Source organism: Castor canadensis, chromosome 8 (genome assembly GCF_047511655.1).
Source record: "Castor canadensis chromosome 8, mCasCan1.hap1v2, whole genome shotgun sequence".
Taxonomy (NCBI): Eukaryota; Metazoa; Chordata; class Mammalia; order Rodentia; family Castoridae; genus Castor; species Castor canadensis.
Genome location: NC_133393.1, coordinates 68,641,767 through 68,713,855, shown reverse-complemented (window position 1 = coordinate 68,713,855; position 72,089 = coordinate 68,641,767).

Sequence of the window (72,089 nt, the reverse complement as noted above, 5' to 3'; positions counted from 1 at the left end):
TTTTAAAAGCATACTTCCTACATCTTAAGTGTTTCAATGCGGAGATAGTTTCTGTTTACTCCAGGGAGGCGTATTCAGCGTGGTTTGAGAAACGCATGTATCTCCCAAAGAAAGAGATCTATGTTAAATGCTTCACAATCCCGCCTGTTGTTTGCCTGTGAGAATTGAATGAATTTTTGAATGCAATACTTCTGGAAATCCTCATTTTCAAGAAGAAGAAAGGCTCATTTTGTCCCAAGTATGCGTATTTTGCTGAGGTGAAGAAACACATTTATCTCTCCACAGAAAGCCATCTGTGTCAGAAGTCAAAACATTAACAACATTGCTTCATTCTGTAAATGAGTTACTTTTGGAAAGGAATATTTCCTGAAAATCAGAACTTTCAAGGTGGAGAGATGTTCACTTTCTTCCAAATAAGCCTATTGACCTGAAAGTGGGAACACATTTGTCTCTCGAAAGAAAATGGTCAGTGTAGAAAGAGAGAAGTGTCTAGACCATTGTTTCCGTGTGAGAATTGACTTAGTTTTGAAAGGAATACTTACTGCAAATCCTAATTTTCAAGGTGGAGAAAGGGTGATTCTCCTCAAATAGGCCTCTTTATCTGAGGGGAAGAAACACATGTATCCCTCCAAAGAAAACCATTTCTGCTAGAAGCTGCAGCATCTGACACATTGTTACCTGTGAGAATTGAGTTCACTTTTGAAAGGAATATTTCCTGTATATCGTAGTTATCATGGTAGGGGAAGGCTCATTTTGGTACAAAAATGCCTAATCAGCTGATTTGAAGAAACACATTTATTTCTCCAAATAACACCATCTAAGCTTGAAGCTACAGTTGCTAGCACATTGTTTCCCTGTGACAATTGGCTTAGTTTTTGAAAGGAAGACTTCCTCACAATCTGAGTTTTCAGGGTATTATTAGGCTGAGTGTGTCCAAGTAGGCCCATTCAGCTAAGTTCTATAGAAACATGTGTCTCTCAAAAAAAAATCTTTCTTAGAACCAGGAGCATCTAGGGCATTGTTTCCCTGTGAGAACTGAGTTAGTTATTGAAAGGAATACTTCCTGCGACTTAAGATGTTTCAAAGTGGAGAAAGGCTCATTTTGTTCCAAATGGGGCCGTTCATCATTGGGGAAGAAACACAAGTATCCCTCCGAAGAAACCCATTTATGGTAGAAGCTGCAGCATCTACCATATTGTTTTCCTGTGAGAATTGAGTTCGTTTTGGGAAGAATACTTCCTGCAAATCAGAAATTCCAATGTGAACAAAGGTTCATTTTGTTTCCCAAAGGCCTATTCACCTAAGATGAAGAAAGGCCTGTATGTCCAAAAGAGAACAAGCTGGGTCCAAAGCTCAAGCATGTAGAACGTTGTTTACCAGTGATACTTGAATTACTTTTTGAATGGAATGCTCCTGCAAATCAGAATTGTCGGGGTGGATGAAGATCATTTTGTTCTGAATAGGCCTATTCGCCTGAGTTGAAAAAACACATGTACCTCTCAAAAGAAAACCAGCAGTGTTAGAAGCAGGAGCATCAAGCACATTGTTTTACTGTGAGAATTCAGTGAGTTTTTGAAAGGAAGACTGCTGCAAATCAGCGTTTTCGAGGTGTAGAAAGCTTCATTTTGTTCCACATAGGACAGTTTAGAACAGTTGAAGAAACAAATGTAAATCTCAAAAGAAAACTATGTGTGTTAGAAAGAAGAGCATCTATCACATTGTTTGCTGTGAGAATAGTGTTACTTTTTGAAAGGAATATACCTGCAACTTAGGGGATCAACGTGGAGATAGCCTCTTTCTGTTCCAAATTGGCCTATTCAGCTAAGTTGAAGAAACACATGTACCTCTCAAAAAAAAACCATCTCGGTATGAGGCTGGAATATCTAGAACATTGTTTCCCTGTGAGAACTGAGTGTGGTTTTGAAATGACTACTACAGGAAACCTTAGAGTTTCAAAGGGGCGATAAGCTCTGTTTGTTCGAAATAGGTCTTTTCAGCTGAGTTGAAGACACATGCATCTTTCCCAAGAAAACATCTATGTTAGAAAGTGCAGCAGCTACCACATGGTTTCTCTGTCACAATTGAGAGAGCTTTTGAAAGGAGTACTTCCTGCAATTCAGAACGTGCAAGGTCAACAAAGGTTCATTCTGTGCCAAATAGGCGTTTTCACCTGACATGTTGAAACACATGTTTCTCTCACAAGAAACTCTCTGTGTTAGACGGTCCATCGCATAGAACATTATTTACCCGTGAGATTTGAGTTAGTTTTCATTGGAGAACTTTTGCAAATCAGAATTTCAGGGTGGAAAAGGCTACTTTGTTCCTAATAGCCCTATTGAGCTGCATTGAAAAAACACATGGATCTCGCGAGAGAAAACCATCTGTGTTAGAAGCAGGATCATCCGGCACATTGTTTCCCTGTGAGAATCGAGTGAATATTTGAAAGGAGTACTTCCAGCCAATCATAGATTTGAGGTGTACAAAAGCTCACTTTACTCCATATAGGACTATTTAGCTGAGTGGAAGAAACAACATGTATATCTCGCAAGAGAACTATATGTGTAAGAAGCCTGAGCATCTAGAACATTGATTCCCTGTGAGAACCGAGTTACGTTTGAAAGGAATACCTCCTGCAAATCCTAGATTTGAAGGTGGAGAAAGGCTGCTTTTGTTCAAAATAGGCCTATTGATCTGAGGGGAAGTAACGAATGGATACTTCCAAAGAAAACCATTTCTGGTAGAAGCTGAAGCATGTACATATTGCTTCCCTGGGAGAAATCAGTTAGTTTGGAAAGGAATATTCCTGCAAATCAGAACTTCCAAGGTGCACCAAGCTTCATTTCATTCTAAATAGGCCTATTCCACTGAGATGTTGAAACACATGTTTCTCTGGAAAGAAAACAATCCGTGTTACAATCTCCCCTGCCTTTAACCTTGATTCCCTGTGAGATTAGAGGTAGTTTTTGAGTGGAATACGTCTGCAAAGGAGAATTTTCAGGCTGGAAAAGCCTCCTTTTGTTGGACTAAGCCTATTCAGCTGAGTTGAAGAAGCACATTTTTCTCTCAAAAGAAAATCATCTGTGTTAGAAGAAGGAGAATCTAGCACATTGTTTCCTATGAGAAGTGAGTTAGTGTTTGAAAAGAACGCTGACTGCAACCTAGGTGTTTCAAGGTGGAGATTGGCTCTATTTCCTCCAATAAGCCTATTCAGATGAGTTTGAGAAACTCATGTATCTCTCCAAGGAAAATGATATACGTTAGCAGCATCAAATCTACCACATTGTTTCCTTCTGAGTATTGAGTTAGTTTTTGAAAGCAACACGTTTAGCAAATCAGAATTTTCAAGCTACAGAAAGGCTCATTTTGTCCAAAGAGGAGGATTCGGCTCAATTGAAGACAGACATGTATCTCTCCTCACAATACCATCTATGCTTCAAACTGCAGCAATTACCACATTGTTTCCCTGCAAGAATTGACTTAGTTTTTGAAAGGACTACTACTGGCAACTTTTGAGTTTCACTGTGGAGATAGTCTCTGTTTGCTTCAAACAGGCCTTTTTAGCTGAGATGAAGAGAACATGTGTATCTTGAAAAAGTACCATCTACGTTGGAAGCTGTAATTTCTATCACACTGTTTCCCTCTGACAATTTAGTTTGTTTTAGAAAGGAGTATTTCCTGCAAATCAGAATTTCCAACATGGATTGAAGTTCACTTGCTCCAAACAAGCCTAGGTTGAAGAAACACACCTATTTCTTGAAAGAAAACCATCTGTGTTAGAAGAAAGTGCATCTAGCACATTGTTTCCCTGTGAGAACTGAGTTAGTTTTTAAAGGAACTTGTCCTCCACATTAGCACTTTGAATTGGGACATATGTTTCTTTGTTTCAAATTGGCCTATTCACCTGAATGGTCTAAACACGTGTTCCTCTTGAAACATCACAATATGTTTTAGAAAGAGGAACAACTAGCCTATTGCTTCCTTGTGAGAAGACTTAGTCTTGGAAAGGAATGTACCTGCAACTGAGAGATTTCAATGTGGAGATATGCCCTGATTGCTGAAAATAGGCCTATACAGCTGAGTTGAAGAAACACATGACTAACTCTAATGACAACCATCTATGTTAGAAACTGTAGCATCAAGCACATTGATCCCCTGTGAAATTTGAATTAGTTATGGAAATGAATAACTTCTGAAGTACAGATTTTCAAAGTGTAGGAAGCCTCATTTTGTCCAAATAGGCCATTTCAGCTATGTTGAAGAAACACATGCATCTCTCCAACGAAATCATGCAGGTTAGAATCAGCATCATCTAGAACACTGTTCCTTGTGAGAATTGATTTAGCTCGTGAAAGGAGTATTTCCTGCAAAGCATCCTTTTCAAGATGAAGAAAGGCTCATTTTGTTCCAAATAATTCTATACAGCTGAGTTGAAGAAACACATGTACCTTTCCAAAGAAAACCATCTATGGTAGATCTACCACTTTATTTCCCTGTGTGAATTGACATAGATTTCAAAGGAAAATTTAATGGAAATGAGAACTTAGAAGGCAGAGAAAGGATCATTTTGTTCCAAATGGGCCCAATCACATGAGATGTCAAAAACCGTTTGTGTGGAAAGGAAAACTGTGATAGAAACAGGTGTTTCCTGCACATTCTTTCCCTGTGAAAATTGAGTTAATTTTTAAAAGCATACTTCCTACATCTTAAGTGTTTCAATGCGGAGATAGTTTCTGTTTACTCCAGGGAGGCGTATTCAGCGTGGTTTGAGAAACGCATGTATCTCCCAAAGAAAGAGATCTATGTTAAATGCTTCACAATCCCGCCTGTTGTTTGCCTGTGAGAATTGAATGAATTTTTGAATGCAATACTTCTGGAAATCCTCATTTTCAAGAAGAAGAAAGGCTCATTTTGTCCCAAGTATGCGTATTTTGCTGAGGTGAAGAAACACATTTATCTCTCCACAGAAAGCCATCTGTGTCAGAAGTCAAAACATTAACAACATTGCTTCATTCTGTAAATGAGTTACTTTTGGAAAGGAATATTTCCTGAAAATCAGAACTTTCAAGGTGGAGAGGTGTTCACTTTCTTCCAAATAAGCCTATTGACCTGAAAGTGGGAACACATTTGTCTCTCGAAAGAAAATGGTCAGTGTAGAAAGAGAGAAGTGTCTAGACCATTGTTTCCGTGTGAGAATTGACTTAGTTTTGAAAGGAATACTTACTGCAAATCCTAATTTTCAAGGTGGAGAAAGGGTGATTCTCCTCAAATGGGCCTCTTTATCTGAGGGGAAGAAACACATGTATCCCTCCAAAGAAAACCATTTGTGCTAGAAGCTGCAGCATCTGACACATTGTTACCTGTGAGAATTGAGTTCACTTTTGAAAGGAATATTTCCTGTATATCGTAGTTATCATGGTAGGGGAAGGCTCATTTTGGTACAAAAATGCCTAATCAGCTGATTTGAAGAAACACATTTATTTCTCCAAATAACACCATCTAAGCTTGAAGCTACAGTTGCTACCACATTGTTTCCCTGTGACAATTGGCTTAGTTTTTGAAAGGAAGACTTCCTCACAATCTGAGTTTTCAGGGTATTATTAGGCTGAGTGTGTCCAAGTAGGCCCATTCAGCTAAGGTCTATAGAAACATGTGTCTCTCAAAAAAAAAATCTTTCTTAGAACCAGGAGCATCTAGGGCATTGTTTCCCTGTGAGAACTGAGTTAGTTATTGAAAGGAATACTTCCTGCGACTTAAGATGTTTCAAAGTGGAGAAAGGCTCATTTTGTTCCAAATGGGGCCGTTCATCATTGGGGAAGAAACACAAGTATCCCTCCGAAGAAACCCATTTATGGTAGAAGCTGCAGCATCTACCATATTGTTTTCCTGTGAGAATTGAGTTCGTTTTGGGAAGAATACTTCCTGCAAATCAGAAATTCCAATGTGAACAAAGGTTCATTTTGTTTCCCAAAGGCCTATTCACCTAAGATGAAGAAAGGCCTGTATGTCCAAAAGAGAACAAGCTGGGTCCAAAGCTCAAGCATGTAGAACGTTGTTTACCAGTGATACTTGATTTACTTTTTGAATGGAATGCTCCTGCAAATCAGAATTGTCGGGGTGGATGAAGATCATTTTGTTCTGAATAGGCCTATTCGCCTGAGTTGAAAAAACACATGTACCTCTCAAAAGAAAACCAGCAGTGTTAGAAGCAGGAGCATCAAGCACATTGTTTTACTATGAGAATTCAGTGAGTTTTTGAAAGGAAGACTGCTGCAAATCAGCGTTTTCGAGGTGTAGAAAGCTTCATTTTGTTCCACATAGGACAGTTTAGAACAGTTGAAGAAACAAATGTAAATCTCAAAAGAAAACTATGTGTGTTAGAAAGAAGAGCATCTATCACATTGTTTGCTGTGAGAATAGTGTTACTTTTTGAAAGGAATATACCTGCAACTTAGGGGATCAACGTGGAGATAGCCTCTTTCTGTTCCAAATTGGCCTATTCAGCTAAGTTGAAGAAACACATGTACCTCTCAAAAAAAAACCATCTCGGTATGAGGCTGGAATATCTAGAACATTGTTTCCCTGTGAGAACTGAGTGTGGTTTTGAAATGACTACTACAGGAAACCTTAGAGTTTCAAAGGGGCGATAAGCTCTGTTTGCTCGAAATAGGTCTTTTCAGCTGAGTTGAAGACACATGCATCTTTCCCAAGAAAACATCTATGTTAGAAAGTGCAGCAGCTACCACATGGTTTCTCTGTCACAATTGAGAGAGCTTTTGAAAGGAGTACTTCCTGCAATTCAGAACGTGCAAGGTCAACAAAGGTTCATTCTGTGCCAAATAGGCGTTTTCACCTGACATGTTGAAACACATGTTTCTCTCACAAGAAACTCTCTGTGTTAGACGGTCCATCGCATATAACATTATTTACCTGTGAGATTTGAGTTAGTTTTCATTGGAGAACTTTTGCAAATCAGAATTTCAGGGTGGATAAGGCTACTTTGTTCCTAATAGCCCTATTGAGCTGCATTGAAAAAACACATGGATCTCGCGAGAGAAAACCATCTGTGTTAGAAGCAGGATCATCCGGCACATTGTTTCCCTGTGAGAATCGAGTGAATATTTGAAAGGAGTACTTCCAGCCAATCATAGATTTGAGGTGTACAAAAGCTCACTTTACTCCATATAGGACTATTTAGCTGAGTGGAAGAAACAACATGTATATCTCGCAAGAGAACTATATGTGTAAGAAGCCTGAGCATCTAGAACATTGATTCCCTGTGAGAACCGAGTTACGTTTGAAAGGAATACCTCCTGCAAATCCTAGATTTGAAGGTGGAGAAAGGCTGCTTTTGTTCAAAATAGGCCTATTGATCTGAGGGGAAGTAACGAATGGATACTTCCAAAGAAAACCATTTCTGGTAGAAGCTGAAGCATGTACATATTGCTTCCCTGGGAGAAATCAGTTAGTTTGGAAAGGAATATTCCTGCAAATCAGAACTTCCAAGGTGCACCAAGCTTCATTTCATTCTAAATAGTCCTATTCCACTGAGATGTTGAAACACATGTTTCTCTGGAAAGAAAACAATCCGTGTTACAATCTCCCCTGCCTTTAACCTTGATTCCCTGTGAGATTAGAGGTAGTTTTTGAGTGGAATACGTCTGCAAAGGAGAATTTTCAGGCTGGAAAAGCCTCCTTTTGTTGGACTAAGCCTATTCAGCTGAGTTGAAGAAGCACATTTTTCTCTCAAAAGAAAATCATCTGTGTTAGAAGAAGGAGAATCTAGCACATTGTTTCCTATGAGAAGTGAGTTAGTGTTTGAAAAGAACGCTGACTGCAACCTAGGTGTTTCAAGGTGGAGATTGGCTCTATTTCCTCCAATAAGCCTATTCAGATGAGTTTGAGAAACTCATGTATCTCTCCAAGGAAAATGATATACGTTAGCAGCATCAAATCTACCACATTGTTTCCTTCTGAGTATTGAGTTAGTTTTTGAAAGCAACACGTTTAGCAAATCAGAATTTTCAAGCTACAGAAAGGCTCATTTTGTCCAAAGAGGAGGATTCGGCTCAATTGAAGACAGACATGTATCTCGCCTCACAATACCATCTATGCTTCAAACTGCAGCAATTACCACATTGTTTCCCTGCAAGAATTGACTTAGTTTTTGAAAGGACTACTACTGGCAACTTTTGAGTTTCACTGTGGAGATAGTCTCTGTTTGCTTCAAACAGGCCTTTTTAGCTGAGATGAAGAGCACATGTGTATCTTGAAAAAGTACCATCTACGTTGGAAGCTGTAATTTCTATCACACTGTTTCCCTCTGACAATTTAGTTTGTTTTAGAAAGGAGTATTTCCTGCAAATCAGAATTTCCAACATGGATTGAAGTTCACTTGCTCCAAACAAGCCTAGGTTGAAGAAACACACCTATTTCTTGAAAGAAAACCATCTGTGTTAGAAGAAAGTGCATCTAGCACATTGTTTCCCTGTGAGAACTGAGTTAGTTTTTAAAGGAACTTGTCCTACACATTAGCACTTTGAATTGGGACATATGTTTCTTTGTTTCAAATTGGCCTATTCACCTGAATGGTCTAAACACGTGTTCCTCTTGAAACATCACAATATGTTTTAGAAAGAGGAACAACTAGCCTATTGCTTCCTTGTGAGAAGACTTAGTCTTGGAAAGGAATGTACCTGCAACTGAGAGATTTCAATGTGGAGATATGCCCTGATTGCTGAAAATAGGCCTATACAGCTGAGTTGAAGAAACACATGACTAACTCTAATGACAACCATCTATGTTAGAAACTGTAGCATCAAGCACATTGATCCCCTATGAAATTTGAATTAGTTATGGAAATGAATAACTTCTGAAGTACAGATTTTCAAAGTGTAGGAAGCCTCATTTTGTCCAAATAGGCCATTTCAGCTATGTTGGAGAAACACATGCATCTCTCCAACGAAATCATGTAGGTTAGAATCAGCATCATCTAGAACACTGTTCCTTGTGAGAATTGATTTAGCTCGTGAAAGGAGTATTTCCTGCAAAGCATCCTTTTCAAGATGAAGAAAGGCTCATTTTGTTCCAAATAATTCTATACAGCTGAGTTGAAGAAACACATGTACCTTTCCAAAGAAAACCATCTTGGAAGATCTACCACTTTATTTCCCTGTGTGAATTGACATAGATTTCAAAGGAAAATTTAATGGAAATGAGAACTTAGAAGGCAGAGAAAGGATCATTTTGTTCCAAATGGGCCCAATCACATAGATGTCAAAAACCGTTTGTGTGGAAAGGAAAACTGTGATAGAAACAGGTGTTTCCTGCACATTCTTTCCCTGTGAAAATTGAGTTAATTTTTAAAAGCATACTTCCTACATCTTAAGTGTTTCAATGCGGAGATAGTTTCTGTTTACTCCAGGGAGGCGTATTCAGCGTGGTTTGAGAAACGCATGTATCTCCCAAAGAAAGAGATCTATGTTAAATGCTTCACAATCCCGCCTGTTGTTTGCCTGTGAGAATTGAATGAATTTTTGAATGCAATACTTCTGGAAATCCTCATTTTCAAGAAGAAGAAAGGCTCATTTTGTCCCAAGTATGCGTATTTTGCTGAGGTGAAGAAACACATTTATCTCTCCACAGAAAGCCATCTGTGTCAGAAGTCAAAACATTAACAACATTGCTTCATTCTGTAAATGAGTTACTTTTGGAAAGGAATATTTCCTGAAAATCAGAACTTTCAAGGTGGAGAGATGTTCACTTTCTTCCAAATAAGCCTATTGACCTGAAAGTGGGAACACATTTGTCTCTCGAAAGAAAATGGTCAGTGTAGAAAGAGAGAAGTGTCTAGACCATTGTTTCCGTGTGAGAATTGACTTAGTTTTGAAAGGAATACTTACTGCAAATCCTAATTTTCAAGGTGGAGAAAGGGTGATTCTCCTCAAATAGGCCTCTTTATCTGAGGGGAAGAAACACATGTATCCCTCCAAAGAAAACCATTTCTGCTAGAAGCTGCAGCATCTGACACATTGTTACCTGTGAGAATTGAGTTCACTTTTGAAAGGAATATTTCCTGTATATCGTAGTTATCATGGTAGGGGAAGGCTCATTTTGGTACAAAAATGCCTAATCAGCTGATTTGAAGAAACACATTTATTTCTCCAAATAACACCATCTAAGCTTGAAGCTACAGTTGCTAGCACATTGTTTCCCTGTGACAATTGGCTTAGTTTTTGAAAGGAAGACTTCCTCACAATCTGAGTTTTCAGGGTATTATTAGGCTGAGTGTGTCCAAGTAGGCCCATTCAGCTAAGTTCTATAGAAACACGTGTCTCTCAAAAAAAAATCTTTCTTAGAACCAGGAGCATCTAGGGCATTGTTTCCCTGTGAGAACTGAGTTAGTTATTGAGAGGAATACTTCCTGCGACTTAAGATGTTTCAAAGTGGAGAAAGGCTCATTTTGTTCCAAATGGGGCCGTTCATCATTGGGGAAGAAACACAAGTATCCCTCCGAAGAAACCCATTTATGGTAGAAGCTGCAGCATCTACCATATTGTTTTCCTGTGAGAATTGAGTTCGTTTTGGGAAGAATACTTCCTGCAAATCAGAAATTCCAATGTGAACAAAGGTTCATTTTGTTTCCCAAAGGCCTATTCACCTAAGATGAAGAAAGGCCTGTATGTCCAAAAGAGAACAAGCTGGGTCCAAAGCTCAAGCATGTAGAACGTTGTTTACCAGTGATACTTGAATTACTTTTTGAATGGAATGCTCCTGCAAATCAGAATTGTCGGGGTGGATGAAGATCATTTTGTTCTGAATAGGCCTATTCGCCTGAGTTGAAAAAACACATGTACCTCTCAAAAGAAAACCAGCAGTGTTAGAAGCAGGAGCATCAAGCACATTGTTTTACTGTGAGAATTCAGTGAGTTTTTGAAAGGAAGACTGCTGCAAATCAGCGTTTTCGAGGTGTAGAAAGCTTCATTTTGTTCCACATAGGACAGTTTAGAACAGTTGAAGAAACAAATGTAAATCTCAAAAGAAAACTATGTGTGTTAGAAAGAAGAGCATCTATCACATTGTTTGCTGTGAGAATAGTGTTACTTTTTGAAAGGAATATACCTGCAACTTAGGGGATCAACGTGGAGATAGCCTCTTTCTGTTCCAAATTGGCCTATTCAGCTAAGTTGAAGAAACACATGTACCTCTCAAAAAAAAACCATCTCGGTATGAGGCTGGAATATCTAGAACATTGTTTCCCTGTGAGAACTGAGTGTGGTTTTGAAATGACTACTACAGGAAACCTTAGAGTTTCAAAGGGGCGATAAGCTCTGTTTGTTCGAAATAGGTCTTTTCAGCTGAGTTGAAGACACATGCATCTTTCCCAAGAAAACATCTATGTTAGAAAGTGCAGCAGCTACCACATGGTTTCTCTGTCACAATTGAGAGAGCTTTTGAAAGGAGTACTTCCTGCAATTCAGAACGTGCAAGGTCAACAAAGGTTCATTCTGTGCCAAATAGGCGTTTTCACCTGACATGTTGAAACACATGTTTCTCTCACAAGAAACTCTCTGTGTTAGACGGTCCATCGCATAGAACATTATTTACCCGTGAGATTTGAGTTAGTTTTCATTGGAGAACTTTTGCAAATCAGAATTTCAGGGTGGAAAAGGCTACTTTGTTCCTAATAGCCCTATTGAGCTGCATTGAAAAAACACATGGATCTCGCGAGAGAAAACCATCTGTGTTAGAAGCAGGATCATCCGGCACATTGTTTCCCTGTGAGAATCGAGTGAATATTTGAAAGGAGTACTTCCAGCCAATCATAGATTTGAGGTGTACAAAAGCTCACTTTACTCCATATAGGACTATTTAGCTGAGTGGAAGAAACAACATGTATATCTCGCAAGAGAACTATATGTGTAAGAAGCCTGAGCATCTAGAACATTGATTCCCTGTGAGAACCGAGTTACGTTTGAAAGGAATACCTCCTGCAAATCCTAGATTTGAAGGTGGAGAAAGGCTGCTTTTGTTCAAAATAGGCCTATTGATCTGAGGGGAAGTAACGAATGGATACTTCCAAAGAAAACCATTTCTGGTAGAAGCTGAAGCATGTACATATTGCTTCCCTGGGAGAAATCAGTTAGTTTGGAAAGGAATATTCCTGCAAATCAGAACTTCCAAGGTGCACCAAGCTTCATTTCATTCTAAATAGGCCTATTCCACTGAGATGTTGAAACACATGTTTCTCTGGAAAGAAAACAATCCGTGTTACAATCTCCCCTGCCTTTAACCTTGATTCCCTGTGAGATTAGAGGTAGTTTTTGAGTGGAATACGTCTGCAAAGGAGAATTTTCAGGCTGGAAAAGCCTCCTTTTGTTGGACTAAGCCTATTCAGCTGAGTTGAAGAAGCACATTTTTCTCTCAAAAGAAAATCATCTGTGTTAGAAGAAGGAGAATCTAGCACATTGTTTCCTATGAGAAGTGAGTTAGTGTTTGAAAAGAACGCTGACTGCAACCTAGGTGTTTCAAGGTGGAGATTGGCTCTATTTCCTCCAATAAGCCTATTCAGATGAGTTTGAGAAACTCATGTATCTCTCCAAGGAAAATGATATACGTTAGCAGCATCAAATCTACCACATTGTTTCCTTCTGAGTATTGAGTTAGTTTTTGAAAGCAACACGTTTAGCAAATCAGAATTTTCAAGCTACAGAAAGGCTCATTTTGTCCAAAGAGGAGGATTCGGCTCAATTGAAGACAGACATGTATCTCTCCTCACAATACCATCTATGCTTCAAACTGCAGCAATTACCACATTGTTTCCCTGCAAGAATTGACTTAGTTTTTGAAAGGACTACTACTGGCAACTTTTGAGTTTCACTGTGGAGATAGTCTCTGTTTGCTTCAAACAGGCCTTTTTAGCTGAGATGAAGAGAACATGTGTATCTTGAAAAAGTACCATCTACGTTGGAAGCTGTAATTTCTATCACACTGTTTCCCTCTGACAATTTAGTTTGTTTTAGAAAGGAGTATTTCCTGCAAATCAGAATTTCCAACATGGATTGAAGTTCACTTGCTCCAAACAAGCCTAGGTTGAAGAAACACACCTATTTCTTGAAAGAAAACCATCTGTGTTAGAAGAAAGTGCATCTAGCACATTGTTTCCCTGTGAGAACTGAGTTAGTTTTTAAAGGAACTTGTCCTCCACATTAGCACTTTGAATTGGGACATATGTTTCTTTGTTTCAAATTGGCCTATTCACCTGAATGGTCTAAACACGTGTTCCTCTTGAAACATCACAATATGTTTTAGAAAGAGGAACAACTAGCCTATTGCTTCCTTGTGAGAAGACTTAGTCTTGGAAAGGAATGTACCTGCAACTGAGAGATTTCAATGTGGAGATATGCCCTGATTGCTGAAAATAGGCCTATACAGCTGAGTTGAAGAAACACATGACTAACTCTAATGACAACCATCTATGTTAGAAACTGTAGCATCAAGCACATTGATCCCCTGTGAAATTTGAATTAGTTATGGAAATGAATAACTTCTGAAGTACAGATTTTCAAAGTGTAGGAAGCCTCATTTTGTCCAAATAGGCCATTTCAGCTATGTTGAAGAAACACATGCATCTCTCCAACGAAATCATGCAGGTTAGAATCAGCATCATCTAGAACACTGTTCCTTGTGAGAATTGATTTAGCTCGTGAAAGGAGTATTTCCTGCAAAGCATCCTTTTCAAGATGAAGAAAGGCTCATTTTGTTCCAAATAATTCTATACAGCTGAGTTGAAGAAACACATGTACCTTTCCAAAGAAAACCATCTATGGTAGATCTACCACTTTATTTCCCTGTGTGAATTGACATAGATTTCAAAGGAAAATTTAATGGAAATGAGAACTTAGAAGGCAGAGAAAGGATCATTTTGTTCCAAATGGGCCCAATCACATGAGATGTCAAAAACCGTTTGTGTGGAAAGGAAAACTGTGATAGAAACAGGTGTTTCCTGCACATTCTTTCCCTGTGAAAATTGAGTTAATTTTTAAAAGCATACTTCCTACATCTTAAGTGTTTCAATGCGGAGATAGTTTCTGTTTACTCCAGGGAGGCGTATTCAGCGTGGTTTGAGAAACGCATGTATCTCCCAAAGAAAGAGATCTATGTTAAATGCTTCACAATCCCGCCTGTTGTTTGCCTGTGAGAATTGAATGAATTTTTGAATGCAATACTTCTGGAAATCCTCATTTTCAAGAAGAAGAAAGGCTCATTTTGTCCCAAGTATGCGTATTTTGCTGAGGTGAAGAAACACATTTATCTCTCCACAGAAAGCCATCTGTGTCAGAAGTCAAAACATTAACAACATTGCTTCATTCTGTAAATGAGTTACTTTTGGAAAGGAATATTTCCTGAAAATCAGAACTTTCAAGGTGGAGAGGTGTTCACTTTCTTCCAAATAAGCCTATTGACCTGAAAGTGGGAACACATTTGTCTCTCGAAAGAAAATGGTCAGTGTAGAAAGAGAGAAGTGTCTAGACCATTGTTTCCGTGTGAGAATTGACTTAGTTTTGAAAGGAATACTTACTGCAAATCCTAATTTTCAAGGTGGAGAAAGGGTGATTCTCCTCAAATGGGCCTCTTTATCTGAGGGGAAGAAACACATGTATCCCTCCAAAGAAAACCATTTGTGCTAGAAGCTGCAGCATCTGACACATTGTTACCTGTGAGAATTGAGTTCACTTTTGAAAGGAATATTTCCTGTATATCGTAGTTATCATGGTAGGGGAAGGCTCATTTTGGTACAAAAATGCCTAATCAGCTGATTTGAAGAAACACATTTATTTCTCCAAATAACACCATCTAAGCTTGAAGCTACAGTTGCTACCACATTGTTTCCCTGTGACAATTGGCTTAGTTTTTGAAAGGAAGACTTCCTCACAATCTGAGTTTTCAGGGTATTATTAGGCTGAGTGTGTCCAAGTAGGCCCATTCAGCTAAGGTCTATAGAAACATGTGTCTCTCAAAAAAAAAATCTTTCTTAGAACCAGGAGCATCTAGGGCATTGTTTCCCTGTGAGAACTGAGTTAGTTATTGAAAGGAATACTTCCTGCGACTTAAGATGTTTCAAAGTGGAGAAAGGCTCATTTTGTTCCAAATGGGGCCGTTCATCATTGGGGAAGAAACACAAGTATCCCTCCGAAGAAACCCATTTATGGTAGAAGCTGCAGCATCTACCATATTGTTTTCCTGTGAGAATTGAGTTCGTTTTGGGAAGAATACTTCCTGCAAATCAGAAATTCCAATGTGAACAAAGGTTCATTTTGTTTCCCAAAGGCCTATTCACCTAAGATGAAGAAAGGCCTGTATGTCCAAAAGAGAACAAGCTGGGTCCAAAGCTCAAGCATGTAGAACGTTGTTTACCAGTGATACTTGATTTACTTTTTGAATGGAATGCTCCTGCAAATCAGAATTGTCGGGGTGGATGAAGATCATTTTGTTCTGAATAGGCCTATTCGCCTGAGTTGAAAAAACACATGTACCTCTCAAAAGAAAACCAGCAGTGTTAGAAGCAGGAGCATCAAGCACATTGTTTTACTATGAGAATTCAGTGAGTTTTTGAAAGGAAGACTGCTGCAAATCAGCGTTTTCGAGGTGTAGAAAGCTTCATTTTGTTCCACATAGGACAGTTTAGAACAGTTGAAGAAACAAATGTAAATCTCAAAAGAAAACTATGTGTGTTAGAAAGAAGAGCATCTATCACATTGTTTGCTGTGAGAATAGTGTTACTTTTTGAAAGGAATATACCTGCAACTTAGGGGATCAACGTGGAGATAGCCTCTTTCTGTTCCAAATTGGCCTATTCAGCTAAGTTGAAGAAACACATGTACCTCTCAAAAAAAAACCATCTCGGTATGAGGCTGGAATATCTAGAACATTGTTTCCCTGTGAGAACTGAGTGTGGTTTTGAAATGACTACTACAGGAAACCTTAGAGTTTCAAAGGGGCGATAAGCTCTGTTTGCTCGAAATAGGTCTTTTCAGCTGAGTTGAAGACACATGCATCTTTCCCAAGAAAACATCTATGTTAGAAAGTGCAGCAGCTACCACATGGTTTCTCTGTCACAATTGAGAGAGCTTTTGAAAGGAGTACTTCCTGCAATTCAGAACGTGCAAGGTCAACAAAGGTTCATTCTGTGCCAAATAGGCGTTTTCACCTGACATGTTGAAACACATGTTTCTCTCACAAGAAACTCTCTGTGTTAGACGGTCCATCGCATATAACATTATTTACCTGTGAGATTTGAGTTAGTTTTCATTGGAGAACTTTTGCAAATCAGAATTTCAGGGTGGATAAGGCTACTTTGTTCCTAATAGCCCTATTGAGCTGCATTGAAAAAACACATGGATCTCGCGAGAGAAAACCATCTGTGTTAGAAGCAGGATCATCCGGCACATTGTTTCCCTGTGAGAATCGAGTGAATATTTGAAAGGAGTACTTCCAGCCAATCATAGATTTGAGGTGTACAAAAGCTCACTTTACTCCATATAGGACTATTTAGCTGAGTGGAAGAAACAACATGTATATCTCGCAAGAGAACTATATGTGTAAGAAGCCTGAGCATCTAGAACATCGATTCCCTGTGAGAACCGAGTTACGTTTGAAAGGAATACCTCCTGCAAATCCTAGATTTGAAGGTGGAGAAAGGCTGCTTTTGTTCAAAATAGGCCTATTGATCTGAGGGGAAGTAACGAATGGATACTTCCAAAGAAAACCATTTCTGGTAGAAGCTGAAGCATGTACATATTGCTTCCCTGGGAGAAATCAGTTAGTTTGGAAAGGAATATTCCTGCAAATCAGAACTTCCAAGGTGCACCAAGCTTCATTTCATTCTAAATAGTCCTATTCCACTGAGATGTTGAAACACATGTTTCTCTGGAAAGAAAACAATCCGTGTTACAATCTCCCCTGCCTTTAACCTTGATTCCCTGTGAGATTAGAGGTAGTTTTTGAGTGGAATACGTCTGCAAAGGAGAATTTTCAGGCTGGAAAAGCCTCCTTTTGTTGGACTAAGCCTATTCAGCTGAGTTGAAGAAGCACATTTTTCTCTCAAAAGAAAATCATCTGTGTTAGAAGAAGGAGAATCTAGCACATTGTTTCCTATGAGAAGTGAGTTAGTGTTTGAAAAGAACGCTGACTGCAACCTAGGTGTTTCAAGGTGGAGATTGGCTCTATTTCCTCCAATAAGCCTATTCAGATGAGTTTGAGAAACTCATGTATCTCTCCAAGGAAAATGATATACGTTAGCAGCATCAAATCTACCACATTGTTTCCTTCTGAGTATTGAGTTAGTTTTTGAAAGCAACACGTTTAGCAAATCAGAATTTTCAAGCTACAGAAAGGCTCATTTTGTCCAAAGAGGAGGATTCGGCTCAATTGAAGACAGACATGTATCTCGCCTCACAATACCATCTATGCTTCAAACTGCAGCAATTACCACATTGTTTCCCTGCAAGAATTGACTTAGTTTTTGAAAGGACTACTACTGGCAACTTTTGAGTTTCACTGTGGAGATAGTCTCTGTTTGCTTCAAACAGGCCTTTTTAGCTGAGATGAAGAGCACATGTGTATCTTGAAAAAGTACCATCTACGTTGGAAGCTGTAATTTCTATCACACTGTTTCCCTCTGACAATTTAGTTTGTTTTAGAAAGGAGTATTTCCTGCAAATCAGAATTTCCAACATGGATTGAAGTTCACTTGCTCCAAACAAGCCTAGGTTGAAGAAACACACCTATTTCTTGAAAGAAAACCATCTGTGTTAGAAGAAAGTGCATCTAGCACATTGTTTCCCTGTGAGAACTGAGTTAGTTTTTAAAGGAACTTGTCCTACACATTAGCACTTTGAATTGGGACATATGTTTCTTTGTTTCAAATTGGCCTATTCACCTGAATGGTCTAAACACGTGTTCCTCTTGAAACATCACAATATGTTTTAGAAAGAGGAACAACTAGCCTATTGCTTCCTTGTGAGAAGACTTAGTCTTGGAAAGGAATGTACCTGCAACTGAGAGATTTCAATGTGGAGATATGCCCTGATTGCTGAAAATAGGCCTATACAGCTGAGTTGAAGAAACACATGACTAACTCTAATGACAACCATCTATGTTAGAAACTGTAGCATCAAGCACATTGATCCCCTATGAAATTTGAATTAGTTATGGAAATGAATAACTTCTGAAGTACAGATTTTCAAAGTGTAGGAAGCCTCATTTTGTCCAAATAGGCCATTTCAGCTATGTTGGAGAAACACATGCATCTCTCCAACGAAATCATGTAGGTTAGAATCAGCATCATCTAGAACACTGTTCCTTGTGAGAATTGATTTAGCTCGTGAAAGGAGTATTTCCTGCAAAGCATCCTTTTCAAGATGAAGAAAGGCTCATTTTGTTCCAAATAATTCTATACAGCTGAGTTGAAGAAACACATGTACCTTTCCAAAGAAAACCATCTTGGAAGATCTACCACTTTATTTCCCTGTGTGAATTGACATAGATTTCAAAGGAAAATTTAATGGAAATGAGAACTTAGAAGGCAGAGAAAGGATCATTTTGTTCCAAATGGGCCCAATCACATAGATGTCAAAAACCGTTTGTGTGGAAAGGAAAACTGTGATAGAAACAGGTGTTTCCTGCACATTCTTTCCCTGTGAAAATTGAGTTAATTTTTAAAAGCATACTTCCTACATCTTAAGTGTTTCAATGCGGAGATAGTTTCTGTTTACTCCAGGGAGGCGTATTCAGCGTGGTTTGAGAAACGCATGTATCTCCCAAAGAAAGAGATCTATGTTAAATGCTTCACAATCCCGCCTGTTGTTTGCCTGTGAGAATTGAATGAATTTTTGAATGCAATACTTCTGGAAATCCTCATTTTCAAGAAGAAGAAAGGCTCATTTTGTCCCAAGTTTGCATATTTTGCTGAGGTGAAGAAACACATTTATCTCTCCACAGAAAGCCATCTGTGTCAGAAGTCAAAACATTAACAACATTGCTTCATTCTGTAAATGAGTTACTTCTGGAAAGGAATATTTCCTGAAAATCAGAACTTTCAAGGTGGAGAGATGTTCACTTTCTTCCAAATAAGCCTATTGACCTGAAAGTGGGAACACATTTGTCTCTCGAAAGAAAATGGTCAGTGTAGAAAGAGAGAAGTGTCTAGACCATTGTTTCCGTGTGAGAATTGACTTAGTTTTGAAAGGAATACTTACTGCAAATCCTAATTTTCAAGGTGGAGAAAGGGTGATTCTCCTCAAATGGGCCTCTTTATCTGAGGGGAAGAAACACATGTATCCCTCCAAAGAAAACCATTTGTGCTAGAAGCTGCAGCATCTGACACATTGTTACCTGTGAGAATTGAGTTCACTTTTGAAAGGAATATTTCCTGTATATCGTAGTTATCATGGTAGGGGAAGGCTCATTTTGGTACAAAAATGCCTAATCAGCTGATTTGAAGAAACACATTTATTTCTCCAAATAACACCATCTAAGCTTGAAGCTACAGTTGCTACCACATTGTTTCCCTGTGACAATTGGCTTAGTTTTTGAAAGGAAGACTTCCTCACAATCTGAGTTTTCAGGGTATTATTAGGCTGAGTGTGTCCAAGTAGGCCCATTCAGCTAAGGTCTATAGAAACATGTGTCTCTCAAAAAAAAAATCTTTCTTAGAACCAGGAGCATCTAGGGCATTGTTTCCCTGTGAGAACTGAGTTAGTTATTGAAAGGAATACTTCCTACGACTTAAGATGTTTCAAAGTGGAGAAAGGCTCATTTTGTTCCAAATGGGGCCGTTCATCATTGGGGAAGAAACACAAGTATCCCTCCGAAGAAACCCATTTATGGTAGAAGCTGCAGCATCTACCATATTGTTTTCCTGTGAGAATTGAGTTCGTTTTGGGAAGAATACTTCCTGCAAATCAGAAATTCCAATGTGAACAAAGGTTCATTTTGTTTCCCAAAGGCCTATTCACCTAAGATGAAGAAAGGCCTGTATGTCCAAAAGAGAACAAGCTGGGTCCAAAGCTCAAGCATGTAGAACGTTGTTTACCAGTGATACTTGATTTACTTTTTGAATGGAATGCTCCTGCAAATCAGAATTGTCGGGGTGGATGAAGATCATTTTGTTCTGAATAGGCCTATTCGCCTGAGTTGAAAAAACACATGTACCTCTCAAAAGAAAACCAGCAGTGTTAGAAGCAGGAGCATCAAGCACATTGTTTTACTGTGAGAATTCAGTGAGTTTTTGAAAGGAAGACTGCAGCAAATCAGCGTTTTCGAGGTGTAGAAAGCTTCATTTTGTTCCACATAGGACAGTTTAGAACAGTTGAAGAAACAAATGTAAATCTCAAAAGAAAACTATGTGTGTTAGAAAGAAGAGCATCTATCACATTGTTTGCTGTGAGAATAGTGTTACTTTTTGAAAGGAATATACCTGCAACTTAGGGGATCAACGTGGAGATAGCCTCTTTCTGTTCCAAATTGGCCTATTCAGCTAAGTTGAAGAAACACATGTACCTCTCAAAAAAAAACCATCTCGGTATGAGGCTGGAATATCTAGAACATTGTTTCCCTGTGAGAACTGAGTGTGGTTTTGAAATGACTACTACAGGAAACCTTAGAGTTTCAAAGGGGCGATAAGCTCTGTTTGCTCGAAATAGGTCTTTTCAGCTGAGTTGAAGACACATGCATCTTTCCCAAGAAAACATCTATGTTAGAAAGTGCAGCAGCTACCACATGGTTTCTCTGTCACAATTGAGAGAGCTTTTGAAAGGAGTACTTCCTGCAATTCAGAACGTGCAAGGTCAACAAAGGTTCATTCTGTGCCAAATAGGCGTTTTCACCTGACATGTTGAAACACATGTTTCTCTCACAAGAAACTCTCTGTGTTAGACGGTCCATCGCATATAACATTATTTACCTGTGAGATTTGAGTTAGTTTTCATTGGAGAACTTTTGCAAATCAGAATTTCAGGGTGGATAAGGCTACTTTGTTCCTAATAGCCCTATTGAGCTGCATTGAAAAAACACATGGATCTCGCGAGAGAAAACCATCTGTGTTAGAAGCAGGATCATCCGGCACATTGTTTCCCTGTGAGAATCGAGTGAATATTTGAAAGGAGTACTTCCAGCCAATCATAGATTTGAGGTGTACAAAAGCTCACTTTACTCCATATAGGACTATTTAGCTGAGTGGAAGAAACAACATGTATATCTCGCAAGAGAACTATATGTGTAAGAAGCCTGAGCATCTAGAACATCGATTCCCTGTGAGAACCGAGTTACGTTTGAAAGGAATACCTCCTGCAAATCCTAGATTTGAAGGTGGAGAAAGGCTGCTTTTGTTCAAAATAGGCCTATTGATCTGAGGGGAAGTAACGAATGGATACTTCCAAAGAAAACCATTTCTGGTAGAAGCTGAAGCATGTACATATTGCTTCCCTGGGAGAAATCAGTTAGTTTGGAAAGGAATATTCCTGCAAATCAGAACTTCCAAGGTGCACCAAGCTTCATTTCATTCTAAATAGTCCTATTCCACTGAGATGTTGAAACACATGTTTCTCTGGAAAGAAAACAATCCGTGTTACAATCTCCCCTGCCTTTAACCTTGATTCCCTGTGAGATTAGAGGTAGTTTTTGAGTGGAATACGTCTGCAAAGGAGAATTTTCAGGCTGGAAAAGCCTCCTTTTGTTGGACTAAGCCTATTCAGCTGAGTTGAAGAAGCACATTTTTCTCTCAAAAGAAAATCATCTGTGTTAGAAGAAGGAGAATCTAGCACATTGTTTCCTATGAGAAGTGAGTTAGTGTTTGAAAAGAACGCTGACTGCAACCTAGGTGTTTCAAGGTGGAGATTGGCTCTATTTCCTCCAATAAGCCTATTCAGATGAGTTTGAGAAACTCATGTATCTCTCCAAGGAAAATGATATACGTTAGCAGCATCAAATCTACCACATTGTTTCCTTCTGAGTATTGAGTTAGTTTTTGAAAGCAACACGTTTAGCAAATCAGAATTTTCAAGCTACAGAAAGGCTCATTTTGTCCAAAGAGGAGGATTCGGCTCAATTGAAGACAGACATGTATCTCGCCTCACAATACCATCTATGCTTCAAACTGCAGCAATTACCACATTGTTTCCCTGCAAGAATTGACTTAGTTTTTGAAAGGACTACTACTGGCAACTTTTGAGTTTCACTGTGGAGATAGTCTCTGTTTGCTTCAAACAGGCCTTTTTAGCTGAGATGAAGAGCACATGTGTATCTTGAAAAAGTACCATCTACGTTGGAAGCTGTAATTTCTATCACACTGTTTCCCTCTGACAATTTAGTTTGTTTTAGAAAGGAGTATTTCCTGCAAATCAGAATTTCCAACATGGATTGAAGTTCACTTGCTCCAAACAAGCCTAGGTTGAAGAAACACACCTATTTCTTGAAAGAAAACCATCTGTGTTAGAAGAAAGTGCATCTAGCACATTGTTTCCCTGTGAGAACTGAGTTAGTTTTTAAAGGAACTTGTCCTACACATTAGCACTTTGAATTGGGACATATGTTTCTTTGTTTCAAATTGGCCTATTCACCTGAATGGTCTAAACACGTGTTCCTCTTGAAACATCACAATATGTTTTAGAAAGAGGAACAACTAGCCTATTGCTTCCTTGTGAGAAGACTTAGTCTTGGAAAGGAATGTACCTGCAACTGAGAGATTTCAATGTGGAGATATGCCCTGATTGCTGAAAATAGGCCTATACAGCTGAGTTGAAGAAACACATGACTAACTCTAATGACAACCATCTATGTTAGAAACTGTAGCATCAAGCACATTGATCCCCTATGAAATTTGAATTAGTTATGGAAATGAATAACTTCTGAAGTACAGATTTTCAAAGTGTAGGAAGCCTCATTTTGTCCAAATAGGCCATTTCAGCTATGTTGGAGAAACACATGCATCTCTCCAACGAAATCATGTAGGTTAGAATCAGCATCATCTAGAACACTGTTCCTTGTGAGAATTGATTTAGCTCGTGAAAGGAGTATTTCCTGCAAAGCATCCTTTTCAAGATGAAGAAAGGCTCATTTTGTTCCAAATAATTCTATACAGCTGAGTTGAAGAAACACATGTACCTTTCCAAAGAAAACCATCTTGGAAGATCTACCACTTTATTTCCCTGTGTGAATTGACATAGATTTCAAAGGAAAATTTAATGGAAATGAGAACTTAGAAGGCAGAGAAAGGATCATTTTGTTCCAAATGGGCCCAATCACATAGATGTCAAAAACCGTTTGTGTGGAAAGGAAAACTGTGATAGAAACAGGTGTTTCCTGCACATTCTTTCCCTGTGAAAATTGAGTTAATTTTTAAAAGCATACTTCCTACATCTTAAGTGTTTCAATGCGGAGATAGTTTCTGTTTACTCCAGGGAGGCGTATTCAGCGTGGTTTGAGAAACGCATGTATCTCCCAAAGAAAGAGATCTATGTTAAATGCTTCACAATCCCGCCTGTTGTTTGCCTGTGAGAATTGAATGAATTTTTGAATGCAATACTTCTGGAAATCCTCATTTTCAAGAAGAAGAAAGGCTCATTTTGTCCCAAGTTTGCATATTTTGCTGAGGTGAAGAAACACATTTATCTCTCCACAGAAAGCCATCTGTGTCAGAAGTCAAAACATTAACAACATTGCTTCATTCTGTAAATGAGTTACTTCTGGAAAGGAATATTTCCTGAAAATCAGAACTTTCAAGGTGGAGAGATGTTCACTTTCTTCCAAATAAGCCTATTGACCTGAAAGTGGGAACACATTTGTCTCTCGAAAGAAAATGGTCAGTGTAGAAAGAGAGAAGTGTCTAGACCATTGTTTCCGTGTGAGAATTGACTTAGTTTTGAAAGGAATACTTACTGCAAATCCTAATTTTCAAGGTGGAGAAAGGGTGATTCTCCTCAAATGGGCCTCTTTATCTGAGGGGAAGAAACACATGTATCCCTCCAAAGAAAACCATTTGTGCTAGAAGCTGCAGCATCTGACACATTGTTACCTGTGAGAATTGAGTTCACTTTTGAAAGGAATATTTCCTGTATATCGTAGTTATCATGGTAGGGGAAGGCTCATTTTGGTACAAAAATGCCTAATCAGCTGATTTGAAGAAACACATTTATTTCTCCAAATAACACCATCTAAGCTTGAAGCTACAGTTGCTACCACATTGTTTCCCTGTGACAATTGGCTTAGTTTTTGAAAGGAAGACTTCCTCACAATCTGAGTTTTCAGGGTATTATTAGGCTGAGTGTGTCCAAGTAGGCCCATTCAGCTAAGGTCTATAGAAACATGTGTCTCTCAAAAAAAAAATCTTTCTTAGAACCAGGAGCATCTAGGGCATTGTTTCCCTGTGAGAACTGAGTTAGTTATTGAAAGGAATACTTCCTACGACTTAAGATGTTTCAAAGTGGAGAAAGGCTCATTTTGTTCCAAATGGGGCCGTTCATCATTGGGGAAGAAACACAAGTATCCCTCCGAAGAAACCCATTTATGGTAGAAGCTGCAGCATCTACCATATTGTTTTCCTGTGAGAATTGAGTTCGTTTTGGGAAGAATACTTCCTGCAAATCAGAAATTCCAATGTGAACAAAGGTTCATTTTGTTTCCCAAAGGCCTATTCACCTAAGATGAAGAAAGGCCTGTATGTCCAAAAGAGAACAAGCTGGGTCCAAAGCTCAAGCATGTAGAACGTTGTTTACCAGTGATACTTGATTTACTTTTTGAATGGAATGCTCCTGCAAATCAGAATTGTCGGGGTGGATGAAGATCATTTTGTTCTGAATAGGCCTATTCGCCTGAGTTGAAAAAACACATGTACCTCTCAAAAGAAAACCAGCAGTGTTAGAAGCAGGAGCATCAAGCACATTGTTTTACTGTGAGAATTCAGTGAGTTTTTGAAAGGAAGACTGCAGCAAATCAGCGTTTTCGAGGTGTAGAAAGCTTCATTTTGTTCCACATAGGACAGTTTAGAACAGTTGAAGAAACAAATGTAAATCTCAAAAGAAAACTATGTGTGTTAGAAAGAAGAGCATCTATCACATTGTTTGCTGTGAGAATAGTGTTACTTTTTGAAAGGAATATACCTGCAACTTAGGGGATCAACGTGGAGATAGCCTCTTTCTGTTCCAAATTGGCCTATTCAGCTAAGTTGAAGAAACACATGTACCTCTCAAAAAAAAACCATCTCGGTATGAGGCTGGAATATCTAGAACATTGTTTCCCTGTGAGAACTGAGTGTGGTTTTGAAATGACTACTACAGGAAACCTTAGAGTTTCAAAGGGGCGATAAGCTCTGTTTGCTCGAAATAGGTCTTTTCAGCTGAGTTGAAGACACATGCATCTTTCCCAAGAAAACATCTATGTTAGAAAGTGCAGCAGCTACCACATGGTTTCTCTGTCACAATTGAGAGAGCTTTTGAAAGGAGTACTTCCTGCAATTCAGAACGTGCAAGGTCAACAAAGGTTCATTCTGTGCCAAATAGGCGTTTTCACCTGACATGTTGAAACACATGTTTCTCTCACAAGAAACTCTCTGTGTTAGACGGTCCATCGCATATAACATTATTTACCTGTGAGATTTGAGTTAGTTTTCATTGGAGAACTTTTGCAAATCAGAATTTCAGGGTGGATAAGGCTACTTTGTTCCTAATAGCCCTATTGAGCTGCATTGAAAAAACACATGGATCTCGCGAGAGAAAACCATCTGTGTTAGAAGCAGGATCATCCGGCACATTGTTTCCCTGTGAGAATCGAGTGAATATTTGAAAGGAGTACTTCCAGCCAATCATAGATTTGAGGTGTACAAAAGCTCACTTTACTCCATATAGGACTATTTAGCTGAGTGGAAGAAACAACATGTATATCTCGCAAGAGAACTATATGTGTAAGAAGCCTGAGCATCTAGAACATCGATTCCCTGTGAGAACCGAGTTACGTTTGAAAGGAATACCTCCTGCAAATCCTAGATTTGAAGGTGGAGAAAGGCTGCTTTTGTTCAAAATAGGCCTATTGATCTGAGGGGAAGTAACGAATGGATACTTCCAAAGAAAACCATTTCTGGTAGAAGCTGAAGCATGTACATATTGCTTCCCTGGGAGAAATCAGTTAGTTTGGAAAGGAATATTCCTGCAAATCAGAACTTCCAAGGTGCACCAAGCTTCATTTCATTCTAAATAGTCCTATTCCACTGAGATGTTGAAACACATGTTTCTCTGGAAAGAAAACAATCCGTGTTACAATCTCCCCTGCCTTTAACCTTGATTCCCTGTGAGATTAGAGGTAGTTTTTGAGTGGAATACGTCTGCAAAGGAGAATTTTCAGGCTGGAAAAGCCTCCTTTTGTTGGACTAAGCCTATTCAGCTGAGTTGAAGAAGTACATTTTTCTCTCAAAAGAAAATCATCTGTGTTAGAAGAAGGAGAATCTAGCACATTGTTTCCTATGAGAAGTGAGTTAGTGTTTGAAAAGAACGCTGACTGCAACCTAGGTGTTTCAAGGTGGAGATTGGCTCTATTTCCTCCAATAAGCCTATTCAGATGAGTTTGAGAAACTCATGTATCTCTCCAAGGAAAATGATATACGTTAGCAGCATCAAATCTACCACATTGTTTCCTTCTGAGTATTGAGTTAGTTTTTGAAAGCAACACGTTTAGCAAATCAGAATTTTCAAGCTACAGAAAGGCTCATTTTGTCCAAAGAGGAGGATTCGGCTCAATTGAAGACAGACATGTATCTCGCCTCACAATACCATCTATGCTTCAAACTGCAGCAATTACCACATTGTTTCCCTGCAAGAATTGACTTAGTTTTTGAAAGGACTACTACTGGCAACTTTTGAGTTTCACTGTGGAGATAGTCTCTGTTTGCTTCAAACAGGCCTTTTTAGCTGAGATGAAGAGCACATGTGCATCTTGAAAAAGTACCATCTACGTTGGAAGCTGTAATTTCTATCACACTGTTTCCCTCTGACAATTTAGTTTGTTTTAGAAAGGAGTATTTCCTGCAAATCAGAATTTCCAACATGGATTGAAGTTCACTTGCTCCAAACAAGCCTAGGTTGAAGAAACACACCTATTTCTTGAAAGAAAACCATCTGTGTTAGAAGAAAGTGCATCTAGCACATTGTTTCCCTGTGAGAACTGAGTTAGTTTTTAAAGGAACTTGTCCTCCACATTAGCACTTTGAATTGGGACATATGTTTCTTTGTTTCAAATTGGCCTATTCACCTGAATGGTCTAAACACGTGTTCCTCTTGAAACATCACAATATGTTTTAGAAAGAGGAACAACTAGCCTATTGCTTCCTTGTGAGAAGACTTAGTCTTGGAAAGGAATGTACCTGCAACTGAGAGATTTCAATGTGGAGATATGCCCTGATTGCTGAAAATAGGCCTATACAGCTGAGTTGAAGAAACACATGACTAACTCTAATGACAACCATCTATGTTAGAAACTGTAGCATCAAGCACATTGATCCCCTGTGAAATTTGAATTAGTTATGGAAATGAATAACTTCTGAAGTACAGATTTTCAAAGTGTAGGAAGCCTCATTTTGTCCAAATAGGCCATTTCAGCTATGTTGAAGAAACACATGCATCTCTCCAACGAAATCATGTAGGTTAGAATCAGCATCATCTAGAACACTGTTCCTTGTGAGAATTGATTTAGCTCGTGAAAGGAGTATTTCCTGCAAAGCATCCTTTTCAAGATGAAGAAAGGCTCATTTTGTTCCAAATAGGTCTATACAGCTGAGTTGAAGAAACACATGTACCTTTCCAAAGAAAACCATCTATGGTAGATCTACCACTTTATTTCCCTGTGTGAATTGACATAGATTTCAAAGGAAAATTTAATGGAAATGAGAACTTAGAAGGCAGAGAAAGGATCATTTTGTTCCAAATGGGCCCAATCACATGAGATGTCAAAAACCGTTTGTGTGGAAAGGAAAACTGTGATAGAAACAGGTGTTTCCTGCACATTCTTTCCCTGTGAAAATTGAGTTAATTTTTAAAAGCATACTTCCTACATCTTATGTGTTTCAATGCGGAGATAGTTTCTGTTTACTCCAGGGAGGCGTATTCAGCGTGGTTTGAGAAACGCATGTATCTCCCAAAGAAAGAGATCTATGTTAAATGCTTCACAATCCCGCCTGTTGTTTGCCTGTGAGAATTGAATGAATTTTTGAATGCAATACTTCTGGAAATCCTCATTTTCAAGAAGAAGAAAGGCTCATTTTGTCCCAAGTATGCGTATTTTGCTGAGGTGAAGAAACACATTTAGCTCTCCACAGAAAGCCATCTGTGTCAGAAGTCAAAACATTAACAACATTGCTTCATTCTGTAAATGAGTTACTTTTGGAAAGGAATATTTCCTGAAAATCAGAACTTTCAAGGTGGAGAGATGTTCACTTTCTTCCAAATAAGCCTATTGACCTGAAAGTGGGAACACATTTGTCTCTCGAAAGAAAATGGTCAGTGTAGAAAGAGAGAAGTGTCTAGACCATTGTTTCCGTGTGAGAATTGACTTAGTTTTGAAAGGAATACTTACTGCAAATCCTAATTTTCAAGGTGGAGAAAGGGTGATTCTCCTCAAATGGGCCTCTTTATCTGAGGGGAAGAAACACATGTATCCCTCCAAAGAAAACCATTTCTGCTAGAAGCTGCAGCATCTGACACATTGTTACCTGTGAGAATTGAGTTCACTTTTGAAAGGAATATTTCCTGTATATCGTAGTTATCATGGTAGGGGAAGGCTCATTTTGGTACAAAAATGCCTAATCAGCTGATTTGAAGAAACACATTTATTTCTCCAAATAACACCATCTAAGCTTGAAGCTACAGTTGCTAGCACATTGTTTCCCTGTGACGATTGGCTTAGTTTTTGAAAGGAAGACTTCCTCACAATCTGAATTTTCAGGGTATTATTAGGCTGAGTGTGTCCAAGTAGGCCCATTCAGCTAAGTTCTATAGAAACATGTGTCTCTCAAAAAAAAATCTTTCTGAGAACCAGGAGCATCTAGGGCATTGTTTCCCTGTGAGAACTGAGTTAGTTATTGAAAGGAATACTTCCTGCGACTTAAGATGTTTCAAAGTGGAGAAAGGCTCATTTTGTTCCAAATGGGGCCGTTCATCATTGGGGAAGAAACACAAGTATCCCTCCGAAGAAACCCATTTATGGTAGAAGCTGCAGCATCTACCATATTGTTTTCCTGTGAGAATTGAGTTCGTTTTGGGAAGAATACTTCCTGCAAATCAGAAATTCCAATGTGAACAAAGGTTCATTTTGTTTCCCAAAGGCCTATTCACCTAAGATGAAGAAAGGTCTGTATGTCCAAAAGAGAACAAGCTGGGTCCAAAGCTCAAGCATGTAGAACGTTGTTTACCAGTGATACTTGAATTACTTTTTGAATGGAATGCTCCTGCAAATCAGAATTGTCGGGGTGGATGAAGATCATTTTGTTCTGAATAGGCCTATTCGCCTGAGTTGAAAAAACACATGTACCTCTCAAAAGAAAACCAGCAGTGTTAGAAGCAGGAGCATCAAGCACATTGTTTTACTGTGAGAATTCAGTGAGTTTTTGAAAGGAAGACTGCAGCAAATCAGCGTTTTCGAGGTGTAGAAAGCTTCATTTTGTTCCACATAGGACAGTTTAGAACAGTTGAAGAAACAAATGTAAATCTCAAAAGAAAACTATGTGTGTTAGAAAGAAGAGCATCTATCACATTGTTTGCTGTGAGAATAGTGTTACTTTTTGAAAGGAATATACCTGCAACTTAGGGGATCAACGTGGAGATAGCCTCTTTCTGTTCCAAATTGGCCTATTCAGCTAAGTTGAAGAAACACATGTACCTCTCAAAAAAAACCCATCTCGGTATGAGGCTGGAATATCTAGAACATTGTTTCCCTGTGAGAACTGAGTGTGGTTTTGAAATGACTACTACAGGAAACCTTAGAGTTTCAAAGGGGCGATAAGCTCTGTTTGCTCGAAATAGGTCTTTTCAGCTGAGTTGAAGACACATGCATCTTTCCCAAGAAAACATCTATGTTAGAAAGTGCAGCAGCTACCACATGGTTTCTCTGTCACAATTGAGAGAGCTTTTGAAAGGAGTACTTCCTGCAATTCAGAACTTTCAAGGTCAACAAAGGTTCATTCTGTGCCAAATAGGCGTTTTCACCTGACATGTTGAAACACATGTTTCTCTCACAAGAAACTCTCTGTGTTAGACGGTCCATCGCATAGAACATTATTTACCTGTGAGATTTGAGTTAGTTTTCATTGGAGAACTTTTGCAAATCAGAATTTCAGGGTGGAAAAGGCTACTTTGTTCCTAATAGCCCTATTGAGCTGCATTGAAAAAACACATGGATCTCGCGAGAGAAAACCATCTGTGTTAGAAGCAGGATCATCCGGCACATTGTTTCCCTGTGAGAATCGAGTGAATATTTGAAAGGAGTACTTCCAGCCAATCATAGATTTGAGGTGTACAAAAGCTCACTTTACTCCATATAGGACTATTTAGCTGAGTGGAAGAAACAACATGTATATCTCGCAAGAGAACTATATGTGTAAGAAGCCTGAGCATCTAGAACATCGATTCCCTGTGAGAACCGAGTTACGTTTGAAAGGAATACCTCCTGCAAATCCTAGATTTGAAGGTGGAGAAAGGCTGCTTTTGTTCAAAATAGGCCTATTGATCTGAGGGGAAGTAATGAATGGATACTTCCAAAGAAAATCATTTCTGGTAGAAGCTGAAGCATGTACATATTGCTTCCCTGGGAGAAATCAGTTAGTTTGGAAAGGAATATTCCTGCAAATCAGAACTTCCAAGGTGCACCAAGCTTCATTTCATTCTAAATAGGCCTATTCCACTGAGATGTTGAAACACATGTTTCTCTGGAAAGAAAACAATCCGTGTTAAAATCTCCCCTGCCTTTAACCTTGATTCCCTGTGAGATTAGAGGTAGTTTTTGAGTGGAATACGTCTGCAAAGGAGAATTTTCAGGCTGGAAAAGCCTCCTTTTGTTGGACTAAGCCTATTCAGCTGAGTTGAAGAAGCACATTTTTCTCTCAAAAGAAAATCATCTGTGTTAGAAGAAGGAGAATCTAGCACATTGTTTCCTATGAGAAGTGAGTTAGTGTTTGAAAAGAACGCTGACTGCAACCTAGGTGTTTCAAGGTGGAGATTGGCTCTATTTCCTCCAATAAGCCTATTCAGATGAGTTTGAGAAACTCATGTATCTCTCCAAGGAAAATGATATACGTTAGCAGCATCAAATCTACCACATTGTTTCCTTCTGAGTATTGAGTTAGTTTTTGAAAGCAACACGTTTAGCAAATCAGAATTTTCAAGCTACAGAAAGGCTCATTTTGTCCAAAGAGGAGGATTCGGCTCAATTGAAGACAGACATGTATCTCGCCTCACAATACCATCTATGCTTCAAACTGCAGCAATTACCACATTGTTTCCCTGCAAGAATTGACTTAGTTTTTGAAAGGACTACTACTGGCAACTTTTGAGTTTCACTGTGGAGATAGTCTCTGTTTGCTTCAAACAGGCCTTTTTAGCTGAGATGAAGAAGCACATGTGTATCTTGAAAAAGTACCATCTACGTTGGAAGCTGTAATTTCTATCACACTGTTTCCCTCTGACAATTTAGTTTGTTTTAGAAAGGAGTATTTCCTGCAAATCAGAATTTCCAACATGGATTGAAGTTCACTTGCTCCAAACAAGCCTAGGTTGAAGAAACACACCTATTTCTTGAAAGAAAACCATCTGTGTTAGAAGAAAGTGCATCTAGCACATTGTTTCCCTGTGAGAACTGAGTTAGTTTTTAAAGGAACTTGTCCTCCACATTAGCACTTTGAATTGGGACATATGTTTCTTTGTTTCAAATTGGCCTATTCACCTGAATGGTCTAAACACGTGTTCCTCTTGAAACATCACAATATGTTTTAGAAAGAGGAACAACTAGCCTATTGCTTCCTTGTGAGAAGACTTAGTCTTGGAAAGGAATGTACCTGCAACTGAGAGATTTCAATGTGGAGATATGCCCTGATTGCTGAAAATAGGCCTATACAGCTGAGTTGAAGAAACACATGACTAACTCTAATGACAACCATCTATGTTAGAAACTGTAGCATCAAGCACATTGATCCCCTGTGAAATTTGAATTAGTTATGGAAATGAATAACTTCTGAAGTACAGATTTTCAAAGTGTAGGAAGCCTCATTTTGTCCAAATAGGCCATTTCAGCTATGTTGAAGAAACACATGCATCTCTCCAACGAAATCATGTAGGTTAGAATCAGCATCATCTAGAACACTGTTCCTTGTGAGAATTGATTTAGCTCGTGAAAGGAGTATTTCCTGCAAAGCATCCTTTTCAAGATGAAGAAAGGCTCATTTTGTTCCAAATAGGTCTATACAGCTGAGTTGAAGAAACACATGTACCTTTCCAAAGAAAACCATCTATGGTAGATCTACCACTTTATTTCCCTGTGTGAATTGACATAGATTTCAAAGGAAAATTTAATGGAAATGAGAACTTAGAAGGCAGAGAAAGGATCATTTTGTTCCAAATGGGCCCAATCACATGAGATGTCAAAAACCGTTTGTGTGGAAAGGAAAACTGTGATAGAAACAGGTGTTTCCTGCACATTCTTTCCCTGTGAAAATTGAGTTAATTTTTAAAAGCATACTTCCTACATCTTAAGTGTTTCAATGCGGAGATAGTTTCTGTTTACTCCAGGGAGGCGTATTCAGCGTGGTTTGAGAAACGCATGTATCTCCCAAAGAAAGAGATCTATGTTAAATGCTTCACAATCCCGCCTGTTGTTTGCCTGTGAGAATTGAATGAATTTTTGAATGCAATACTTCTGGAAATCCTCATTTTCAAGAAGAAGAAAGGCTCATTTTGTCCCAAGTATGCGTATTTTGCTGAGGTGAAGAAACACATTTATCTCTCCACAGAAAGCCATCTGTGTCAGAAGTCAAAACTTTAACAACATTGCTTCATTCTGTAAATGAGTTACTTTTGGAAAGGAATATTTCCTGAAAATCAGAACTTTCAAGGTGGAGAGATGTTCACTTTCTTCCAAATAAGCCTATTGACCTGAAAGTGGGAACACATTTGTCTCTCGAAAGAAAATGGTCAGTGTAGAAAGAGAGAAGTGTCTAGACCATTGTTTCCGTGTGAGAATTGACTTAGTTTTGAAAGGAATACTTACTGCAAATCCTAATTTTCAAGGTGGAGAAAGGGTGATTCTCCTCAAATGGGCCTCTTTATCTGAGGGGAAGAAACACATGTATCCCTCCAAAGAAAACCATTTCTGCTAGAAGCTGCAGCATCTGACACATTGTTACCTGTGAGAATTGAGTTCACTTTTGAAAGGAATATTTCCTGTATATCGTAGTTATCATGGTAGGGGAAGGCTCATTTTGGTACAAAAATGCCTAATCAGCTGATTTGAAGAAACACATTTATTTCTCCAAATAACACCATCTAAGCTTGAAGCTACAGTTGCTAGCACATTGTTTCCCTGTGACGATTGGCTTAGTTTTTGAAAGGAAGACTTCCTCACAATCTGAATTTTCAGGGTATTATTAGGCTGAGTGTGTCCAAGTAGGCCCATTCAGCTAAGTTCTATAGAAACATGTGTCTCTCAAAAAAAAATCTTTCTGAGAACCAGGAGCATCTAGGGCATTGTTTCCCTGTGAGAACTGAGTTAGTTATTGAAAGGAATACTTCCTGCGACTTAAGATGTTTCAAAGTGGAGAAAGGCTCATTTTGTTCCAAATGGGGCCGTTCATCATTGGGGAAGAAACACAAGTATCCCTCCGAAGAAACCCATTTATGGTAGAAGCTGCAGCATCTACCATATTGTTTTCCTGTGAGAATTCAGTTCGTTTTGGGAAGAATACTTCCTGCAAATCAGAAATTCCAATGTGAACAAAGGTTCATTTTGTTTCCCAAAGGCCTATTCACCTAAGATGAAGAAAGGCCTGTATGTCCAAAAGAGAACAAGCTGGGTCCAAAGCTCAAGCATGTAGAACGTTGTTTACCAGTGATACTTGAATTACTTTTTGAATGGAATGCTCCTGCAAATCAGAATTGTCGGGGTGGATGAAGATCATTTTGTTCTGAATAGGCCTATTCGCCTGAGTTGAAAAAACACATGTACCTCTCAAAAGAAAACCAGCAGTGTTAGAAGCAGGAGCATCAAGCACATTGTTTTACTGTGAGAATTCAGTGAGTTTTTGAAAGGAAGACTGCAGCAAATCAGCGTTTTCGAGGTGTAGAAAGCTTCATTTTGTTCCACATAGGACAGTTTAGAACAGTTGAAGAAACAAATGTAAATCTCAAAAGAAAACTATGTGTGTTAGAAAGAAGAGCATCTATCACATTGTTTGCTGTGAGAATAGTGTTACTTTTTGAAAGGAATATACCTGCAACTTAGGGGATCAACGTGGAGATAGCCTCTTTCTGTTCCAAATTGGCCTATTCAGCTAAGTTGAAGAAACACATGTACCTCTCAAAAAAAACCCATCTCGGTATGAGGCTGGAATATCTAGAACATTGTTTCCCTGTGAGAACTGAGTGTGGTTTTGAAATGACTACTACAGGAAACCTTAGAGTTTCAAAGGGGCGATAAGCTCTGTTTGCTCGAAATAGGTCTTTTCAGCTGAGTTGAAGACACATGCATCTTTCCCAAGAAAACATCTATGTTAGAAAGTGCAGCAGCTACCACATGGTTTCTCTGTCACAATTGAGAGAGCTTTTGAAAGGAGTACTTCCTGCAATTCAGAACTTTCAAGGTCAACAAAGGTTCATTCTGTGCCAAATAGGCGTTTTCACCTGACATGTTGAAACACATGTTTCTCTCACAAGAAACTCTCTGTGTTAGACGGTCCATCGCATAGAACATTATTTACCTGTGAGATTTGAGTTAGTTTTCATTGGAGAACTTTTGCAAATCAGAATTTCAGGGTGGAAAAGGCTACTTTGTTCCTAATAGCCCTATTGAGCTGCATTGAAAAAACACATGGATCTCGCGAGAGAAAACCATCTGTGTTAGAAGCAGGATCATCCGGCACATTGTTTCCCTGTGAGAATCGAGTGAATATTTGAAAGGAGTACTTCCAGCCAATCATAGATTTGAGGTGTACAAAAGCTCACTTTACTCCATATAGGACTATTTAGCTGAGTGGAAGAAACAACATGTATATCTCGCAAGAGAACTATATGTGTAAGAAGCCTGAGCATCTAGAACATCGATTCCCTGTGAGAACCGAGTTACGTTTGAAAGGAATACCTCCTGCAAATCCTAGATTTGAAGGTGGAGAAAGGCTGCTTTTGTTCAAAATAGGCCTATTGATCTGAGGGGAAGTAATGAATGGATACTTCCAAAGAAAATCATTTCTGGTAGAAGCTGAAGCATGTACATATTGCTTCCCTGGGAGAAATCAGTTAGTTTGGAAAGGAATATTCCTGCAAATCAGAACTTCCAAGGTGCACCAAGCTTCATTTCATTCTAAATAGGCCTATTCCACTGAGATGTTGAAACACATGTTTCTCTGGAAAGAAAACAATCCGTGTTAAAATCTCCCCTGCCTTTAACCTTGATTCCCTGTGAGATTAGAGGTAGTTTTTGAGTGGAATACGTCTGCAAAGGAGAATTTTCAGGCTGGAAAAGCCTCCTTTTGTTGGACTAAGCCTATTCAGCTGAGTTGAAGAAGCACATTTTTCTCTCAAAAGAAAATCATCTGTGTTAGAAGAAGGAGAATCTAGCACATTGTTTCCTATGAGAAGTGAGTTAGTGTTTGAAAAGAACGCTGACTGCAACCTAGGTGTTTCAAGGTGGAGATTGGCTCTATTTCCTCCAATAAGCCTATTCAGATGAGTTTGAGAAACTCATGTATCTCTCCAAGGAAAATGATATACGTTAGCAGCATCAAATCTACCACATTGTTTCCTTCTGAGTATTGAGTTAGTTTTTGAAAGCAACACGTTTAGCAAATCAGAATTTTCAAGCTACAGAAAGGCTCATTTTGTCCAAAGAGGAGGATTCGGCTCAATTGAAGACAGACATGTATCTCGCCTCACAATACCATCTATGCTTCAAACTGCAGCAATTACCACATTGTTTCCCTGCAAGAATTGACTTAGTTTTTGAAAGGACTACTACTGGCAACTTTTGAGTTTCACTGTGGAGATAGTCTCTGTTTGCTTCAAACAGGCCTTTTTAGCTGAGATGAAGAAGCACATGTGTATCTTGAAAAAGTACCATCTACGTTGGAAGCTGTAATTTCTATCACACTGTTTCCCTCTGACAATTTAGTTTGTTTTAGAAAGGAGTATTTCCTGCAAATCAGAATTTCCAACATGGATTGAAGTTCACTTGCTCCAAACAAGCCTAGGTTGAAGAAACACACCTATTTCTTGAAAGAAAACCATCTGTGTTAGAAGAAAGTGCATCTAGCACATTGTTTCCCTGTGAGAACTGAGTTAGTTTTTAAAGGAACTTGTCCTCCACATTAGCACTTTGAATTGGGACATATGTTTCTTTGTTTCAAATTGGCCTATTCACCTGAATGGTCTAAACACGTGTTCCTCTTGAAACATCACAATATGTTTTAGAAAGAGGAACAACTAGCCTATTGCTTCCTTGTGAGAAGACTTAGTCTTGGAAAGGAATGTACCTGCAACTGAGAGATTTCAATGTGGAGATATGCCCTGATTGCTGAAAATAGGCCTATACAGCTGAGTTGAAGAAACACATGACTAACTCTAATGACAACCATCTATGTTAGAAACTGTAGCATCAAGCACATTGATCCCCTGTGAAATTTGAATTAGTTATGGAAATGAATAACTTCTGAAGAACAGATTTTCAAAGGGTAGGAAGCCTCATTTTGTCCAAATAGGCCATTTCAGCTATGTTGAAGAAACACATGCATCTCTCCAACGAAATCATGTAGGTTAGAATCAGCATCATCTAGAACACTGTTCCTTGTGAGAATTGATTTAGCTCGTGAAAGGAGTATTTCCTGCAAAGCATCCTTTTCAAGATGAAGAAAGGCTCATTTTGTTCCAAATAGGTCTATACAGCTGAGTTGAAGAAACACATGTACCTTTCCAAAGAAAACCATCTATGGTAGATCTACCACTTTATTTCCCTGTGTGAATTGACATAGATTTCAAAGGAAAATTTAATGGAAATGAGAACTTAGAAGGCAGAGAAAGGATCATTTTGTTCCAAATGGGCCCAATCACATGAGATGTCAAAAACCGTTTGTGTGGAAAGGAAAACTGTGATAGAAACAGGTGTTTCCTGCACATTCTTTCCCTGTGAAAATTGAGTTAATTTTTAAAAGCATACTTCCTACATCTTAAGTGTTTCAATGCGGAGATAGTTTCTGTTTACTCCAGGGAGGCGTATTCAGCGTGGTTTGAGAAACGCATGTATCTCCCAAAGAAAGAGATCTATGTTAAATGCTTCACAATCCCGCCTGTTGTTTGCCTGTGAGAATTGAATGAATTTTTGAATGCAATACTTCTGGAAATCCTCATTTTCAAGAAGAAGAAAGGCTCATTTTGTCCCAAGTATGCGTATTTTGCTGAGGTGAAGAAACACATTTATCTCTCCACAGAAAGCCATCTGTGTCAGAAGTCAAAACTTTAACAACATTGCTTCATTCTGTAAATGAGTTACTTTTGGAAAGGAATATTTCCTGAAAATCAGAACTTTCAAGGTGGAGAGATGTTCACTTTCTTCCAAATAAGCCTATTGACCTGAAAGTGGGAACACATTTGTCTCTCGAAAGAAAATGGTCAGTGTAGAAAGAGAGAAGTGTCTAGACCATTGTTTCCGTGTGAGAATTGACTTAGTTTTGAAAGGAATACTTACTGCAAATCCTAATTTTCAAGGTGGAGAAAGGGTGATTCTCCTCAAATGGGCCTCTTTATCTGAGGGGAAGAAACACATGTATCCCTCCAAAGAAAACCATTTCTGCTAGAAGCTGCAGCATCTGACACATTGTTACCTGTGAGAATTGAGTTCACTTTTGAAAGGAATATTTCCTGTATATCGTAGTTATCATGGTAGGGGAAGGCTCATTTTGGTACAAAAATGCCTAATCAGCTGATTTGAAGAAACACATTTATTTCTCCAAATAACACCATCTAAGCTTGAAGCTACAGTTGCTAGCACATTGTTTCCCTGTGACAATTGGCTTAGTTTTTGAAAGGAAGACTTCCTCACAATCTGAGTTTTCAGGGTATTATTAGGCTGAGTGTGTCCAAGTAGGCCCATTCAGCTAAGTTCTATAGAAACATGTGTCTCTCAAAAAAAAAATCTTTCTTAGAACCAGGAGCATCTAGGGCATTGTTTCCCTGTGAGAACTGAGTTAGTTATTGAAAGGAATACTTCCTGCGACTTAAGATGTTTCAAAGTGGAGAAAGGCTCATTTTGTTCCAAATGGGGCCGTTCATCATTGGGGAAGAAACACAAGTATCCCTCCGAAGAAACCCATTTATGGTAGAAGCTGCAGCATCTACCATATTGTTTTCCTGTGAGAATTGAGTTCGTTTTGGGAAGAATACTTCCTGCAAATCAGAAATTCCAATGTGAACAAAGGTTCATTTTGTTTCCCAAAGGCCTATTCACCTAAGATGAAGAAAGGCCTGTATGTCCAAAAGAGAACAAGCTGGGTCCAAAGCTCAAGCATGTAGAACGTTGTTTACCAGTGATACTTGAATTACTTTTTGAATGGAATGCTCCTGCAAATCAGAATTGTCGGGGTGGATGAAGATCATTTTGTTCTGAATAGGCCTATTCGCCTGAGTTGAAAAAACACATGTACCTCTCAAAAGAAAACCAGCAGTGTTAGAAGCAGGAGCATCAAGCACATTGTTTTACTGTGAGAATTCAGTGAGTTTTTGAAAGGAAGACTGCAGCAAATCAGCGTTTTCGAGGTGTAGAAAGCTTCATTTTGTTCCACATAGGACAGTTTAGAACAGTTGAAGAAACAAATGTAAATCTCAAAAGAAAACTATGTGTGTTAGAAAGAAGAGCATCTATCACATTGTTTGCTGTGAGAATAGTGTTACTTTTTGAAAGGAATATACCTGCAACTTAGGGGATCAACGTGGAGATAGCCTCTTTCTGTTCCAAATTGGCCTATTCAGCTAAGTTGAAGAAACACATGTACCTCTCAAAAAAAACCCATCTCGGTATGAGGCTGGAATATCTAGAACATTGTTTCCCTGTGAGAACTGAGTGTGGTTTTGAAATGACTACTACAGGAAACCTTAGAGTTTCAAAGGGGCGATAAGCTCTGTTTGCTCGAAATAGGTCTTTTCAGCTGAGTTGAAGACACATGCATCTTTCCCAAGAAAACATCTATGTTAGAAAGTGCAGCAGCTACCACATGGTTTCTCTGTCACAATTGAGAGAGCTTTTGAAAGGAGTACTTCCTGCAATTCAGAACTTGCAAGGTCAACAAAGGTTCATTCTGTGCCAAATAGGCGTTTTCACCTGACATGTTGAAACACATGTTTCTCTCACAAGAAACTCTCTGTGTTAGACGGTCCATCGCATAGAACATTATTTACCTGTGAGATTTGAGTTAGTTTTCATTGGAGAACTTTTGCAAATCAGAATTTCAGGGTGGAAAAGGCTACTTTGTTCCTAATAGCCCTATTGAGCTGCATTGAAAAAACACATGGATCTCGCGAGAGAAAACCATCTGTGTTAGAAGCAGGATCATCCGGCACATTGTTTCCCTGTGAGAATCGAGTGAATATTTGAAAGGAGGACTTCCAGCCAATCATAGATTTGAGGTGTACAAAAGCTCACTTTACTCCAAATAGGACTATTTAGCTGAGTGGAAGAAACAACATGTATATCTCGCAAGAGAACTATATGTGTAAGAAGCCTGAGCATCTAGAACATCGATTCCCTGTGAGAACCGAGTTACGTTTGAAAGGAATACCTCCTGCAAATCCTAGATTTGAAGGTGGAGAAAGGCTGCTTTTGTTCAAAATAGGCCTATTGATCTGAGGGGAAGTAACGAATGGATACTTCCAAAGAAAACCATTTCTGGTAGAAGCTGAAGCATGTACATATTGCTTCCCTGGGAGAAATCAGTTAGTTTGGAAAGGAATATTCCTGCAAATCAGAACTTCCAAGGTGCACCAAGCTTCATTTCATTCTAAATAGGCCTATTCCACTGAGATGTTGAAACACATGTTTCTCTGGAAAGAAAACAATCCGTGTTACAATCTCCCCTGCCTTTAACCTTGATTCCCTGTGAGATTAGAGGTAGTTTTTGAGTGGAATACGTCTGCAAAGGAGAATTTTCAGGCTGGAAAAGCCTCCTTTTGTTGGACTAAGCCTATTCAGCTGAGTTGAAGAAGCACATTTTTCTCTCAAAAGAAAATCATCTGTGTTAGAAGAAGGAGAATCTAGCACATTGTTTCCTATGAGAAGTGAGTTAGTGTTTGAAAAGAACGCTGACTGCAACCTAGGTGTTTCAAGGTGGAGATTGGCTCTATTTCCTCCAATAAGCCTATTCAGATGAGTTTGAGAAACTCATGTATCTCTCCAAGGAAAATGATATACGTTAGCAGCATCAAATCTACCACATTGTTTCCTTCTGAGTATTGAGTTAGTTTTTGAAAGCAACACGTTTAGCAAATCAGAATTTTCAAGCTACAGAAAGGCTCATTTTGTCCAAAGAGGAGGATTCGGCTCAATTGAAGACAGACATGTATCTCGCCTCACAATACCATCTATGCTTCAAACTGCAGCAATTACCACATTGTTTCCCTGCAAGAATTGACTTAGTTTTTGAAAGGACTACTACTGGCAACTTTTGAGTTTCACTGTGGAGATAGTCTCTGTTTGCTTCAAACAGGCCTTTTTAGCTGAGATGAAGAGCACATGTGCATCTTGAAAAAGTACCATCTACGTTGGAAGCTGTAATTTCTATCACACTGTTTCCCTCTGACAATTTAGTTTGTTTTAGAAAGGAGTATTTCCTGCAAATCAGAATTTCCAACATGGATTGAAGTTCACTTGCTCCAAACAAGCCTAGGTTGAAGAAACACACCTATTTCTTGAAAGAAAACCATCTGTGTTAGAAGAAAGTGCATCTAGCACATTGTTTCCCTGTGAGAACTGAGTTAGTTTTTAAAGGAACTTGTCCTCCACATTAGCACTTTGAATTGGGACATATGTTTCTTTGTTTCAAATTGGCCTATTCACCTGAATGGTCTAAACACGTGTTCCTCTTGAAACATCACAATATGTTTTAGAAAGAGGAACAACTAGCCTATTGCTTCCTTGTGAGAAGACTTAGTCTTGGAAAGGAATGTACCTGCAACTGAGAGATTTCAATGTGGAGATATGCCCTGATTGCTGAAAATAGGCCTATACAGCTGAGTTGAAGAAACACATGACTAACTCTAATGACAACCATCTATGTTAGAAACTGTAGCATCAAGCACATTGATCCCCTGTGAAATTTGAATTAGTTATGGAAATGAATAACTTCTGAAGTACAGATTTTCAAAGTGTAGGAAACCTCATTTTGTCCAAATAGGCCATTTCAGCTATGTTGAAGAAACACATGCATCTCTCCAACGAAATCATGTAGGTTAGAATCAGCATCATCTAGAACACTGTTCCTTGTGAGAATTGATTTAGCTCGTGAAAGGAGTATTTCCTGCAAAGCATCCTTTTCAAGATGAAGAAAGGCTCATTTTGTTCCAAATAATTCTATACAGCTGAGTTGAAGAAACACATGTACCTTTCCAAAGAAAACCATCTATGGTAGATCTACCACTTTATTTCCCTGTGTGAATTGACATAGATTTCAAAGGAAAATTTAATGGAAATGAGAACTTAGAAGGCAGAGAAAGGATCATTTTGTTCCAAATGGGCCCAATCACATGAGATGTCAAAAACCGTTTGTGTGGAAAGGAAAACTGTGATAGAAACAGGTGTTTCCTGCACATTCTTTCCCTGTGAAAATTGAGTTAATTTTTAAAAGCATACTTCCTACATCTTAAGTGTTTCAATGCGGAGATAGTTTCTGTTTACTCCAGGGAGGCGTATTCAGCGTGGTTTGAGAAACGCATGTATCTCCCAAAGAAAGAGATCTATGTTAAATGCTTCACAATCCCGCCTGTTGTTTGCCTGTGAGAATTGAATGAATTTTTGAATGCAATACTTCTGGAAATCCTCATTTTCAAGAAGAAGAAAGGCTCATTTTGTCCCAAGTATGCGTATTTTGCTGAGGTGAAGAAACACATTTATCTCTCCACAGAAAGCCATCTGTGTCAGAAGTCAAAACATTAACAACATTGCTTCATTCTGTAAATGAGTTACTTTTGGAAAGGAATATTTCCTGAAAATCAGAACTTTCAAGGTGGAGAGATGTTCACTTTCTTCCAAATAAGCCTATTGACCTGAAAGTGGGAACACATTTGTCTCTCGAAAGAAAATGGTCAGTGTAGAAAGAGAGAAGTGTCTAGACCATTGTTTCCGTGTGAGAATTGACTTAGTTTTGAAAGGAATACTTACTGCAAATCCTAATTTTCAAGGTGGAGAAAGGGTGATTCTCCTCAAATGGGCCTCTTTATCTGAGGGGAAGAAACACATGTATCCCTCCAAAGAAAACCATTTAAGCTAGAAGCTGCAGCATCTGACACATTGTTACCTGTGAGAATTGAGTTCACTTTTGAAAGGAATATTTCCTGTATATCGTAGTTATCATGGTAGGGGAAGGCTCATTTTGGTACAAAAATGCCTAATCAGCTGATTTGAAGAAACACATTTATTTCTCCAAATAACACCATCTAAGCTTGAAGCTACAGTTGCTAGCACATTGTTTCCCTGTGACGATTGGCTTAGTTTTTGAAAGGAAGACTTCCTCACAATCTGAATTTTCAGGGTATTATTAGGCTGAGTGTGTCCAAGTAGGCCCATTCAGCTAAGTTCTATAGAAACATGTGTCTCTCAAAAAAAAATCTTTCTGAGAACCAGGAGCATCTCGGGCATTGTTTCCCTGTGAGAACTGAGTTAGTTATTGAAAGGAATACTTCCTGCGACTTAAGATGTTTCAAAGTGGAGAAAGGCTCATTTTGTTCCAAATGGGGCCGTTCATCATTGGGGAAGAAACACAAGTATCCCTCCGAAGAAACCCATTTATGGTAGAAGCTGCAGCATCTACCATATTGTTTTCCTGTGAGAATTGAGTTCGTTTTGGGAAGAATACTTCCTGCAAATCAGAAATTCCAATGTGAACAAAGGTTCATTTTGTTTCCCAAAGGCCTATTCACCTAAGATGAAGAAAGGCCTGTATGTCCAAAAGAGAACAAGCTGGGTCCAAAGCTCAAGCATGTAGAACGTTGTTTACCAGTGATACTTGAATTACTTTTTGAATGGAATGCTCCTGCAAATCAGAATTGTCGGGGTGGATGAAGATCATTTTGTTCTGAATAGGCCTATTCGCCTGAGTTGAAAAAACACATGTACCTCTCAAAAGAAAACCAGCAGTGTTAGAAGCAGGAGCATCAAGCACATTGTTTTACTGTGAGAATTCAGTGAGTTTTTGAAAGGAAGACTGCAGCAAATCAGCGTTTTCGAGGTGTAGAAAGCTTCATTTTGTTCCACATAGGACAGTTTAGAACAGTTGAAGAAACAAATGTAAATCTCAAAAGAAAACTATGTGTGTTAGAAAGAAGAGCATCTATCACATTGTTTGCTGTGAGAATAGTGTTACTTTTTGAAAGGAATATACCTGCAACTTAGGGGATCAACGTGGAGATAGCCTCTTTCTGTTCCAAATTGGCCTATTCAGCTAAGTTGAAGAAACACATGTACCTCTCAAAAAAAACCCATCTCGGTATGAGGCTGGAATATCTAGAACATTGTTTCCCTGTGAGAACTGAGTGTGGTTTTGAAATGACTACTACAGGAAACCTTAGAGTTTCAAAGGGGCGATAAGCTCTGTTTGCTCGAAATAGGTCTTTTCAGCTGAGTTGAAGACACATGCATCTTTCCCAAGAAAACATCTATGTTAGAAAGTGCAGCAGCTACCACATGGTTTCTCTGTCACAATTGAGAGAGCTTTTGAAAGGAGTACTTCCTGCAATTCAGAACTTGCAAGGTCAACAAAGGTTCATTCTGTGCCAAATAGGCGTTTTCACCTGACATGTTGAAACACATGTTTCTCTCACAAGAAACTCTCTGTGTTAGACGGTCCATCGCATAGAACATTATTTACCTGTGAGATTTGAGTTAGTTTTCATTGGAGAACTTTTGCAAATCAGAATTTCAGGGTGGAAAAGGCTACTTTGTTCCTAATAGCCCTATTGAGCTGCATTGAAAAAACACATGGATCTCGCGAGAGAAAACCATCTGTGTTAGAAGCAGGATCATCCGGCACATTGTTTCCCTGTGAGAATCGAGTGAATATTTGAAAGGAGGACTTCCAGCCAATCATAGATTTGAGGTGTACAAAAGCTCACTTTACTCCAAATAGGACTATTTAGCTGAGTGGAAGAAACAACATGTATATCTCGCAAGAGAACTATATGTGTAAGAAGCCTGAGCATCTAGAACATCGATTCCCTGTGAGAACCGAGTTACGTTTGAAAGGAATACCTCCTGCAAATCCTAGATTTGAAGGTGGAGAAAGGCTGCTTTTGTTCAAAATAGGCCTATTGATCTGAGGGGAAGTAACGAATGGATACTTCCAAAGAAAACCATTTCTGGTAGAAGCTGAAGCATGTACATATTGCTTCCCTGGGAGAAATCAGTTAGTTTGGAAAGGAATATTCCTGCAAATCAGAACTTCCAAGGTGCACCAAGCTTCATTTCATTCTAAATAGGCCTATTCCACTGAGATGTTGAAACACATGTTTCTCTGGAAAGAAAACAATCCGTGTTACAATCTCCCCTGCCTTTAACCTTGATTCCCTGTGAGATTAGAGGTAGTTTTTGAGTGGAATACGTCTGCAAAGGAGAATTTTCAGGCTGGAAAAGCCTCCTTTTGTTGGACTAAGCCTATTCAGCTGAGTTGAAGAAGCACATTTTTCTCTCAAAAGAAAATCATCTGTGTTAGAAGAAGGAGAATCTAGCACATTGTTTCCTATGAGAAGTGAGTTAGTGTTTGAAAAGAACGCTGACTGCAACCTAGGTGTTTCAAGGTGGAGATTGGCTCTATTTCCTCCAATAAGCCTATTCAGATGAGTTTGAGAAACTCATGTATCTCTCCAAGGAAAATGATATACGTTAGCAGCATCAAATCTACCACATTGTTTCCTTCTGAGTATTGAGTTAGTTTTTGAAAGCAACACGTTTAGCAAATCAGAATTTTCAAGCTACAGAAAGGCTCATTTTGTCCAAAGAGGAGGATTCGGCTCAATTGAAGACAGACATGTATCTCTCCTCACAATACCATCTATGCTTCAAACTGCAGCAATTACCACATTGTTTCCCTGCAAGAATTGACTTAGTTTTTGAAAGGACTACTACTGGCAACTTTTGAGTTTCACTGTGGAGATAGTCTCTGTTTGCTTCAAACAGGCCTTTTTAGCTGAGATGAAGAAGCACATGTGTATCTTGAAAAAGTACCATCTACGTTGGAAGCTGTAATTTCTATCACACTGTTTCCCTCTGACAATTTAGTTTGTTTTAGAAAGGAGTATTTCCTGCAAATCAGAATTTCCAACATGGATTGAAGTTCACTTGCTCCAAACAAGCCTAGGTTGAAGAAACACACCTATTTCTTGAAAGAAAACCATCTGTGTTAGAAGAAAGTGCATCTAGCACATTGTTTCCCTGTGAGAACTGAGTTAGTTTTTAAAGGAACTTGTCCTCCACATTAGCACTTTGAATTGGGACATATGTTTCTTTGTTTCAAATTGGCCTATTCACCTGAATGGTCTAAACACGTGTTCCTCTTGAAACATCACAATATGTTTTAGAAAGAGGAACAACTAGCCTATTGCTTCCTTGTGAGAAGACTTAGTCTTGGAAAGGAATGTACCTGCAACTGAGAGATTTCAATGTGGAGATATGCCCTGATTGCTGAAAATAGGCCTATACAGCTGAGTTGAAGAAACACATGACTAACTCTAATGACAACCATCTATGTTAGAAACTGTAGCATCAAGCACATTGATCCCCTGTGAAATTTGAATTAGTTATGGAAATGAATAACTTCTGAAGTACAGATTTTCAAAGTGTAGGAAACCTCATTTTGTCCAAATAGGCCATTTCAGCTATGTTGAAGAAACACATGCATCTCTCCAACGAAATCATGTAGGTTAGAATCAGCATCATCTAGAACACTGTTCCTTGTGAGAATTGATTTAGCTCGTGAAAGGAGTATTTCCTGCAAAGCATCCTTTTCAAGATGAAGAAAGGCTCATTTTGTTCCAAATAATTCTATACAGCTGAGTTGAAGAAACACATGTACCTTTCCAAAGAAAACCATCTATGGTAGATCTACCACTTTATTTCCCTGTGTGAATTGACATAGATTTCAAAGGAAAATTTAATGGAAATGAGAACTTAGAAGGCAGAGAAAGGATCATTTTGTTCCAAATGGGCCCAATCACATGAGATGTCAAAAACCGTTTGTGTGGAAAGGAAAACTGTGATAGAAACAGGTGTTTCCTGCACATTCTTTCCCTGTGAAAATTGAGTTAATTTTTAAAAGCATACTTCCTACATCTTAAGTGTTTCAATGCGGAGATAGTTTCTGTTTACTCCAGGGAGGCGTATTCAGCGTGGTTTGAGAAACGCATGTATCTCCCAAAGAAAGAGATCTATGTTAAATGCTTCACAATCCCGCCTGTTGTTTGCCTGTGAGAATTGAATGAATTTTTGAATGCAATACTTCTGGAAATCCTCATTTTCAAGAAGAAGAAAGGCTCATTTTGTCCCAAGTATGCGTATTTTGCTGAGGTGAAGAAACACATTTATCTCTCCACAGAAAGCCATCTGTGTCAGAAGTCAAAACATTAACAACATTGCTTCATTCTGTAAATGAGTTACTTTTGGAAAGGAATATTTCCTGAAAATCAGAACTTTCAAGGTGGAGAGATGTTCACTTTCTTCCAAATAAGCCTATTGACCTGAAAGTGGGAACACATTTGTCTCTCGAAAGAAAATGGTCAGTGTAGAAAGAGAGAAGTGTCTAGACCATTGTTTCCGTGTGAGAATTGACTTAGTTTTGAAAGGAATACTTACTGCAAATCCTAATTTTCAAGGTGGAGAAAGGGTGATTCTCCTCAAATGGGCCTCTTTATCTGAGGGGAAGAAACACATGTATCCCTCCAAAGAAAACCATTTCTGCTAGAAGCTGCAGCATCTGACACATTGTTACCTGTGAGAATTGAGTTCACTTTTGAAAGGAATATTTCCTGTATATCGTAGTTATCATGGTAGGGGAAGGCTCATTTTGGTACAAAAATGCCTAATCAGCTGATTTGAAGAAACACATTTATTTCTCCAAATAACACCATCTAAGCTTGAAGCTACAGTTGCTAGCACATTGTTTCCCTGTGACAATTGGCTTAGTTTTTGAAAGGAAGACTTCCTCACAATCTGAGTTTTCAGGGTATTATTAGGCTGAGTGTGTCCAAGTAGGCCCATTCAGCTAAGTTCTATAGAAACATGTGTCTCTCAAAAAAAAATCTTTCTTAGAACCAGGAGCATCTAGGGCATTGTTTCCCTGTGAGAACTGAGTTAGTTATTGAAAGGAATACTTCCTGCGACTTAAGATGTTTCAAAGTGGAGAAAGGCTCATTTTGTTCCAAATGGGGCCGTTCATCATTGAGGAAGAAACACAAGTATCCCTCCGAAGAAACCCATTTATGGTAGAAGCTGCAGCATCTACCATATTGTTTTCCTGTGAGAATTGAGTTCGTTTTGGGAAGAATACTTCCTGCAAATCAGAAATTCCAATGTGAACAAAGGTTCATTTTGTTTCCCAAAGGCCTATTCACCTAAGATGAAGAAAGGCCTGTATGTCCAAAAGAGAACAAGCTGGGTCCAAAGCTCAAGCATGTAGAACGTTGTTTACCAGTGATACTTGAATTACTTTTTGAATGGAATGCTCCTGCAAATCAGAATTGTCGGGGTGGAAGAAGATCATTTTGTTCTGAATAGGCCTATTCGCCTGAGTTGAAAAAACACATGTACCTCTCAAAAGAAAACCAGCAGTGTTAGAAGCAGGAGCATCAAGCACATTGTTTTACTGTGAGAATTCAGTGAGTTTTTGAAAGGAAGACTGCTGCAAATCAGCGTTTTCGAGGTGTAGAAAGCTTCATTTTGTTCCACATAGGACAGTTTAGAACAGTTGAAGAAACAAATGTAAATCTCAAAAGAAAACTATGTGTGTTAGAAAGAAGAGCATCTATCACATTGTTTGCTGTGAGAATAGTGTTACTTTTTGAAAGGAATATACCTGCAACTTAGGGGATCAACGTGGAGATAGCCTCTTTCTGTTCCAAATTGGCCTATTCAGCTAAGTTGAAGAAACACATGTACCTCTCAAAAAAAAACCATCTCGGTATGAGGCTGGAATATCTAGAACATTGTTTCCCTGTGAGAACTGAGTGTGGTTTTGAAATGACTACTACAGGAAACCTTAGAGTTTCAAAGGGGCGATAAGCTCTGTTTGCTCGAAATAGGTCTTTTCAGCTGAGTTGAAGACACATGCATCTTTCCCAAGAAAACATCTATGTTAGAAAGTGCAGCAGCTACCACATGGTTTCTCTGTCACAATTGAGAGAGCTTTTGAAAGGAGTACTTCCTGCAATTCAGAACTTGCAAGGTCAACAAAGGTTCATTCTGTGCCAAATAGGCGTTTTCACCTGACATGTTGAAACACATGTTTCTCTCACAAGAAACTCTCTGTGTTAGACGGTCCATCGCATAGAACATTATTTACCTGTGAGATTTGAGTTAGTTTTCATTGGAGAACTTTTGCAAATCAGAATTTCAGGGTGGAAAAGGCTACTTTGTTCCTAATAGCCCTATTGAGCTGCATTGAAAAAACACATGGATCTCGCGAGAGAAAACCATCTGTGTTAGAAGCAGGATCATCCGGCACATTGTTTCCCTGTGAGAATCGAGTGAATATTTGAAAGCAGTACTTCCAGCCAATCATAGATTTGAGGTGTACAAAAGCTCACTTTACTCCATATAGGACTATTTAGCTGAGTGGAAGAAACAACATGTATATCTCGCAAGAGAACTATATGTGTAAGAAGCCTGAGCATCTAGAACATCGATTCCCTGTGAGAACCGAGTTACGTTTGAAAGGAATACCTCCTGCAAATCCTAGATTTGAAGGTGGAGAAAGGCTGCTTTTGTTCAAAATAGGCCTATTGATCTGAGGGGAAGTAACGAATGGATACTTCCAAAGAAAACCATTTCTGGTAGAAGCTGAAGCATGTACATATTGCTTCCCAGGGAGAAATCAGTTAGTTTGGAAAGGAATATTCCTGCAAATCAGAACTTCCAAGGTGCACCAAGCTTCATTTCATTCTAAATAGGCCTATTCCACTGAGATGTTGAAACACATGTTTCTCTGGAAAGAAAACAATCCGTGTTACAATCTCCCCTGCCTTTAACCTTGATTCCCTGTGAGATTAGAGGTAGTTTTTGAGTGGAATACGTCTGCAAAGGAGAATTTTCAGGCTGGAAAAGCCTCCTTTTGTTGGACTAAGCCTATTCAGCTGAGTTGAAGAAGCACATTTTTCTCTCAAAAGAAAATCATCTGTGTTAGAAGAAGGAGAATCTAGCACATTGTTTCCTATGAGAAGTGAGTTAGTGTTTGAAAAGAACGCTGACTGCAACCTAGGTGTTTCAAGGTGGAGATTGGCTCTATTTCCTCCAATAAGCCTATTCAGATGAGTTTGAGAAACTCATGTATCTCTCCAAGGAAAATGATATACGTTAGCAGCATCAAATCTACCACATTGTTTCCTTCTGAGTATTGAGTTAGTTTTTGAAAGCAACACGTTTAGCAAATCAGAATTTTCAAGCTATAGAAAGGCTCATTTTGTCCAAAGAGGAGGATTCGGCTCAATTGAAGACAGACATGTATCTCTCCTCACAATACCATCTATGCTTCAAACTGCAGCAATTACCACATTGTTTCCCTGCAAGAATTGACTTAGTTTTTGAAAGGACTACTACTGGCAACTTTTGAGTTTCACTGTGGAGATAGTCTCTGTTTGCTTCAAACAGGCCTTTTTAGCTGAGATGAAGAAGCACATGTGTATCTTGAAAAAGTACCATCTACGTTGGAAGCTGTAATTTCTATCACACTGTTTCCCTCTGACAATTTAGTTTGTTTTAGAAAGGAGTATTTCCTGCAAATCAGAATTTCCAACATGGATTGAAGTTCACTTGCTCCAAACAAGCCTAGGTTGAAGAAACACACCTATTTCTTGAAAGAAAACCATCTGTGTTAGAAGAAAGTGCATCTAGCACATTGTTTCCCTGTGAGAACTGAGTTAGTTTTTAAATGAACTTGTCCTCCACATTAGCACTTTGAAGGGGGACATATGTTTCTTTGTTTCAAATTGGCCTATTCACCTGAATGGTCTAAACACGTGTTCCTCTTGAAACATCACAATATGTTTTAGAAAGAGGAACAACTAGCCTATTGCTTCCTTGTGAGAAGACTTAGTCTTGGAAAGGAATGTACCTGCAACTGAGAGATTTCAATGTGGAGATATGCCCTGATTGCTGAAAATAGGCCTATACAGCTGAGTTGAAGAAACACATGACTAACTCTAATGACAACCATCTATGTTAGAAACTGTAGCATCAAGCACATTGATCCCCTGTGAAATTTGAATTAGTTATGGAAATGAATAACTTCTGAAGTACAGATTTTCAAAGTGTAGGAAGCCTCATTTTGTCCAAATAGGCCATTTCAGCTATGTTGAAGAAACACATGCATCTCTCCAACGAAATCATGTAGGTTAGAATCAGCATCATCTAGAACACTGTTCCTTGTGAGAATTGATTTAGCTCGTGAAAGGAGTATTTCCTGCAAAGCATCCTTTTCAAGATGAAGAAAGGCTCATTTTGTTCCAAATAATTCTATACAGCTGAGTTGAAGAAACACATGTACCTTTCCAAAGAAAACCATCTATGGTAGATCTACCACTTTATTTCCCTGTGTGAATTGACATAGATTTCAAAGGAAAATTTAATGGAAATGAGAACTTAGAAGGCAGAGAAAGGATCATTTTGTTCCAAATGGGCCAAATCACATGAGATGTCAAAAACCGTTTGTGTGGAAAGGAAAACTGTGATAGAAACAGGTGTTTCCTGCACATTCTTTCCCTGTGAAAATTGAGTTAATTTTTAAAAGCATACTTCCTACATCTTAAGTGTTTCAATGCGGAGATAGTTTCTGTTTACTCCAGGGAGGCGTATTCAGCGTGGTTTGAGAAACGCATGTATCTCCCAAAGAAAGAGATCTATGTTAAATGCTTCACAATCCCGCCTGTTGTTTGCCTGTGAGAATTGAATGAATTTTTGAATGCAATACTTCTGGAAATCCTCATTTTCAAGAAGAAGAAAGGCTCATTTTGTCCCAAGTATGCGTATTTTGCTGAGGTGAAGAAACACATTTATCTCTCCACAGAAAGCCATCTGTGTCAGAAGTCAAAACATTAACAACATTGCTTCATTCTGTAAATGAGTTACTTTTGGAAAGGAATATTTCCTGAAAATCAGAACTTTCAAGGTGGAGAGATGTTCACTTTCTTCCAAATAAGCCTATTGACCTGAAAGTGGGAGCACATTTGTCTCTCGAAAGAAAATGGTCAGTGTAGAAAGAGAGAAGTGTCTAGACCATTGTTTCCGTGTGAGAATTGACTTAGTTTTGAAAGGAATACTTACTGCAAATCCTAATTTTCAAGGTGGAGAAAGGGTGATTCTCCTCAAATGGGCCTCTTTATCTGAGGGGAAGAAACACATGTATCCCTCCAAAGAAAACCATTTGTGCTAGAAGCTGCAGCATCTGACACATTGTTACCTGTGAGAATTGAGTTCACTTTTGAAAGGAATATTTCCTGTATATCGTAGTTATCATGGTAGGGGAAGGCTCATTTTGGTACAAAAATGCCTAATCAGCTGATTTGAAGAAACACATTTATTTCTCCAAATAACACCATCTAAGCTTGAAGCTACAGTTGCTAGCACATTGTTTCCCTGTGACAATTGGCTTAGTTTTTGAAAGGAAGACTTCCTCACAATCTGAGTTACCAGGGTATTATTAGGCTGAGTGTGTCCAAGTAGGCCCATTCAGCTAAGTTCTATAGAAACATGTGTCTCTCAAAAAAAAATCTTTCTTAAAACCAGGAGCATCTAGGGCATTGTTTCCCTGTGAGAACTGAGTTAGTTATTGAAAGGAATACTTCCTGCGACTTAAGATGTTTCAAAGTGGAGAAAGGCTCATTTTGTTCCAAATGGGGCCGTTCATCATTGGGGAAGAAACACAAGTATCCCTCCGAAGAAACCCATTTATGGTAGAAGCTGCAGCATCTACCATATTGTTTTCCTGTGAGAATTGAGTTCGTTGTGGGAAGAATACTTCCTGCAAATCAGAAATTCCAATGTGAACAAAGGTTCATTTTGTTTCCCAAAGGCCTATTCACCTAAGATGAAGAAAGGCCTGTATGTCCAAAAGAGAACAAGCTGGGTCCAAAGCTCAAGCATGTAGAACGTTGTTTACCAGTGATACTTGAATTACTTTTTGAATGGAATGCTCCTGCAAATCAGAATTGTCGGGGTGGATGAAGATCATTTTGTTCTGAATAGGCCTATTCGCCTGAGTTGAAAAAACACATGTACCTCTCAAAAGAAAACCAGCAGTGTTAGAAGCAGGAGCATCAAGCACATTGTTTTACTGTGAGAATTCAGTGAGTTTTTGAAAGGAAGACTGCTGCAAATCAGCGTTTTCGTGGTGTAGAAAGCTTCATTTTGTTCCACATAGGACAGTTTAGAACAGTTGAAGAAACAAATGTAAATCTCAAAAGAAAACTATGTGTGTTAGAAAGAAGAGCATCTATCACATTGTTTGCTGTGAGAATAGTGTTACTTTTTGAAAGGAATATACCTGCAACTTAGGGGATCAACGTGGAGATAGCCTCTTTCTGTTCCAAATTGGCCTATTCAGCTAAGTTGAAGAAACACATGTACCTCTCAAAAAAAAACCATCTCGGTATGAGGCTGGAATATCTAGAACATTGTTTCCCTGTGAGAACTGAGTGTGGTTTTGAAATGACTACTACAGGAAACCTTAGAGTTTCAAAGGGGCGATAAGCTCTGTTTGCTCGAAATAGGTCTTTTCAGCTGAGTTGAAGACACATGCATCTTTCCCAAGAAAACATCTATGTTAGAAAGTGCAGCAGCTACCACATGGTTTCTCTGTCACAATTGAGAGAGCTTTTGAAAGGAGTACTTCCTGCAATTCAGAACTTGCAAGGTCAACAAAGGTTCATTCTGTGCCAAATAGGCGTTTTCACCTGACATGTTGAAACACATGTTTCTCTCACAAGAAACTCTCTGTGTTAGACGGTCCATCGCATAGAACATTATTTACCTGTGAGATTTGAGTTAGTTTTCATTGGAGAACTTTTGCAAATCAGAATTTCAGGGTGGAAAAGGCTACTTTGTTCCTAATAGCCCTATTGAGCTGCATTGAAAAAACACATGGATCTCGCGAGAGAAAACCATCTGTGTTAGAAGCAGGATCATCCGGCACATTGTTTCCCTGTGAGAATCGAGTGAATATTTGAAAGGAGTACTTCCAGCCAATCATAGATTTGAGGTGTACAAAAGCTCACTTTACTCCATATAGGACTATTTAGCTGAGTGGAAGAAACAACATGTATATCTCGCAAGAGAACTATATGTGTAAGAAGCCTGAGCATCTAGAACATTGATTCCCTGTGAGAACCGAGTTACGTTTGAAAGGAATACCTCCTGCAAATCCTAGATTTGAAGGTGGAGAAAGGCTACTTTTGTTCAAAATAGGCCTATTGATCTGAGGGGAAGTAACGAATGGATACTTCCAAAGAAAACCATTTCTGGTAGAAGCTGAAGCATGTACATATTGCTTCCCTGGGAGAAATCAGTTAGTTTGGAAAGGAATATTCCTGCAAATCAGAACTTCCAAGGTGCACCAAGCTTCATTTCATTCTAAATAGGCCTATTCCACTGAGATGTTGAAACACATGTTTCTCTGGAAAGAAAACAATCCGTGTTACAATCTCCCCTGCCTTTAACCTTGATTCCCTGTGAGATTAGAGGTAGTTTTTGAGTGGAATACGTCTGCAAAGGAGAATTTTCAGGCTGGAAAAGCCTCCTTTTGTTGGACTAAGCCTATTCAGCTGAGTTGAAGAAGCACATTTTTCTCTCAAAAGAAAATCATCTGTGTTAGAAGAAGGAGAATCTAGCACATTGTTTCCTATGAGAAGTGAGTTAGTGTTTGAAAAGAACGCTGACTGCAACCTAGGTGTTTCAAGGTGGAGATTGGCTCTATTTCCTCCAATAAGCCTATTCAGATGAGTTTGAGAAACTCATGTATCTCTCCAAGGAAAATGATATACGTTAGCAGCATCAAATCTACCACATTGTTTCCTTCTGAGTATTGAGTTAGTTTTTGAAAGCAACACGTTTAGCAAATCAGAATTTTCAAGCTACAGAAAGGCTCATTTTGTCCAAAGAGGAGGATTCGGCTCAATTGAAGACAGACATGTATCTCTCCTCACAATACCATCTATGCTTCAAACTGCAGCAATTACCACATTGTTTCCCTGCAAGAATTGACTTAGTTTTTGAAAGGACTACTACTGGCAACTTTTGAGTTTCACTGTGGAGATAGTCTCTGTTTGCTTCAAACAGGCCTTTTTAGCTGAGATGAAGAAGCACATGTGTATCTTGAAAAAGTACCATCTACGTTGGAAGCTGTAATTTCTATCACACTGTTTCCCTCTGACAATTTAGTTTGTTTTAGAAAGGAGTATTTCCTGCAAATCAGAATTTCCAACATGGATTGAAGTTCACTTGCTCCAAACAAGCCTAGGTTGAAGAAACACACCTATTTCTTGAAAGAAAACCATCTGTGTTAGAAGAAAGTGCATCTAGCACATTGTTTCCCTGTGAGAACTGAGTTAGTTTTTAAAGGAACTTGTCCTCCACATTAGCACTTTGAATTGGGACATATGTTTCTTTGTTTCAAATTGGCCTATTCACCTGAATGGTCTAAACACGTGTTCCTCTTGAAACATCACAATATGTTTTAGAAAGAGGAACAACTAGCCTATTGCTTCCTTGTGAGAAGACTTAGTCTTGGAAAGGAATGTACCTGCAACTGAGAGATTTCAATGTGGAGATATGCCCTGATTGCTGAAAATAGGCCTATACAGCTGAGTTGAAGAAACACATGACTAACTCTAATGACAACCATCTATGTTAGAAACTGTAGCATCAAGCACATTGATCCCCTGTGAAATTTGAATTAGTTATGGAAATGAATAACTTCTGAAGTACAGATTTTCAAAGTGTAGGAAGCCTCATTTTGTCCAAATAGGCCATTTCAGCTATGTTGAAGAAACACATGCATATCTCCAACGAAATCATGTAGGTTAGAATCAGCATCATCTAGAACACTGTTCCTTGTGAGAATTGATTTAGCTCGTGAAAGGAGTATTTCCTGCAAAGCATCCTTTTCAAGATGAAGAAAGGCTCATTTTGTTCCAAATAATTCTATACAGCTGAGTTGAAGAAACACATGTACCTTTCCAAAGAAAACCATCTACGGTAGATCTACCACTTTATTTCCCTGTGTGAATTGACATAGATTTCAAAGGAAAATTTAATGGAAATGAGAACTTAGAAGGCAGAGAAACATCATTTTGTTCCAAATGGGCCCAATCACATGAGATGTCAAAAACCGTTTGTGTGGAAAGGAAAACTGTGATAGAAACAGGTGTTTCCTGCACATTCTTTCCCTGTGAAAATTGAGTTAATTTTTAAAAGCATACTTCCTACATCTTAAGTGTTTCAATGCGGAGATAGTTTCTGTTTACTCCAGGGAGGCGTATTCAGCGTGGTTTGAGAAACGCATGTATCTCCCAAAGAAAGAGATCTATGTTAAATGCTTCACAATCCCGCCTGTTGTTTGCCTGTGAGAATTGAATGAATTTTTGAATGCAATACTTCTGGAAATCCTCATTTTCAAGAAGAAGAAAGGCTCATTTTGTCCCAAGTATGCGTATTTTGCTGAGGTGAAGAAACACATTTATCTCTCCACAGAAAGCCATCTGTGTCAGAAGTCAAAACATTAACAACATTGCTTCATTCTGTAAATGAGTTACTTTTGGAACGGAATATTTCCTGAAAATCAGAAGTTTCAAGGTGGAGAGATGTTCACTTTCTTCCAAATAAGCCTATTGACCTGAAAGTGGGAACACATTTGTCTCTCGAAAGAAAATGGTCAGTGTAGAAAGAGAGGAGTGTCTAGACCATTGTTTCCGTGTGAGAATTGACTTAGTTTTGAAAGGAATACTTACTGCAAATCCTAATTTTCAAGGTGGAGAAAGGGTGATTCTCCTCAAATGGGCCTCTTTATCTGAGGGGAAGAAACACATGTATCCCTCCAAAGAAAACCATTTCTGCTAGAAGCTGCAGCATCTGACACATTGTTACCTGTGAGAATTGAGTTCACTTTTGAAAGGAATATTTCCTGTATATCGTAGTTATCATGGTAGGGGAAGGCTCATTTTGGTACAAAAATGCCTAATCAGCTGATTTGAAGAAACACATTTATTTCTCCAAATAACACCATCTAAGCTTGAAGCTACAGTTGCTAGCACATTGTTTCCCTGTGACAATTGGCTTAGTTTTTGAAAGGAAGACTTCCTCACAATCTGAGTTTTCAGGGTATTATTAGGCTGAGTGTGTCCAAGTAGGCCCATTCAGCTAAGTTCTATAGAAACATGTGTCTCTCAAAAAAAAATCTTTCTTAGAACCAGGAGCATCTAGGGCATTGTTTCCCTGTGAGAACTGAGTTAGTTATTGAAAGGAATACTTCCTGCGACTTAAGATGTTTCAAAGTGGAGAAAGGCTCATTTTGTTCCAAATGGGGCCGTTCATCATTGGGGAAGAAACACAAGTATCCCTCCGAAGAAACCCATTTATGGTAGAAGCTGCAGCATCTACCATATTGTTTTCCTGTGAGAATTGAGTTCGTTTTGGGAAGAATACTTCCTGCAAATCAGAAATTCCAATGTGAACAAAGGTTCATTTTGTTTCCCAAAGGCCTATTCACCTAAGATGAAGAAAGGCCTGTATGTCCAAAAGAGAACAAGCTGGGTCCAAAGCTCAAGCATGTAGAACGTTGTTTACCAGTGATACTTGAATTACTTTTTGAATGGAATGCTCCTGCAAATCAGAATTGTCGGGGTGGATGAAGATCATTTTGTTCTGAATAGGCCTATTCGCCTGTGTTGAAAAAACACATGTACCTCTCAAAAGAAAACCAGCAGTGTTAGAAGCAGGAGCATCAAGCACATTGTTTTACTGTGAGAATTCAGTGAGTTTTTGAAAGGAAGACTGCTGCAAATCAGCGTTTTCGAGGTGTAGAAAGCTTCATTTTGTTCCACATAGGACAGTTTAGAACAGTTGAAGAAACAAATGTAAATCTCAAAAGAAAACTATGTGTGTTAGAAAGAAGAGCATCTATCACATTGTTTGCTGTGAGAATAGTGTTACTTTTTGAAAGGAATATACCTGCAACTTAGGGGATCCACGTGGAGATAGCCTCTTTCTGTTCCAAATTGGCCTATTCAGCTAAGTTGAAGAAACACATGTACCTCTCAAAAAAAAACCATCTCGGTATGAGGCTGGAATATCTAGAACATTGTTTCCCTGTGAGAACTGAGTGTGGTTTTGAAATGACTACTACAGGAAACCTTAGAGTTTCAAAGGGGCGATAAGCTCTGTTTGCTCGAAATAGGTCTTTTCAGCTGAGTTGAAGACACATGCATCTTTCCCAAGAAAACATCTATGTTAGAAAGTGCAGCAGCTACCACATGGTTTCTCTGTCACAATTGAGAGAGCTTTTGAAAGGAGTACTTCCTGCAATTCAGAACTTGCAAGGTCAACAAAGGTTCATTCTGTGCCAAATAGGCGTTTTCACCTGACATGTTGAAACACATGTTTCTCTCACAAGAAACTCTCTGTGTTAGACGGTCCATCGCATAGAACATTATTTACCTGTGAGATTTGAGTTAGTTTTCATTGGAGAACTTTTGCAAATCAGAATTTCAGGGTGGAAAAGGCTACTTTGTTCCTAATAGCCCTATTGAGCTGCATTGAAAAAACACATGGATCTCGCGAGAGAAAACCATCTGTGTTAGAAGCAGGATCATCCGGCACATTGTTTCCCTGTGAGAATCGAGTGAATATTTGAAAGGAGTACTTCCAGCCAATCATAGATTTGAGGTGTACAAAAGCTCACTTTACTCCATATAGGACTATTTAGCTGAGTGGAAGAAACAACATGTATATCTCGCAAGAGAACTATATGTGTAAGAAGCCTGAGCATCTAGAACATTGATTCCCTGTGAGAACCGAGTTACGTTTGAAAGGAATACCTCCTGCAAATCCTAGATTTGAAGGTGGAGAAAGGCTGCTTTTGTTCAAAATAGCCCTATTGATCTGAGGGGAAGTAACGAATGGATACTTCCAAAGAAAACCATTTCTGGTAGAAGCTGAAGCATGTACATATTGCTTCCCTGGGAGAAATCAGTTAGTTTGGAAAGGAATATTCCTGCAAATCAGAACTTCCAAGGTGCACCAAGCTTCATTTCATTCTAAATAGGCCTATTCCACTGAGATGTTGAAACACATGTTTCTCTGAAAAGAAAACAATCCGTGTTACAATCTCCCCTGCCTTTAACCTTGATTCCCTGTGAGATTAGAGGTAGTTTTTGAGTGGAATACGTCTGCAAAGGAGAATTTTCAGGCTGGAAAAGCCTCCTTTTGTTGGACTAAGCCTATTCAGCTGAGTTGAAGAAGCACATTTTTCTCTCAAAAGAAAATCATCTGTGTTAGAAGAAGGAGAATCTAGCACATTGTTTCCTATGAGAAGTGAGTTAGTGTTTGAAAAGATCGCTGACTGCAACCTAGGTGTTTCAAGGTGGAGATTGGCTCTATTTCCTCCAATAAGCCTATTCAGATGAGTTTGAGAAACTCATGTATCTCTCCAAGGAAAATGATATACGTTAGCAGCATCAAATCTACCACATTGTTTCCTTCTGAGTATTGAGTTAGTTTTTGAAAGCAACACGTTTAGCAAATCAGAATTTTCAAGCTACAGAAAGGCTCATTTTGTCCAAAGAGGAGGATTCGGCTCAATTGAAGACAGACATGTATCTCTCCTCACAATACCATCTATGCTTCAAACTGCAGCAATTACCACATTGTTTCCCTGCAAGAATTGACTTAGTTTTTGAAAGGACTACTACTGGCAACTTTTGAGTTTCACTGTGGAGATAGTCTCTGTTTGCTTCAAACTGGCCTTTTTAGCTGAGATGAAGAAGCACATGTGTATCTTGAAAAAGTACCATCTACGTTGGAAGCTGTAATTTCTATCACACTGTTTCCCTCTGACAATTTAGTTTGTTTTAGAAAGGAGTATTTCCTGCAAATCAGAATTTCCAACATGGATTGAAGTTCACTTGCTCCAAACAAGCCTAGGTTGAAGAAACACACCTATTTCTTGAAAGAAAACCATCTGTGTTAGAAGAAAGTGCATCTAGCACATTGTTTCCCTGTGAGAACTGAGTTAGTTTTTAAAGGAACTTGTCCTCCACATTAGCACTTTGAATTGGGACATATGTTTCTTTGTTTCAAATTGGCCTATTCACCTGAATGGTCTAAACACGTGTTCCTCTTGAAACATCACAATATGTTTTAGAAAGAGGAACAACTAGCCTATTGCTTCCTTGTGAGAAGACTTAGTCTTGGAAAGGAATGTACCTGCAACTGAGAGATTTCAATGTGGAGATATGCCCTGATTGCTGAAAATAGGCCTATACAGCTGAGTTGAAGAAACACATGACTAACTCTAATGACAACCATCTATGTTAAAAACTGTAGCATCAAGCACATTGATCCCCTGTGAAATTTGAATTAGTTATGGAAATGAATAACTTCTGAAGTACAGATTTTCAAAGTGTAGGAAGCCTCATTTTGTCCAAATAGGCCATTTCAGCTATGTTGAAGAAACACATGCATCTCTCCAACGAAATCATGTAGGTTAGAATCAGCATCATCTAGAACACTGTTCCTTGTGAGAATTGATTTAGCTCGTGAAAGGAGTATTTCCTGCAAAGCATCCTTTTCAAGATGAAGAATGGCTCATTTTGTTCCAAATAATTCTATACAGCTGAGTTGAAGAAACACATGTACCTTTCCAAAGAAAACCATCTATGGTAGATCTACCACTTTATTTCCCTGTGTGAATTGACATAGATTTCAAAGGAAAATTTAATGGAAATGAGAACTTAGAAGGCAGAGAAAGGATCATTTTGTTCCAAATGGGCCAAATCACATGAGATGTCAAAAACCGTTTGTGTGGAAAGGAAAACTGTGATAGAAACAGGTGTTTCCTGCACATTCTTTCCCTGTGAAAATTGAGTTAATTTTTAAAAGCATACTTCCTACATCTTAAGTGTTTCAATGCGGAGATAGTTTCTGTTTACTCCAGGGAGGCGTATTCAGCGTGGTTTGAGAAACGCATGTATCTCCCAAAGAAAGAGATCTATGTTAAATGCTTCACAATCCCGCCTGTTGTTTGCCTGTGAGAATTGAATGAATTTTTGAATGCAATACTTCTGGAAATCCTCATTTTCAAGAAGAAGAAAGGCTCATTTTGTCCCAAGTATGCGTATTTTGCTGAGGTGAAGAAACACATTTATCTCTCCACAGAAAGCCATCTGTGTCAGAAGTCAAAACATTAACAACATTGCTTCATTCTGTAAATGAGTTACTTTTCGAAAGGAATATTTCCTGAAAATCAGAACTTTCAAGGTGGAGAGATGTTCACTTTCTTCCAAATAAGCCTATTGACCTGAAAGTGGGAACACATTTGTCTCTCGAAAGAAAATGGTCAGTGTAGAAAGAGAGAAGTGTCTAGACCATTGTTTCCGTGTGAGAATTGACTTAGTTTTGAAAGGAATACTTACTGCAAATCCTAATTTTCAAGGTGGAGAAAGGGTGATTCTCCTCAAATGGGCCTCTTTATCTGAGGGGAAGAAACACATGTATCCCTCCAAAGAAAACCATTTCTGCTAGAAGCTGCACCATCTGACACATTGTTACCTGTGAGAATTGAGTTCACTTTTGAAAGGAATATTTCCTGTATATCGTAGTTATCATGGTAGGGGAAGGCTCATTTTGGTACAAAAATGCCTAATCAGCTGATTTGAAGAAACACATTTATTTCTCCAAATAACACCATCTAAGCTTGAAGCTACAGTTGCTAGCACATTGTTTCCCTGTGACAATTGGCTTAGTTTTTGAAAGGAAGACTTCCTCACAATCTGAGTTTTCAGGGTATTATTAGGCTGAGTGTGTCCAAGTAGGCCCATTCAGCTAAGTTCTATAGAAACATGTGTCTCTCAAAAAAAAATCTTTCTTAGAACCAGGAGCATCTAGGGCATTGTTTCCCTGTGAGAACTGAGTTAGTTATTGAAAGGAATACTTCCTGCGACTTAAGATGTTTCAAAGTGGAGAAAGGCTCATTTTGTTCCAAATGGGGCCGTTCATCATTGGGGAAGAAACACAAGTATCCCTCCGAAGAAACCCATTTATGGTAGAAGCTGCAGCATCTACCATATTGTTTTCCTGTGAGAATTGAGTTCGTTTTGGGAAGAATACTTCCTGCAAATCAGAAATTCCAATGTGAACAAAGGTTCATTTTGTTTCCCAAAGGCCTATTCACCTAAGATGAAGAAAGGCCTGTATGTCCAAAAGAGAACAAGCTGGGTCCAAAGCTCAAGCATGTAGAACGTTGTTTACCAGTGATACTTGAATTACTTTTTGAATGGAATGCTCCTGCAAATCAGAATTGTCGGGGTGGATGAAGATCATTTTGTTCTGAATAGGCCTATTCGCCTGTGTTGAAAAAACACATGTACCTCTCAAAAGAAAACCAGCAGTGTTAGAAGCAGGAGCATCAAGCACATTGTTTTACTGTGAGAATTCAGTGAGTTTTTGAAAGGAAGACTGCTGCAAATCAGCGTTTTCGAGGTGTAGAAAGCTTCATTTTGTTCCACATAGGACAGTTTAGAACAGTTGAAGAAACAAATGTAAATCTCAAAAGAAAACTATGTGTGTTAGAAAGAAGAGCATCTATCACATTGTTTGCTGTGAGAATAGTGTTACTTTTTGAAAGGAATATACCTGCAACTTAGGGGATCAACGTGGAGATAGCCTCTTTCTGTTCCAAATTGGCCTATTCAGCTAAGTTGAAGAAACACATGTACCTCTCAAAAAAAAACCATCTCGGTATGAGGCTGGAATATCTAGAACATTGTTTCCCTGTGAGAACTGAGTGTGGTTTTGAAATGACTACTACAGGAAACCTTAGAGTTTCAAAGGGGCGATAAGCTCTGTTTGCTCGAAATAGGTCTTTTCAGCTGAGTTGAAGACACATGCATCTTTCCCAAGAAAACATCTATGTTAGAAAGTGCAGCAGCTACCACATGGTTTCTCTGTCACAATTGAGAGAGCTTTTGAAAGGAGTACTTCCTGCAATTCAGAACTTGCAAGGTCAACAAAGGTTCATTCTGTGCCAAATAGGCGTTTTCACCTGACATGTTGAAACACATGTTTCTCTCACAAGAAACTCTCTGTGTTAGACGGTCCATCGCATAGAACATTATTTACCTGTGAGATTTGAGTTAGTTTTCATTGGAGAACTTTTGCAAATCAGAATTTCAGGGTGGAAAAGGCTACTTTGTTCCTAATAGCCCTATTGAGCTGCATTGAAAAAACACATGGATCTCGCGAGAGAAAACCATCTGTGTTAGAAGCAGGATCATCCGGCACATTGTTTCCCTGTGAGAATCGAGTGAATATTTGAAAGGAGTACTTCCAGCCAATCATAGATTTGAGGTGTACAAAAGCTCACTTTACTCCATATAGGACTATTTAGCTGAGTGGAAGAAACAACATGTATATCTCGCAAGAGAACTATATGTGTAAGAAGCCTGAGCATCTAGAACATTGATTCCCTGTGAGAACCGAGTTACGTTTGAAAGGAATACCTCCTGCAAATCCTAGATTTGAAGGTGGAGAAAGGCTGCTTTTGTTCAAAATAGGCCTATTGATCTGAGGGGAAGTAACGGATGGATACTTCCAAAGAAAACCATTTCTGGTAGAAGCTGAAGCATGTACATATTGCTTCCCTGGGAGAAATCAGTTAGTTTGGAAAGGAATATTCCTGCAAATCAGAACTTCCAAGGTGCACCAAGCTTCATTTCATTCTAAATAGGCCTATTCCACTGAGATGTTGAAACACATGTTTCTCTGAAAAGAAAACAATCCGTGTTACAATCTCCCCTGCCTTTAACCTTGATTCCCTGTGAGATTAGAGGAAGTTTTTGAGTGGAATACGTCTGCAAAGGAGAATTTTCAGGCTGGAAAAGCCTCCTTTTGTTGGACTAAGCCTATTCAGCTGAGTTGAAGAAGCACATTTTTCTCTCAAAAGAAAATCATCTGTGTTAGAAGAAGGAGAATCTAGCACATTGTTTCCTATGAGAAGTGAGTTAGTGTTGGAAAAGAACGCTGACTGCAACCTAGGTGTTTCAAGGTGGAGATTGGCTCTATTTCCTCCAATAAGCCTATTCAGATGAGTTTGAGAAACTCATGTATCTCTCCAAGGAAAATGATATACGTTAGCAGCATCAAATCTACCACATTGTTTCCTTCTGAGTATTGAGTTAGTTTTTGAAAGCAACACGTTTAGCAAATCAGAATTTTCAAGCTACAGAAAGGCTCATTTTGTCGAAAGAGGAGGATTCGGCTCAATTGAAGACAGACATGTATCTCTCCTCACAATACCATCTATGCTTCAAACTGCAGCAATTACCACATTGTTTCCCTGCAAGAATTGACTTAGTTTTTGAAAGGACTACTACTGGCAACTTTTGAGTTTCACTGTGGAGATAGTCTCTGTTTGCTTCAAACAGGCCTTTTTAGCTGAGATGAAGAAGCACATGTGTATCTTGAAAAAGTACCATCTACGTTGGAAGCTGTAATTTCTATCACACTGTTTCCCTCTGACAATTTAGTTTGTTTTAGAAAGGAGTATTTCCTGCAAATCAGAATTTCCAACATGGATTGAAGTTCACTTGCTCCAAACAAGCCTAGGTTGAAGAAACACACCTATTTCTTGAAAGAAAACCATCTGTGTTAGAAGAAAGTGCATCTAGCACATTGTTTCCCTGTGAGAACTGAGTTAGTTTTTAAAGGAACTTGTCCTCCACATTAGCACTTTGAATTGGGACATATGTTTCTTTGTTTCAAATTGGCCTATTCACCTGAATGGTCTAAACACGTGTTCCTCTTGAAACATCACAATATGTTTTAGAAAGAGGAACAACTAGCCTATTGCTTCCTTGTGAGAAGACTTAGTCTTGGAAAGGAATGTACCTGCAACTGAGAGATTTCAATGTGGAGATATGCCCTGATTGCTGAAAATAGGCCTATACAGCTGAGTTGAAGAAACACATGACTAACTCTAATGACAACCATCTATGTTAGAAACTGTAGCATCAAGCACATTGATCCCCTGTGAAATTTGAATTAGTTATGGAAATGAATAACTTCTGAAGAACAGATTTTCAAAGTGTAGGAAGCCTCATTTTGTCCAAATAGGCCATTTCAGCTATGTTGAAGAAACACATGCATCTCTCCAACGAAATCATGTAGGTTAGAATCAGCATCATCTAGAACACTGTTCCTTGTGAGAATTGATTTAGCTCGTGAAAGGAGTATTTCCTGCAAAGCATCCTTTTCAAGATGAAGAAAGGCTCATTTTCTTCCAAATAGGTCTATACAGCTGAGTTGAAGAAACACATGTACCTTTCCAAAGAAAACCATCTATGGTAGATCTACCACTTTATTTCCCTGTGTGAATTGACATAGATTTCAAAGGAAAATTTAATGGAAATGAGAACTTAGAAGGCAGAGAAAGGATCATTTTGTTCCAAATGGGCCAAATCACATGAGATGTCAAAAACCGTTTGTGTGGAAAGGAAAACTGTGATAGAAACAGGTGTTTCCTGCACATTCTTTCCCTGTGAAAATTGAGTTAATTTTTAAAAGCATACTTCCTACATCTTAAGTGTTTCAATGCGGAGATAGGTTCTGTTTACTCCAGGGAGGCGTATTCAGCGTGGTTTGAGAAACGCATGTATCTCCCAAAGAAAGAGATCTATGTTAAATGCTTGACAATCCCGCCTGTTGTTTGCCTGTGAGAATTGAATGAATTTTTGAATGCAATACTTCTGGAAATCCTCATTTTCAAGAAGAAGAAAGGCTCATTTTGTCCCAAGTATGCGTATTTTGCTGAGGTGAAGAAACACATTTATCTCTCCACAGAAAGCCATCTGTGTCAGAAGTCAAAACATTAACAACATTGCTTCATTCTGTAAATGAGTTACTTTTGGAAAGGAATATTTCCTGAAAATCAGAAGTTTCAAGGTGGAGAGATGTTCACTTTCTTCCAAATAAGCCTATTGACCTGAAAGTGGGAACACATTTGTCTCTCGAAAGAAAATGGTCAGTGTAGAAAGAGAGAAGTGTCTAGACCATTGTTTCCGTGTGAGAATTGACTTAGTTTTGAAAGGAATACTTACTGCAAATCCTAATTTTCAAGGTGGAGAAAGGGTGATTCTCCTCAAATGGGCCTCTTTATCTGAGGGGAAGAAACACATGTATCCCTCCAAAGAAAACCATTTCTGCTAGAAGCTGCAGCATCTGACACATTGTTACCTGTGAGAATTGAGTTCACTTTTGAAAGGAATATTTCCTGTATATCGTAGTTATCATGGTAGGGGAAGGCTCATTTTGGTACAAAAATGCCTAATCAGCTGATTTGAAGAAACACATTTATTTCTCCAAATAACACCATCTAAGCTTGAAGCTACAGTTGCTAGCACATTGTTTCCCTGTGACAATTGGCTTAGTTTTTGAAAGGAAGACTTCCTCACAATCTGAGTTTTCAGGGTATTATTAGGCTGAGTGTGTCCAAGTAGGCCCATTCAGCTAAGTTCTATAGAAACATGTGTCTCTCAAAAAAAAATCTTTCTTAGAACCAGGAGCATCTAGGGCATTGTTTCCCTGTGAGAACTGAGTTAGTTATTGAAAGGAATACTTCCTGCGACTTAAGATGTTTCAAAGTGGAGAAAGGCTCATTTTGTTCCAAATGGGGCCGTTCATCATTGGGGAAGAAACACAAGTATCCCTCCGAAGAAACCCATTTATGGTAGAAGCTGCAGCATCTACCATATTGTTTTCCTGTGAGAATTGAGTTCGTTTTGGGAAGAATACTTCCTGCAAATCAGAAATTCCAATGTGAACAAAGGTTCATTTTGTTTCCCAAAGGCCTATTCACCTAAGATGAAGAAAGGCCTGTATGTCCAAAAGAGAACAAGCTGGGTCCAAAGCTCAAGCATGTAGAACGTTGTTTACCAGTGATACTTGAATTACTTTTTGAATGGAATGCTCCTGCAAATCAGAATTGTCGGGGTGGATGAAGATCATTTTGTTCTGAATAGGCCTATTCGCCTGAGTTGAAAAAACACATGTACCTCTCAAAAGAAAACCAGCAGTGTTAGAAGCAGGAGCATCAAGCACATTGTTTTACTGTGAGAATTCAGTGAGTTTTTGAAAGGAAGACTGCTGCAAATCAGCGTTTTCGAGGTGTAGAAAGCTTCATTTTGTTCCACATAGGACAGTTTAGAACAGTTGAAGAAACAAATGTAAATCTCAAAAGAAAACTATGTGTGTTAGAAAGAAGAGCATCTATCACATTGTTTGCTGTGAGAATAGTGTTACTTTTTGAAAGGAATATACCTGCAACTTAGGGGATCAACGTGGAGATAGCCTCTTTCTGTTCCAAATTGGCCTATTCAGCTAAGTTGAAGAAACACATGTACCTCTCAAAAAAAAACCATCTCGGTATGAGGCTGGAATATCTAGAACATTGTTTCCCTGTGAGAACTGAGTGTGGTTTTGAAATGACTACTACAGGAAACCTTAGAGTTTCAAAGGGGCGATAAGCTCTGTTTGCTCGAAATAGGTCTTTTCAGCTGAGTTGAAGACACATGCATCTTTCCCAAGAAAACATCTATGTTAGAAAGTGCAGCAGCTACCACATGGTTTCTCTGTCACAATTGAGAGAGCTTTTGAAAGGAGTACTTCCTGCAATTCAGAACTTGCAAGGTCAACAAAGGTTCATTCTGTGCCAAATAGGCGTTTTCACCTGACATGTTGAAACACATGTTTCTCTCACAAGAAACTCTCTGTGTTAGACGGTCCATCGCATAGAACATTATTTACCTGTGAGATTTGAGTTAGTTTTCATTGGAGAACTTTTGCAAATCAGAATTTCAGGGTGGAAAAGGCTACTTTGTTCCTAATAGCCCTATTGAGCTGCATTGAAAAAACACATGGATCTCGCGAGAGAAAACCATCTGTGTTAGAAGCAGGATCATCCGGCACATTGTTTCCCTGTGAGAATCGAGTGAATATTTGAAAGGAGTACTTCCAGCCAATCATAGATTTGAGGTGTACAAAAGCTCACTTTACTCCATATAGGACTATTTAGCTGAGTGGAAGAAACAACATGTATATCTCGCAAGAGAACTATATGTGTAAGAAGCCTGAGCATCTAGAACATTGATTCCCTGTGAGAACCGAGTTACGTTTGAAAGGAATACCTCCTGCAAATCCTAGATTTGAAGGTGGAGAAAGGCTGCTTTTGTTCAAAATAGGCCTATTGATCTGAGGGGAAGTAACGGATGGATACTTCCAAAGAAAACCATTTCTGGTAGAAGCTGAAGCATGTACATATTGCTTCCCTGGGAGAAATCAGTTAGTTTGGAAAGGAATATTCCTGCAAATCAGAACTTCCAAGGTGCACCAAGCTTCATTTCATTCTAAATAGGCCTATTCCACTGAGATGTTGAAACACATGTTTCTCTGAAAAGAAAACAATCCGTGTTACAATCTCCCCTGCCTTTAACCTTGATTCCCTGTGAGATTAGAGGAAGTTTTTGAGTGGAATACGTCTGCAAAGGAGAATTTTCAGGCTGGAAAAGCCTCCTTTTGTTGGACTAAGCCTATTCAGCTGAGTTGAAGAAGCACATTTTTCTCTCAAAAGAAAATCATCTGTGTTAGAAGAAGGAGAATCTAGCACATTGTTTCCTATGAGAAGTGAGTTAGTGTTGGAAAAGAACGCTGACTGCAACCTAGGTGTTTCAAGGTGGAGATTGGCTCTATTTCCTCCAATAAGCCTATTCAGATGAGTTTGAGAAACTCATGTATCTCTCCAAGGAAAATGATATACGTTAGCAGCATCAAATCTACCACATTGTTTCCTTCTGAGTATTGAGTTAGTTTTTGAAAGCAACACGTTTAGCAAATCAGAATTTTCAAGCTACAGAAAGGCTCATTTTGTCGAAAGAGGAGGATTCGGCTCAATTGAAGACAGACATGTATCTCTCCTCACAATACCATCTATGCTTCAAACTGCAGCAATTACCACATTGTTTCCCTGCAAGAATTGACTTAGTTTTTGAAAGGACTACTACTGGCAACTTTTGAGTTTCACTGTGGAGATAGTCTCTGTTTGCTTCAAACAGGCCTTTTTAGCTGAGATGAAGAAGCACATGTGTATCTTGAAAAAGTACCATCTACGTTGGAAGCTGTAATTTCTATCACACTGTTTCCCTCTGACAATTTAGTTTGTTTTAGAAAGGAGTATTTCCTGCAAATCAGAATTTCCAACATGGATTGAAGTTCACTTGCTCCAAACAAGCCTAGGTTGAAGAAACACACCTATTTCTTGAAAGAAAACCATCTGTGTTAGAAGAAAGTGCATCTAGCACATTGTTTCCCTGTGAGAACTGAGTTAGTTTTTAAAGGAACTTGTCCTCCACATTAGCACTTTGAATTGGGACATATGTTTCTTTGTTTCAAATTGGCCTATTCACCTGAATGGTCTAAACACGTGTTCCTCTTGAAACATCACAATATGTTTTAGAAAGAGGAACAACTAGCCTATTGCTTCCTTGTGAGAAGACTTAGTCTTGGAAAGGAATGTACCTGCAACTGAGAGATTTCAATGTGGAGATATGCCCTGATTGCTGAAAATAGGCCTATACAGCTGAGTTGAAGAAACACATGACTAACTCTAATGACAACCATCTATGTTAGAAACTGTAGCATCAAGCACATTGATCCCCTGTGAAATTTGAATTAGTTATGGAAATGAATAACTTCTGAAGAACAGATTTTCAAAGTGTAGGAAGCCTCATTTTGTCCAAATAGGCCATTTCAGCTATGTTGAAGAAACACATGCATCTCTCCAACGAAATCATGTAGGTTAGAATCAGCATCATCTAGAACACTGTTCCTTGTGAGAATTGATTTAGCTCGTGAAAGGAGTATTTCCTGCAAAGCATCCTTTTCAAGATGAAGAAAGGCTCATTTTCTTCCAAATAGGTCTATACAGCTGAGTTGAAGAAACACATGTACCTTTCCAAAGAAAACCATCTATGGTAGATCTACCACTTTATTTCCCTGTGTGAATTGACATAGATTTCAAAGGAAAATTTAATGGAAATGAGAACTTAGAAGGCAGAGAAAGGATCATTTTGTTCCAAATGGGCCAAATCACATGAGATGTCAAAAACCGTTTGTGTGGAAAGGAAAACTGTGATAGAAACAGGTGTTTCCTGCACATTCTTTCCCTGTGAAAATTGAGTTAATTTTTAAAAGCATACTTCCTACATCTTAAGTGTTTCAATGCGGAGATAGGTTCTGTTTACTCCAGGGAGGCGTATTCAGCGTGGTTTGAGAAACGCATGTATCTCCCAAAGAAAGAGATCTATGTTAAATGCTTGACAATCCCGCCTGTTGTTTGCCTGTGAGAATTGAATGAATTTTTGAATGCAATACTTCTGGAAATCCTCATTTTCAAGAAGAAGAAAGGCTCATTTTGTCCCAAGTATGCGTATTTTGCTGAGGTGAAGAAACACATTTATCTCTCCACAGAAAGCCATCTGTGTCAGAAGTCAAAACATTAACAACATTGCTTCATTCTGTAAATGAGTTACTTTTGGAAAGGAATATTTCCTGAAAATCAGAAGTTTCAAGGTGGAGAGATGTTCACTTTCTTCCAAATAAGCCTATTGACCTGAAAGTGGGAACACATTTGTCTCTCGAAAGAAAATGGTCAGTGTAGAAAGAGAGAAGTGTCTAGACCATTGTTTCCGTGTGAGAATTGACTTAGTTTTGAAAGGAATACTTACTGCAAATCCTAATTTTCAAGGTGGAGAAAGGGTGATTCTCCTCAAATGGGCCTCTTTATCTGAGGGGAAGAAACACATGTATCCCTCCAAAGAAAACCATTTCTGCTAGAAGCTGCAGCATCTGACACATTGTTACCTGTGAGAATTGAGTTCACTTTTGAAAGGAGTATTTCCTGTATATCGTAGTTATCATGGTAGGGGAAGGCTCATTTTGGTACAAAAATGCCTAATCAGCTGATTTGAAGAAACACATTTATTTCTCCAAATAACACCATCTAAGCTTGAAGCTACAGTTGCTAGCACATTGTTTCCCTGTGACAATTGGCTTAGTTTTTGAAAGGAAGACTTCCTCACAATCTGAGTTTTCAGGGTATTATTAGGCTGAGTGTGTCCAAGTAGGCCCATTCAGCTAAGTTCTATAGAAACATGTGTCTCTCAAAAAAAAATCTTTCTTAGAACCAGGAGCATCTAGGGCATTGTTTCCCTGTGAGAACTGAGTTAGTTATTGAAAGGAATACTTCCTGCGACTTAAGATGTTTCAAAGTGGAGAAAGGCTCATTTTGTTCCAAATGGGGCCGTTCATCATTGGGGAAGAAACACAAGTATCCCTCCGAAGAAACCCATTTATGGTAGAAGCTGCAGCATCTACCATATTGTTTTCCTGTGAGAATTGAGTTCGTTTTGGGAAGAATACTTCCTGCAAATCAGAAATTCCAATGTGAACAAAGGTTCATTTTGTTTCCCAAAGGCCTATTCACCTAAGATGAAGAAAGGCCTGTATGTCCAAAAGAGAACAAGCTGGGTCCAAAGCTCAAGCATGTAGAACGTTGTTTACCAGTGATACTTGAATTACTTTTTGAATGGAATGCTCCTGCAAATCAGAATTGTCGGGGTGGATGAAGATCATTTTGTTCTGAATAGGCCTATTCGCCTGAGTTGAAAAAACACATGTACCTCTCAAAAGAAAACCAGCAGTGTTAGAAGCAGGAGCATCAAGCACATTGTTTTACTGTGAGAATTCAGTGAGTTTTTGAAAGGAAGACTGCTGCAAATCAGCGTTTTCGAGGTGTAGAAAGCTTCATTTTGTTCCACATAGGACAGTTTAGAACAGTTGAAGAAACAAATGTAAATCTCAAAAGAAAACTATGTGTGTTAGAAACAAGAGCATCTATCACATTGTTTGCTGTGAGAATAGTGTTACTTTTTGAAAGGAATATACCTGCAACTTAGGGGATCAACGTGGAGATAGCCTCTTTCTGTTCCAAATTGGCCTATTCAGCTAAGTTGAAGAAACACATGTACCTCTCAAAAAAAAACCATCTCGGTATGAGGCTGGAATATCTAGAACATTGTTTC